The following is a 53,829-nucleotide window of genomic DNA, read 5'->3' as shown; positions in this document are numbered from 1 at the left end:
GTAGAGGGGGGAATCGAGACGAGGGTCGTGGTGTATGTGTGTGTGTGTGTGTGTGTGTGTGTGTGTGTGTGTGTCTGTCTGTCTGTCTGTGTGTGTGTGTAGAGCGATTCAGACTAAACTACTGGACCGATCTTTATGAAATTTGACATGAGAGTTCCTGGGTATGAAATCCCCGAACGTTTTTTTCATTTTTTTGATAAATGTCTTTGATGACGTCATATCCGGCTTTTCGTGAAAGTTGAGGCGGCACTGTCACGCCCTCATTTTTCAACCAAATTGGTTCAAATTTTGGTCAAGTAATCTTCGACGAAGCCCGGGGTTCGGTATTGCATTTCAGCTTGGTGGCTTAAAAATTAATTAATGACTTTGGTCATTAAAAATCGGAAAATTGTAAAAAAAAATAAAAATTTATAAAACGCTCCAAATTTACGTTTATCTTATTCTGCATCATTTGCTGATTCCAAAAACATATAAATATGTTATATTCGGATTAAAAACAAGCTCTGAAAATTAAATATATAAAAATTATTATCAAAATTAAATTGTCCAAATCAATTTAAAAACACTTTCATCTTATTCCTTGTCGGTTCCTGATTCCAAAAACATATAGATATGATATGTTTGGATTAAAAACACGCTCAGAAAGTTAAAACAAAGAGAGGTACAGAAAAGCGTGCTATCCTTCTTAGCGCAACTACTACCCCGCTCTTCTTGTCAATTTCACTGCCTTTGCCATGAGCGGTGGCCTGACGATGCTACGAGTAAAATGGCATTGCGTTCAGTTTCATTCTGTGAGTTCGACAGCTACTTGACTAAATATTGTATTTTCGCCTTACGCGACTTGTTTTAATCTTCCTTGCTAACATGGTTTTTGTTTTCGTTTAACTGAACAGACCATCATAGTCTCCAATCACACTGCGACAAAAGCTTACTAACTTTTCTGTCTTCTCCTCGAGTTGAAAAAGTGGGGTTTTAAATACATAAACACACACTCATGCACACACACACCGTGGCGCACACACACACCGTGGCGCACATACACACACACACACACACACACACACTGTGACACCCACCCACACACACACACACACACAGTGTAACTGGTCACTGTGTGAGTGTGTATGTGTGTGTGTGTGTGACTGACACACACACAAACACACATACACACTCACACAGTGACCAGTTACACTGTGTGTGTGTGTACGTGTGGGTGGGTGTCACAGTGTGTGTGTGTGTGTGTGTGTGTATGTGTGTGTGTGTGTGTCAGTGTGTGTGTTGCGGCGCAGTTCGTTTACTCGTCCACGTCAGTTTCTCGACCAAGCAACTGTAAACCTGTGAAATTATTCATTCTTATTCATTCTTTCACATTTTACAAAGTACTTTTGGTCACCATGATTTGTCAGAACTAAATGGGTTAATTGTCTATCTAGTGTAAGGGAAAGAACTGTGCTTGTTCTTGACAAATGGAATATTATGATTACTTCCCTTTAATTATCAGATTATTAATGTTATTTGTTTATTTTAATGAGTTTTTAGACTTAGCTGTTTTAATTTTAAGTAGTCAGTTATAATTATTATTTAAAGCACTTTTTGGTTTCATAAGTACTTTTTCATTGGCAACTGCTAATTAATTCTACTTCCTCTTTGAAGTACCAGACATTTTCATCAAGAGTCAGATTTTCATGCTCGTGATTTTCCAAATGATTATTCCTAATTCAGGTGAGCAATTGTTTTTATATTGTGTTGATTTGTTTCTTAGAGTCTGTGTGCATTGTTTCCCAAGTTTATTTGATGCAGGGTTTTGTAGTTTTGAAGGATTATTTGGATTTGATATCACATAAGATAGATAGTCATAGAATGCAAAGAACCATGTGGTCACCTTGATTAATGGAGAAGATAATTCATTGAAAGAAACTGAAGTGGCACGATGAAATAGGTATTGCATTATGAATATATAATTGTAAAAGATGTATTTTAAGAATTAGATGATAAGAAATATAGTTTTTGTATTTGTTTTAGTTGATAGTATTTGTTTTTCCCGCCTTTAAGAGTTATGCATCCTGCCACATGGCTTGAGAAGTTGATGTGCGTTCACTGTTGATTTGTCTGGAAATGAATATGTGTTTTAAGTGTTTGATTATTATGTGGTTGATAGAAATGAAACATAGTCGTTCTTTTTGATGGAAAAGGAATTACCATGCAAGTTATGTAAATGGTAAGCATGTGCATTATTTTGTATGCAGCGGGCTTTCTAGTCATAAGTGACTTACTTGGAATGTTTCTCGGTCATTTTGAGAAGAATTTATGGCATTGAGTGTCTTAGTTTTTCTATGAGTGATGAATCTTTTAGCTTGTCACTGGTGGACGTAGTAAAGTTTTGATTTGGTCTTGATTGTAACTTGGCCTAGAATTCATCAAAGCATAACTTCTTGTCCATGCGAACAGGAATTTGGAATCACAGGCACCAGAGGTGGTGATTGAATTCATGTTCTTATGCGGTTGTATTCCTGTATCATGATTTACATGATATATTTTATAAGGCGTTCCAGTTTTCCTGTCATAACCATATTTGTATTGTTTTGTATTATGTTTTGTCATTTTTATGTTGGCATAGCCATAGTTTTATGTTTGTTTGTTTGTTGTGTTGACAAAAAAGGTGTTCTGAATGAAATTGAAATTAGTATTCTTTGATTAATTTTGTTGTTAAAATATACTTATGTTGTTATTGTTTTGTTTCAGGCGTTACGTTTTGTTTTTTTTTATTGATCGTTGATCAAAAAGAACCATTTGGATTTTTCATTGAGTTTGTTAATCTGTTTTGAACTCTGGTTGTGTAGTTTTAGATTTTGGTTTGAAGAAACATTTTTGCATTTTGGAAGTAAACCGAAGATATCTTTTCATTTTGTAATTTTTCATATAATAAAATTTGAAACACCAAACATACTTTTGTGTTGCATTGTGTGAATCGTGAAAATAGTTAAACGTAAAACCTCACCCATCCCCTCGGAATAATTTGCTGACACATTTAAGAAGTCTTAGCAGGTTTACACAACCATTCCCTGTATCATCAGTTCGTCAGAGTGCGCATCAGTGTCCATAGTACAACAACGTCACTTGTTCAGCTCTTTCTTCACGCTTCGCCGAGTGACATCATAATGATAATGTTCTCCCGTGACGTCACAGAGTGTCGTATTCTACGCAGAGTTCATAAATGTGTGTGAGTGTGTGAGTGTGTGTATGTGTGTGTGTGTGTGTGTGTGTGTGTGTGTGTGTGTGTGTGTGTGTGTCTGTGTGCCGTCTCACTGAGTGAGTGTGTGTGTGTGTGTGTGTGTGTGTGTGTGTGTGTGTGTGTGTGTGTGTGTGTGTGTGTGACGCGTGTCACTATATATGTGTGTGTGTTGCGGTGCAGTTCGTTTACTTGTCCACGTCAATTTCTAGACCATGCAACCATTCCCTGTATCATCAGTTCGTCAGTGTGCGCATGTCCACAGTAGGCCTACAACAATGCTACGTCACTGACTTGTTCAGCTCTTTCTCCAAGCTTCACCGAGTGACATCATAATGATAATGTACTCCCGTGACGTCACAGAGTGTAATGTCGTATTCTACGCACTTTATGACCTGCATAAGTAATTAGAAATGGCAAGGTATGACCTTACGAATCACTCAGTTGGCCTCGGGTTGTTGGTGTCAAAACTGATCCGGTGATGTTACTGCATGACTGGAGCCCAGCGAGGCTAGGCGGCCGGGGAAGGGGAGAGGTTGAAGAGAAGTCACGTGGGGGAAGGGGAGAGGGGCGTTGTCACGGACACACACATATAGACACACGGCACACACACACACACATATAATGATACACACACACACACACACACACACACTGACACACACACACGCACACACACACACACACACCGGCGGCACACACCGTGGCCATACACACACACACACATACACCGGCAGCACACACACACACACACACACACACACACACACACACACACACACACACACACACACACACACACAGAGGAGAAAACCACCTATGTCTAATTGGCGACTCAGTGCCCTGGTGTACACTGAAACAAAGACAGTGTTGATATATGGTCAAACACAGGACAAACAAGTCGCGTAAGGCGAAAATACAACATTTAGTCAAGCTGTCGAACTCACAGAATGAAACTGAACGCAATGCAATTTTTCAGCAAGACCGTATACTCGTAGCATCGTCAGTCCACCGCTCGTGGCAAAGGCAGTGAAATTGACAAGAAGAGCGGGGTAGTAGTTGCGCTGAGGATAGCACGCTTTTCTGTACCTCTCTTCGTTTTAACTTTCTGAGCGTGTTTTTAATCCAAACGTATTATATCTATATGTTTTTGGAATCAGGAACCGACAAGGAATAAGATGAAAGTGTTTTTGAATTGATTTCGAAAATTTTATTTTGATCATAATTTTTATATTTTTAATTTTCAGAGCTTGTTTTTAATCCAAATGAAACCGAGTGCCGAAACACTACGATCACCTCGGGAGGCGAAGTGCAATCAAACAGGATTGAAAATGTTAGGGCTAATTTCTTAGCCCTATAAAAACTGTTATGCAAACCCGAAGGTTTCCATGAACATACAGACAATCGGAAACCACCAGACCCCATCACAAACAGAATTCTACAATCCACCGGTGTTGACTTTTAAAGGCCAACAACTCGGGTGCAGAGTCTGCTGTGAAAGGAGCGGTAGCCTCCCCTGTCACACAAATATAACATATTTATATGTTTTTGGAATCAGAAAATGATGAAGAATAAGATGAACGTAAATTTGGATCGTTTTATAACAAATATTTTTTTTACAATTTTCAGATTTTTAATGACCAAAGTCATTAATTAATTTTTAAGCCACCAAGCTGAAATGCAATACCGAAGTCCGGCCTTCGTCGAAGATTGCTTGGCCAAAATTTCAATCAATTTGATTGAAAAATGAGGGTGTGACAGTGCCGCCTCAACTTTTACAAAAAGCCGGATATGACGTCATCAAAGGTATTTATCGAAAAAAAAAGAAAAAAACATCCGGGGATATCATTCCCAGGAACTCTCATGTAAAATTTCATAAAGATCGGTCCAGTAGTTTGGTCTGAATCGCTCTACACACACACACACGCACAGACACACACAGACACACACACACACACACACACACACACACACACACACATACACCACGACCCTCGTCTCTATTCCCCCTCTATGTTAAAACATTTAGTCAAAACTTGACTAAATGTAAAAAAGATGACCGATGACGTACTGTCAGGAACCTAGCTGGCTAAATGAGTGACTAACTTACAAACTAACTGACTGCAATACCCACGGGGCGGGGTAGAGTGGGGGAGAGGAGAGGGGGGAGGGGAGAGGAGGATGACGTTGTCGCGAACACACACACACACACACACACCTACACACACACACACACACACACACACACAGGGGAAAACCACCCGTGTATAATTGGCGACTCAGTGCCCTGGAGTACACAAGATACAAAGACAGTGTTGATGTATGGTCAGCCATAGGACAAACAAGTCGCGTAAGGCGAAATTACTACATTTAGTCAAGCTGTGGAACTCACAGAATGAAACTGAACGCACTGCATTTTTTCACAATGACCGTAGTCCGCCGCTAGTGCAAAAGGCAGTGAAAGTGACGAGCCTATTTCACGCGGTAGCGGTTGCGCTGCGCTGCATAGCACGCTTTACTGTACCTCTCTTCGTTTTAACTTTCTGAGCGTGTTTTTAATCCAAAAATATCATATATATATGTTTTTGGAATCAGGAACCGACAAGGAATAAGATGAAAGTGTTTTTAAAACGATTTTAGAAATTTAATTTTAATCATAAATTTTATATTTTTAGTTTTTAGAGCTTGTTTTTAATCCGAATATAACATATTTATATGTTTTTGGAATCAGAACATGATAAAGAATGAAATAAAAGTAGTTTTGGATCGTTTTATAAAAAAATAATTTTAATTACAATTTTCAGATTTTTAATGACCAAAGTCATTAATTAGTTTTTAAGCCTCCATGCTGAAATGCAATACCGAAGTCCAGCATTTGTCGAAGATTGCTTGGCCAATATTTTAATTAATTTGATTAAAAAATGAAGGTGTGACAGTGCCGCCTCAACTTTTACAAAAAGCCGGATATGACGTCATCAAAGACATTTATCGAAAAAAAGAAAAAAACGTCTGGGGATATCATACCCAGGAACTCTCATGTAAAATTTCATAAAGATCAGTCCAGTAGTTTACTCTGAATCGCTCTACACACACACGCGCACAGACAGACAGACAGACACACACACATACACCACGACCCTCGTCTTGATTCCCCCTCTATGTTAAAACATTTAGTCAAAACTTGACTATATGTAAAAAGATGACCGATGACGCACTGGCCACTAAGCCGTCACTTGACGTACACACTCCATGATAGATGGTTCCATACTGACCAACGTCGCCTTTCACCCAGGCCATGTCCGGCAAAAGGGAAGAACAAATGTATTCTGGCACAACAGGCGCAGTGGCCTAGTGGATAAGACATCGGCCTCTTAATCAGAAGGTCGTGAGTTCAAATCCCGGCCGCGGTCGCCGCCTGGTGGGTTAAGGGTGGAGATTTTTTCGATCTCCCAGGTCAACTTATGTGCAGACCTGCAAGTGCCTTCCACTTCGTGTCTGCACGCAAGCACAAGACCAAGTGCGCACGGATAATATCCTAATATGATCCATGTCAGAGTTCGGTGGGTTATAGGAACACGAAAATACCTAGCATGCTTTCCCCGAAAGCGGCGTATGGCTGCCTAAATGGCGGGGTAAAAACGGTCATACACGTAAAAACCCACTCGTGCAAAAGCATGACAATGACAATGACAATGACAATGACAATTCTTTATTTTACGAGGGTAACAGAATAAGCATTGGTATACTTTTTTGCATCTGGCCCTCGCCCTAAAGAGGGACTAAGTCTTCTATAATAACTACTACTACATAGTACTTACATAATTAAACATATGAAACATTCATGACAAGGTGCAAAGCAAAAATTTGGAAGTCAAATAGAGTCAGAATACTATGCAATAGTACATCAACTCTGCAAGACAATGGATATTATGCAGAACATCATAATTTCGTGAACAAAACAATAAATCAAAAATGAGTGACTGTGTCCCAAAGGACATAACAATCAAGAATATACTATTTTCATTAAATGGGATATATATTTGTTTTTGAAAGAATCTGTGCTGGTAGCTTCCCGTAAGGCATTCGGAAGAGCGTTCCAGAGACGGCCACCTGAATAAACTAGACTAGACTTAAATAAGTCTATCCTAGGAAGAGGAGTGTTAAATTTCATAAGGTGGTGTGAATTCTTCAAAGAGAACTTTGAACAAATGGTTTGGGGTAGAGTTTCGGATATAATTTTATGCATAAAGATTCCTTTGTTAAAAAGCATGAGTGAACGTGGGAGTTCCAGCCCATGAACGAAGAAGAAGAAGAAGTATTCTGACACAAAACGAGACATCCGCGAAGGCATGACTGTTCTCCATGACATTCGTGTAGGTGTACGTATGTTACGCGTGATTGTTCTGAAAAGTGACTATTACATGATTGTTCTGAAAGTCTACTATTCATTTCATCGTAATCATGTAAGCCCTCATACGTGATTGTTCTGAAAGATTACTAATTTACATGATTGTTCTGAAACTCTACTAAAGGTAAACTTGCGGGAGGTCGTGGGTTCGAACCCCGGCCGGGTCATACCTAAGACTTTAAAATTGGCAATCTAGTGGCTGCTCCGCCTGGCGTCTGGCATTATGGGGTTAGTGTCAGGACTGGTTGGTCCGGTGTCAGAATAATGTGACTGGGTGAGACATGAAGCCTGAGCTGCGACTTCTGTCTTGTGTGTGGCGCACGTTATATGTCAAAGCAGCACCGCCCTGATATGGCCCTTCGTCACAGTGGTCGGCTGGGCGTTAAACAAACAAACAAATCACCCGTGAAATGTTGTCAGATATGGAACAATATGTATACCCCTGCCCAACGAAGTGTGTTTGAGTTGATCCGTCTTCTGTGTGCGCGACAGCTTCAGATGTGTGTTTGAGTTGATCCGTCTCTCCACTCCCTTTTTTTGTAGGTGTAGGGGGTGGGGTAGGTTTGTTCATATCAACTGACACTTTATCAAACCATTTGAATAATTCATATACAAAATTCTTGTGGTTGCTGTGTAATAAAAAAAACAAGTGTCACTGAAAACAGAGATGTCCTAATGAATTTAGCTTTCATGTGTGTGTGTATGTGTGGTGTGTGTTTGCGTATGTACTCAGTGCACTGGCGTCGGAAACTTGGGGGGGGGGGGGGGGCAGCTGCTGTTCCTGGGGGGGGGGGGGGGGGGCAAACATGTCTTTTTGCCCCCCCCCCAAAAAAAAATATATATTTAGGATGACAAAAATATTCACAGAGAGAGAGAGAGAGGAGAGAGAGAGAGAGCGAGAGAGAGAGATATAGAGAGAGAGAGAGAGCGAGAGAGAGAGTGTGAGAGAGAGAGAGTGAGAGAGAGAGAGAGAGAGAGAGGGAGAGAGAGATAGGGAGAGAGAGAGAGAGAGAGAGAGAGAGAGAGAGAGAGAGAGAGAGAGAGAGAGAGAGAGAGAGAGAGAGAGAGAGAGAGAGAGTCGATAAACAAAATACCCCTCCACACACACAAACAAGTCGCGTAAGGCGAAAATACAACATTTAGTCAAGTAGCTGTCGAACTCACAGAATGAAACTGAACGCAATGCAACACGCAGCAAGACCGTATACTCGTAGCATCGTCAGTCCACCGCTCATGGCAAAGGCAGTGAAATTGACAAGAAGAGCGGGGTAGTAGTTGCGCTGAGAAGGATAGCACGCTTTTCTGTACCTCTCTTCGTTTTAACTTTCTGAGCGTGTTTTCAATCCAAACATATCATATATATGTTTTTGGAATCAGGAACCGACAAGGAATACAATGAAAGTGTTTTTAAATTGATTTCGAAAATTTAATTTTGATCATAATTTTTATATTTTTAATTTTCAGAGCTTGTTTTTAATCCAAATATAACATATTTATATGTTTTTGGAATCAGAAAATGATGGAGAATAAGATGAACGTAAATTTGGATCGTTTTATAAAAAAATAATTTTTTTACAATTTTCAGATTTTTAATGACCAAAGTCATTAATTAATTTTTAAGCCACCAAGCTGAAATGCAATACCGAAGTCCGGGCTTCGTCGGAGATTACTTGGCCAAAATTTCAACCAATTTGGTTGAAAAATGAGAGCGTGACAGTGCCGCCTCAACTTTCACGAAAAGCCGGATATGACGTCATCAAAGACATTTATCAAAAAAATGAAAAAAAACGTCTGAGGATATCATACCCAGGAACTCTCATGTCAAATTTCATAAAGATCGGTCCAGTAGTTTAGTCTGAATCGCTCTTCACACACAGACAGACAGACAGACAGACAGACAGACAGACAGACAGACAGACAGACACACACACATACACCACGACCCTCGTCTCGATTCCCCCCTCTATGTTAAAACATTTAGTCAAAACTTGACTAAATGTAAAAAGAAGTATATTGTCTCGCGTGCAAGAACTTTATAGCCCAGACTCCCCACCCATCTCGCAACCCCGGCCATCTCCTCACGTCTCTCATCCCCTCTCCACTTGAATTTTTAGTTCATAAAAAAAAAAAAAGTTTTATTTGTGAAAATTATTTGTTGTGCCTTTCGTCTTTAAAGGGGCAAAAGTTAGCTTCCATTTTCCTTCTTTGCCATGCCTTTCGATCCATTTTGGTGACCTAGCCAGCCACCTAAGCATGGCAAAGAGGGAAAATCAAAAGTTTCTATGTGTCCCTTTAAACCTGTAATTAGAATTTTGAGTTGGGAATACTCAAGAAGAATCATTACATTTTTGAAGATTATAAATAATTTTTGTCTTTGGACATTTAATTTGAATTTTGAGTTGAGAACAATAAAGAAGACATGTTCAATGTATGAAGCGTATTACTTGTTGAGTTTGTATTCATTGGGCGGGGGTATACATATCAATTTCACTTAAGATTTAGTATCATTGTATCAAAATATTGTTCCATTTACATACAGACATACACACAGACAGACGGACAAAGTGAAACCAGTATACCCCCTCCAACTTCATTGAGCTGGGGTTTAAATATCGATATCACTAAAGATTTAGTATCATTGTATCAAAATATTGTTCCATATACATACAGACATACACACAGACAGATGGACAAAGTGAATCCAGTATACCCCCCTCCAACTTCGTTGGGCTGGGGTATACATATTGTTCCATATCTGACAACATTTCACGGGTGAAGCAAGTTTACCTTTAGAAGAGTTTCAGAACAATCATGTAAATTAGTAAGCTTTCAGAACAATCACGTATGAGGGCTTACATGAGTTTACGATGAAATAAATAGTAGACGTTCAGAACAATCATGTAATAGTCACTTTTCAGAACAATCACGCGTAACATACGTAGATTACATTATATCAAGTCATCCTTATACTAGCGTGCAGTTAGATACACTCTAAACTAAATCGTGTTTACAATATGTGCTACTTTAGCAAGTAGAATAATTATTATATAGCATCGCACACAGTGCTCACAACTGGTTACAAAAAGTTTTCACGTTGGAACACTTCTAGACTGAGTGTAAGTTTTGTGCTACATTTTCAAGTTAATAGGGAGAGGACTGAAGAGGGTTTTTTGGCAAGGTGAAGTAACTGGTGGGTATCAAGGGGGAAGCTCGTTAAAAGCTTGAGCAGTCTTTGAGTCAGCCACCGGCGTGCAGGCAAGGCCTTTGCGCAAGACGGCCCGGACATGGTGTCTGCAACAGTACATCAATTAATGCTCAAAATGCCACCGGACACGTTTTCTATTGTGTCACATCACTCACTTGAAAAGTAGCCTACATTTTAAGCTTAGCTTTCATCCTTCTTCAGTGTTGCTCTCGAAATCCATCTCTAGTGTCTGTCTGTCCGGCCGGCGTCTCTCTCTCAGTGGCTCTGAAAATTACCGTAGTTGTTCAGTCGTACGGCCGTATTCGAAACCGACAACAAGTCAAGTTCAACTGAATGGAAACTGTCGACTGATACAATGTATAGCTGCTAATGGGTTTTGCAAAAAGGTGCGGTGGGAGGGGGTGGGTTGGTACATCATGTCGACGCGGAGGGGCTGAGACTGATTGGTACAACCGCATGGAAGATTAGGCTATCATAGTAGGGACCACACACACACACACCGTGCACACACACGGCACACACTGTGACACACACACACGACACACTGGCACGGCACTCAGTCAAGTGATACTGGCGCACGCGCGCACACACACACACACACACGTGACACACACACACACACACACACAAAAGCACACTGCAAACACATACATAGACTCACACTGCCAATGCCGCAGATCATCACGCTCCACTGATTCAAGAAGTTATTCAACCGCATCAGACCATACCAACCTTACGACCGAAACGTGCAACTAGGCCCTGGGGAACAATTACACCCCAAATTGGTAATAATAATAATAAAGTGTATTTATAGGCGCAATATAAATACATTTTATTATTATTATTACCAAGAATAAGCCCCTCTGTGTACTGTACACATTATCCGGCAATAAAAAAAAGTGTCAATTTCTTTGCAAGCGACTTGAAAATAAGACCAGACGACGAAAACTGATCGGAATAGCCAGCGGCAAATAGTGTTAATCCGTTCATAGACGAAAGCAACTCGGACATCTCGGGAATGACGTGGGTGGTCGCCGGTGTCACGATTTCATCTTTCGCCTGTGTACATATTTCCCCCTCGACATATACTCAAGACTGAAATGTTGTTTCCTGGTAAAATTAAGAAGTGAAATTATTTATGGACGAAAAGCATGTCAGTGTTTTGCATGTGAAGAAAATTGGTGGTAAAATTTAATAGATTTCACCCCCAAAATCGAATTTTTCGAAAACGTGTACTGAGTGGTTACGTCCCTTGAGTAAGAAGGAAAACATTTTAGGATGAATCAAATTTCTAAGTTAAATAAAACAAATTGGTTGGACAAATTTGGCCCCATGAATGTAAGGTACACAAGGTCGCTCATCAGTACTATCGAAGGGTGTTTTTTTGCCGTAGAGTTTATACTAGATCAACGAGGCCGAGAAGCGAAATATCAACACGGCGAAAGATGAAAACGTCACACACGCCGGCGAGGAAACTGATTGCAGAACATCGAAGTTATGTCCGGTTGTCAAGTGGCGGCTGTGATATTGTCTGCTGATTTACTGACACTGATACTTTGTTTTCCTGAATATGTTTAGCTTTATGATGATGATGATGATGATGATGATGATGATGATTGATGATGGTGTCAGTGTCAGTGTGTGTGTAGTGTGTCTGTGTGTAGTGTGTCTGTGTGTGCGTGTGTGCGGCCGTGAGTGTGTGTGTGTGTGAGTGTGTGTGTGTGTGTGTCAGTGAGTAAGTGAGTAAGTGTGTGTGACGGTGTGTGTCCCACGGTGTGTATGATGATACTTACACTACTGACTTAGTGGAGGAAACTCTCGCGCTGCGAACCGGAGAGAGAGAGAGAGAGAGAGAGAGAGAGAGAGAGAGAGAGAGAGAGAGAGAGTCACGGTCAGTCAGTCACCAATATCTTCGACTTGAATCTGTCGTGTGTCTTGAACTATAATCAGTGTCTCCCTCTGCGTCTGCAGAACATTTCCCCCAACGACATAATCATTTGCATGTAGTTTGTTTTCACCCTCAGTTTGCACAGTTCCCGGCCTTTCTAAACTCGATAGTCACAGTTCAGCAGCCGTCGATTGAATGTCTCCGGCTGCTCAATCAATCGCTGAGTTGCTCGCCCCACTGAGCGAAGTGTTGCCTCAGTATCCGCCATCCCCACGGCCTTGGAAAACTGAACAATTTTTTTCCCGAGTCAACTGAACGACCGTAGCCTTGACATTGAAAAACAGGTAAGCCTAACTGCGCAGACGAGCTGAGTTTAGAGAGAAGGGGGCGGGGGTGCAACTGCGGTGAAAGACGGATACAACTGAACGAGAGAACAGCCCGTTAAAAAAGTCTTTGAGTCATGCGGCATGTTTTTAACTAGCCGTATAGCCGCTTGCGCAAGTCTTGCCTGCATCAGTATAGCCATCCCGCTGTTTTGGCAAATTACTCATTTTAAAAGCACATTTTCAGCTTTGCACAACAACTTTTTGTTTGTTGCTGAAATGATGTAGAATGATAGTTCTCTACTTGGCTTTGATATTGTCTGATGGTGCCAAGTTCTCTTGACAGAGCCGCCAGACGATAAGTACGTGCTGTCGGCTGCACAGGCCACAGTGAGTCTTGAAGCTCTTGCCTCTCGCCGCACGTTGGCTTAGTGCAAAAACGTCCAGAACTTTCCAGTTCTACAACGACATGACTAACATTTTTGTATAAAAACACATTGAAATATTAGCCAATATTTCTGATTTTCTCCAGTACCAATATTGCTTTGCAGTGTTCATTTATTGGTGTGACTCAAGCGGTGCGACTAAGTGATGAAAACGCGCGAAATGGTACGATGCCGATAACCCAGCCAATCGTGAGGAAGCAGTGGCATGTGACGTCATCGTAATGGCAGCCGAGCTGGGCGAAGCGACAAGAGGTAAGCAGAAAAATTCCTTCACTTCTTCGTTTGGAGACTCATCAGAGGGTTTGGGACATTGTACTTAGACTACAGAGGTTTATAACTCTCTGTCCGCTACATTTCTGTTACTTTTTGGCTGTCTGATCACTTCTTTGAGCATGTTTGCAAGTTCCCGTCAAGTTGACCGAGTTTGCTCGCTAGACCAACTGGAAGGGTTTTTCCGTGCATTCCGCAGACACACTCGTCAGGAAATACTTTCTAATATAGCCTGGAATCTACGGCCGGTGAGGACTCTTGACTCCAAAACATTGCCCGATCGGAAATATTTACGGTCAACCCCGATCGTGCAACAAGTGTGTAGTCGCCTAGTGTGTGTAGTATAGCCGCAAGCATGTCAGTCTAGAGCAGATGACGAAGTAGATGTTTTTTCTGCCTGACACACACATCAGTGTCATTTGTGACAACTTGGTCAGGTCACGTTTCGAGCACATGAGTTATTCCGCCAGAGCCTACTGCCTGAGACAAGGCAACTCTGTTTCAATCAAGCCATCAGTTCTCGTCACTGTTCAACACGATAAGCCAGACAGATTTTGAGTAAACTCTGCGAGATTTACTTCCTAACTCGTGCTAACTGGGTTGCCCGGCAGTAGCTGCAGAGTAGGCTTGGAAGAGGATAGCGCACATAGCCCTCGCCACTTCACGTTGCCGTGGCCACCGAAGTGTTTCCATCATTACAGCACTTGCTAATCTGTTAAACATTTACTGCTGTTTGTACTCCTAGAAAATTATTATGTTTTGTGAACTTGAAGTGGAACTCATAGCAGTTGCAGACTTCCTCTACTTTTGGCCCCCCTCCGTCCCCTCCCCTCCCCTCCCCTCCCCTCCCCTCCCCTTGCACCACCACCGCCCCCATTCTCTTCTTCTTCTTCTATTTAACGCCCAGGGTCAACATTCTGACTATTAGTGGCGCATTGAGACTTAATGCCGTGTGAGATGGAATTTTTTTAACTTTATTCCAAGTCCCACGGGTATTTGATGGACATTTTTATCTATGCCTATACAATTTTGCCAGGAAAGACCCTTTTGTCAATCGTGGGATCTTTAACGTGCACACCCCAATGTAGTGTACACGAAGGGACCTCGGTTTTTCGTCTCAGCAAGTTTGCGGTGTAGGTTTAAAGCGAAAGTACACCAACTAAATATAACGTTCCTTATTATCTGAGATATTATTAATTGTTATTTACACGTATATATAAATGCATACATTTTTTTTTTACATAATTACAAACTGAGACATCTTTATTTGTTACAATGCAGGTAAGTTGTACCTCATTATCACTGCGGTGGTACCTTTTTCTAAAGTCTCTCAAATTCTGCCTTAAGTTAAAACGAGAGGAATCCAAAATTTGAAAATAGAGCTCAATTTTCAGGTTTGTTGTTTGACTGACAAAGAATCCCAGTTTACACTTAAATTACCAGGGGTCCCCACGGACACACCTTCCAGAGGGTCCCGGGACCCCCACTTTCAATTTTTAGAAGGTCCATGGACCCCCACTGCAGAATATTTTGGGGTTCCATGGGTCCAAAAGCCGAAAAACCTGGTGTACTTATAAAACATGGTAGTCACGCATAGTGTGCTGTGTACAAAATTGCTGACGATTGTAGTCTGAAAAAGTATCTATGGTACGCACGATAAAGGAAATTTAATGCATCCTAGGAATTGCTGTTTTAAAGGTTAGTGCGTCCTGGGACCCCCTCCATAAATGTCTGGAACGTGTTTTCGGTTTTTAGTGCATATAGTACACAGGGACACACAATTTGGGGAGCCCTGAATTACAGAGATGACTTTATATATTATAAGATCAGACAGAAACACTCTAAACGTGACGTGATGGGTATCTAGGCTACAGCCTAGTATGTGTTTACTAGCATTTATCTTGCCTCCTTATTTTGTGAAATTTTTCATTTTGTATGAGTGTGTATTGTGAGTGCTCACACTCAGGCCTGAAAGTGGTGAGTATTTTACTTACCATGGCGAGTAGAAACATGTAACTGGCGAGTAGAAATGTTCATCTACTAGCCAAATGCGAGTAAAGTTGCTGAAACAAATTGTTGGTTCGGCTAGTAAAGTTTGCTCTCTGGCTAGTAAATGTTCAGAATCATTAGCCAAACGCTAGTGCGCCATTTTTTTAACTTTCAGGGCTGACACTTCCTAGCCCTGGCCTTTTAGTATCTGTTTGCATGGCTGCAGAACTTTGCAGAGTTTCCTCCACACCAAAAAGTGTTGATGATTATAACACACACACACACACATATATACACCCCCACCCAAACCAGGGTAGGTAGGTTGGACCAATCTTTTAGTGTACAGTCACATTTCTTGTTCAGAGTTTCATGAAAGTGAAAGCCTGGGGCGGGGATATAGCTCAGTTGGTAGCGCGCTGGATTTGTATTCAGTTGGCCGCTGTCAGCGTGAGTTCGATCCCAGGTTCGGCGGAAATTTATTTCAGAGTCAAATTTGTGTGCAGACTCTCTTCGGTGTCCGAACTCCCCCCCGTGTACACTACATTGGGTGTGCACGTTAAAGATCCCACAATTGACAAAAGGGTCTTTCCTGGCAAAAATTGCTTAGGCACAGTTAATAATTGTCTACCTATACCCGTGTGACTTGGAATAATAGGCCGTGAAAGGTAAATATGCGCCGAAATGGCTGCAATTACTGGCCGTATAAAATTTCATCTCACACGGCATCACTGCAGAGCGCCTAGAACTGTACCCACGGAATATGCGCGATATAAGCCTCATTGATTGATTGATTGATACACCAAGTCCAAGGAACGATCTTGTTGCCATAATCAGGATTGTTTTTCTTACACCTTATAAATGTAATATGCAGCTTGCAAAGTTCGTTCTACTTAACTTAGAAATGCCAGTGCCTATGGTTATGGCAGACCTTCGCTTTGCATGAAGAGGGTCTAATCATTGAAGGTCTTGATAGTCTTTCTTTGAAGGTAAACATTTCTGCTGGGTTGGTTTTCAGTCAGCACTGCTTGATCTCCTGTTGTTAGAAAGTCTTTTAAGTTTTATAGTGTCAAGCAAGTTTTGGGCACACGTGGAAGGGAGCCCTCCACCCCACTTCAACCCATTTCATTGTTTCAACCAAAGCAAACAATCTTTTCAGTGTGAATAACCAAAGTTGATTATTAAACATGAATTGTATGTAAGACCAAGTTGTGGTGAATGCATAAAATATACATGTGTCCAGTGTCAGTTTTAGACCAACCTGAGCAAGCAAACCGGATAAATTGCCAGTAAACTTAATTCTCTATTTGTGTATGAACTCAAATGTTTAGTGTTCTTAGTATGTCTTGTTAGGCTTAGTTCTATTTAATCAGAGTATGTTTGCGTGTGCTTATACCTAGTGATATTGTAAAGCGCAGTGCTTTTAGTTATGCGCTATAGAAATCTCCTTAATAAATAAATAAATAAATAGTAAACATGCATCCGGCACGTTAGAACATGTTTTTGTCCAGATATCAGTTAGAGGTTGTTTGACGCAGTGGAACATGTGGTTGAGCTGTGGTGTCCGAGAAATAAATGTTAATTGTGCAGAGTTTGCTCAAATACACTCTGTGTCCAAGTTCAATAAATTAAAACAGAAACCAGACTGCTGTACATGTATAATAATTGTTGACTACATGAGAGCATGTCTGTGCCTCAACACTTTGTATAAAAACTGCCACAATGATTGGTAAAAACAGTAGTAAAAAGGTTTGCGGTGTGCACAAATTAAAGTCATTCAGTGATTCATACAGGCCTCGGGGTTTGGTTTAGTAACAGTAACACGCCATGCACCATTGGTGCATATCGTCTGTAAATGACCCACAAGAATTGTAATCAGCGGATCAAAGGCGCACCTCACCCCCACCCCATCAACACATACACACCATTACGATTTGAATGATGCGGTCTATTTGACCCATACTCTGTTTCTCCAAGGCTGAAGGAATCCTGCAGACCACACATATCACACCATCGTTATAAATTCCAGCAAGTAAATTTGGAAGTTTCTACTTGGGCGTCAGAAATTCATGTCCCAACAATAATGAAAAATGCACATTGTGATGCTGTTTCAATATGCAGATTTGTAAATTTCATGTGCAGTCTGCAGTAAAAATCGTCTGCGTGAACTGTGTTCAAAGTAAAAATCCATTGCATAGAATATTAAGTCTGTGATGCAAGATTTATAACTTTAAGTGGGTACTTTATTTTGTCGTTAACAAGTGTCTTTTGGTTATTTTTTTTAAATAAAGAAGATACATTTTCAGGGCTTTCATAATACATGTAACTGCATGTTGGTTTTAGGCTAATAAGTAATTTCTTGTTGATGGTTCTGCAAAAAAATGATTTTAAAATAATTCTCCTACAACTTTTTTTCAGCAAAGAAATAATTTTTTAAACAATTCTTTTATGAACTAAATGAGATCTTGTGAATTTGTGTGTGTGTGCATATTTTTTTCTTTTTGTGGAGAAGAGTTTAGAGTATATAGACTTAAGTGTTCAGTTCATTTATATATATGATAATATTAATTATTAATATAGTTTTCAGTCTTTAAAATGACGGCAACTGTCTGTTCTTTTTATTTGTAAGTTTAACTTGCTTTGGATACATTCCAAAAAATCGAAAACTCAGTTAGCCTTCCTCTGTAAGACTTACAAAAGAATGTATGCTTTTTTTGATATCTGTGATAGGCCTACTTTCAATGATGCATGTTTGCTAAATTCATGCCAACATTTTTGACATTACGTGCAGTGGGGTAAGACTCGAATCGGTCGCTCAACTCACAATTGGACGAGTTTCTGAGATAGACTTTACTGCGTATTATACGCAATGTCACAGAATGAACAGCGTGAATGAGTGTAGAGGTTGTTATTGAAGCAAAGCATCATGCTGGGAAGCTATCAAAAGTTGCTGGTAAACAAACAGGTTCCCATCAACCTGCCGGGGCACAGTCTTGTGAAGACGATACGTTGTTGGAGAGTTTTGTACTCAACTGGCACAGCTACGGGACAGGGTACATAGTGCAACCCCTCTTTAAGACCTCACCCCCACTCCCGGTACCCCTTTAATTAAGGCCCTCTCCTATAGTAAGACCTTGCTTTCTCTGCAGTCTGTTCAGCATACCTGTAAAGTTTACCTTCAATTTCAGACGCTTTGGCTTGATTTTCTCGAAATTTTTGAAAGAGTGGGGTAGTGCTGTACCGAATCGTAGCGCGGCGTGGGAACGGTCCCTGACTTCTTTCAACGGGGGGGAAAAAAAGCTTCACAAATGAATGAACACGCCAAACGGGACTAAAGCCACTAGAAATGCCTGTCACTTTTTTATGACTCGTCAAAAGTTATAACCCTCCGTTGTGGGTGCATCATCGTGCAACTTTTGCAATGTAGCCTACTAGCAGACTTGAATGTTATTCCGATGTCTGCGTTAAACGAAGCGGAACGTTAAAAAAAAAGCAAGTCTAAAGAGACTCTGGATTGATGTCTTGTGTGAGTGTGTAGACTTGTGATCTAAGATGTTCTGCTGCTGCGCTGTTGGCAACTTGCTATCATTACCCGTAGCCCAGCAATGCATAACATGACTTGGCTGTGATTTAAAAATGACCAGTGCGTCGGCGGCGAAAGTGGGGGGTTGGAGTTGATGTTTACGTCGGGAATCAAATCCAGTTTGTCAAGTGCACAGCACGGGGGATGAGTGTCTAGTTAGACTTTGTTGCTCCGTCCCCATAGCAACGGCGCAGGCTGAGGTCACGCTCAGGGTCACCTGTATACTATAGTAGTCGTGATCGCACTGTGTGTGTGTCCGTATCGTGTGTGTGTGTGTGAATAACAGAGATTGTTTGTGTGTGTGTGTGAGAGAGAGAGGGGGTGGGTGGGTTAGGAGAGGTGCCGAATTATCTTCCCGCAAAATGAAATCTGTACTGTCTGTTGGGAGGAATTTTACTCATTCACTTTAGAAAGTTTCTTGAATTCTCGTTTGTGAGTCATTGTCAAATCCCCCTTTTGTGTCTTTTCGAGTTCGAAGTTACAGCCCATTTCTTTAGAAAGCGTCGAAGTTCAGAGAATATGATAGCCTCACCTTTTTGGTCATGAATTACATGCTCCGAGTCGGAACACACCTGTGACTGTGTGCATTACTGCCTTTTTCTTTCATTGTGCGGATTCATTATGTGCGACACAACGCGCTTCAAAAGGGAAATTCCACTCAAAGAGATCGTTTTGTAAAGTTGGGCGGAACATAATGAAGAAATTGATAGGCCTAATGAAACTGGACTACTCAATTTGGAATGCATTTGCGGAGCGGAAAAAAGAACATTTCTGGTTTTATTAAAAGAGAAAGGGGGGTTCGTGTTTTTCTATGCTGTGTGGGCAGGTGGGCATTTTGTGTGCTATTTTTTTTAAGCATTATTAGAGAGAGAGATTAGCAAGACACTTAACGGGGAGGGGAAGGTTGAGGGAGGCAGGCTATTCTTTTTCTTCCCATACAGTATAGGCTAGTGTGTATGCAACTCAAATGTATTCTCCATTACCAACAGTTTAACAAACAAAAATGAAACCAAACAGGGTAGGATCTCTTACTCTCTTTGTTGAAACTGGGAGTTGAAAAGATTTAATGACTGGAATGCGGCAATTATGGCGCACAGTCCGCATGCTTGTCGAAACGGAACGGACGCCTGTCTCCGTGTTATTTTGCTGTCCTTTTCCGTGTTGTAGTCAAGAGGACGCGTTGCCCTGTAGACAAAACTGGCTTGACCAGGTGCGGCGAACTGCTTTACCTTTCCCTTCACCTCTCAATGCTCTCTGTCTTTTTGTTGTTGCTCATCACAGGCCTTTCACTGTGCTCTCGACAAAGCCTCGACCCTTCACTTTGCTCTCACCGCTCCCTGTCACAATCTACCTCTCTCCTCTGTCGCTATCTACCTTTAGTCTACTCCCTCTATCTCCTTCTCTGTTGCTACCTACTTCAGTTCTTCCCCCCCCCCTCCCCCTCCTCGGCGCTGTGTACTCTACAGTCTCTGCTGTCACTATGATCTACATCCCCACTGTCTCCCCCTCCCCCCCCCCCTTTTTGCTCCGTTTAGTCCCCCGTCTACTTCTCCTCTCTTCCAGTACCCTCCCCGTTCCCCATCTCCCCTACCATCTTCGGTACTTTTCTCTGTGTCGTCGTAGACAGAAGTAAAGCGGCAGGAATAGCATGTCCCGTTCTCTCTCTCTCTCTCTCTCTCTCTCTCTCTCTCTCTCTCTCTCTCTCATGTGTCCATGTATTTGTATACAGCCTTTAAATTTAAGAGATGTTGTAACCTCATAGTCAAATGCCGTGTAATGTATGTATGTGTTGTGCGATTATTATTGTGTACCTTTTTTTTGTTTGCACCTGTTGAGTTTAATTTTTTGCAATGTTAACCGTTTGTTCACACCCCTTCATAAAGGGCCATGGCCTATTGAATAAATTATCTGCGTCTACGTCTCTATCTCACACACACACACACACACACACACACACACATTCGCGCGCAAGCACACACACACACACACACACAGAAACACACACACACGCAGGCACAGACACACGCATATACACGCACACACTCTCTCTCTCTCTCTCTCTCTCTTCCTTCTCTCTCCCTTGCTGTTTTCTTTTTGACCATGTGTGGCATAGTAGCCAGCGATGTATGGTATGGCAAAGTCATGTTGGTGTCGGGTTCGCTGTCCACCTAATGTGTGTTGCGACTTCAGCAAATGGAGAGAGTCGGATACGATCCGCTGCCTCGCAAATCACAGAGATTTAAGGTGAATGGCAATGAGCAGAGTTCTGCGTGGAAAGTGTTTCTTGGGGTTGTGGCTTCATATGTGCCTCCTCGGGTCGTGAACATTACTTAACTTTCATACTGAGACAGGTGCATCGCTTGCTCGTATGAGAACACCGATACACGCATGCATGCTCACAGACAGGCAGACGCACGCACCAACGTACGCACGCACGCACACACACATACATGCACACATACACGCACACACACATACACAGCCACACACACACACACACACACACACACACACACACACACACACACACACACAATGGCACGACCAGAATCGAGAAAACCACAAAGCTTACGCGCGTGTAAACAGACACAGACACACACACAGAGGTACGGTATAGTCTTTGTCAGACTTTACCTGAGCTAGCCACGTTTTTCGACAGGTGACACCTGAGCAGGTTGAGGCTAGGCAGTAAGGGAAGGAAGATGTGAAGCACACTATAGGAGTGTCACCACTAACTCCACATAACACGGAGCACAGGATGCCATTAATTTGCTAGCACACTAGAGTAATGTATTCAAGATCACAAGGACAACAGCTGAAATAAGCGGAAGCATTTCTTCTTTGAAGGTGCACAACGAGAGCAGGATATAATCGCTTGTTTTTCTGGCAGTTGAATCTAAATTGGCCGTGACGCTGACAGAGAACGAACGAAACAATTTTCTCTGTATACGCCATCGGTGTATTGCTTGCTTTTGCGTTCCAAAGGCGTTGATGAGTTGAAAGGAGGTTGCGCTGCAAGTTGAAGAGAACTGGAATTATAAGCGGAAACAATAATGTTCGGTGTACAACGTTGAAGAAAACTGGAATTATAAGCGGAAACAACATGTTTGGTGTACAACAAGAGTAGTTATACCACTTGCTTCACTGGTTGTAGAATAGAACGTGACCTTATCGGGACACAGAACGGACGAGGCAGATGTCTGTGTACAAATGGAGCAATTTATCGCTTCTGTTCCTGTACTGGCAGTTGACGAAACACTATTCTGTGTACAACGTCAACAAGAGCAGTAAATCGTTTGCTTTACTCACACATTAGAATCTTCAGAATATTTTGCTAAAATCAGACTTTTTCTGTGAGCCCCAGGGATACAATTTCAGAGCAATTGTATGGCCATGCCCAGAATTTCTACATTATGTGTGAGTCATAGATCACTTTCAGACTTTTTTTTTTTATTCATCCCAGTTCCCATGTCTTTTTACTACCAGCACCATCTGAATCGAAATGGCCTAATCGGGACACAGGCCTTAGAAGTTGAAGTGAGATTGTGTTGAAGTGAACTGAAACAGTTTCCGATATATGCCAGACAACAGCACTATAATTATGATCGCTTGCTACCTGGCAGCTGACTCGAAATGACCTTATCGGGACACAACGTGGGGCACAATAGTTGCAGTCTGCCGTTCATTTACTGGTCGTTGCAACGAAATGGTCTCGGCGGGACACAGGTTTCGCGAGTTGCAGTGGAGTCGAGGTTTGAACTGAAATAAGCGCAAAAAATTTTTTGCTTGGTGTACAAGAGCACTTTATCGCAGTTTAATTGTGGTGTCTTCTTCTACGTATTGTTGAATCAAAACAGCCTTAGCGGAACAGGCCTGACGAGTTGAAGTGATTGTGTCTGACATAGAGCGGGGGAGTTGATGTCTACAGTGAGGTAGTATAAATTATGTCGAGCCCAGTGGTGTAGTTTTTTTAAATTTTATCAGGGGGTCGGTCGGTCGGCAGCTAGCAGCGCTGTTCATGATTGTTTCTGTGTGTGTCGGTGTTCCTCGGCGTGTTGGTTTTGCTGCTATCAGCTTGACACAGTGACTGGGAGCCAGCATGTGTGTCTGGAGGCAGATAGCAGGAGACTGGCCTGCACGCTGCTCGTTAGCTAGGTAAGAAACTTACAGGTCTACTGTACGCTCTGAGGACTATATATACACTCTTCTGAGCCAGGTACAGAGCTTATCTGTGTTGGAAGAAGTTGTTGCAATGTGCTGTGTTTCAACAATCGCAAGGTGTTGAAATTAATTTCTTTGCTTGTTTACTCTTGATAGTATGGGTTATTTATTTATTTTTTAATTTACTTATAATTGGCCGTCGGTGCTTGCAAAATGTTAGCTAGGTGAGAAACTTACAGGTCTTCTGTACGCTGTGAGGCTTACACACTCTGAGTTAGGTACAGAGCTTATCTGTGTTGGAAAACGTAGTTGCACTGTGCTGTGTTTATATATCTCTGGTTTGACGGAAACATTATTTCGTTGAAGAACAATCACAAGGTGTTGCAAATTCATTTCTGTGTTTGTTTTCTCTTGTTAGTAAGAGTTATTTATTTATTTGTTTATCTACTTATAATTGGCCGTCGGTGCTTGCAAAATGTGTAAAGGGATAATGAAGATGAGCATGTGGGATAAACATAAAGGACTTATGGTTTCTGATAGTTCAAGGTGGCTCTATTGACGTCACTGAATATATTCAATTTAAGTAATAGGAACGCAGACTGCATTTATTTGCCCAGTCCGAAGATAAGAATAGGTGCAAATGGGTCCATGTACTATTAAATCACTGACACACGAATTTAACAAGTGTAATAGCCACGATGCGCACACCTCCATGTGTATGTGACACTGTGTGAGGGATCGCGGGACTTTGCGTTTGTGTGTGTGTGTGTGAGAGAGAGAGAGAGAGAGAGAGAGAGAGAGGGGGGGGGGGTCGGGGTTGTGGTGATTGTGAATTTGCCACAGACTGTTTGTGTGTGTGTGTGTGTGTGTCTGAGAGAGAGAGAGAGAGAGAGAGAGAGAGAGAGAGAGGGGGTTATGGGGTTGTGGTGATTGTGAATTTGCCACAGACTGTTTGTGCAAGTGGTTAACATTCAGGTTGTGTGAATCAGACGAAGTGATCGGTGTAACTGGTCCATAATGTGCCTGTCTCCCTGGTATCCGGTCGTTACCTTGTCACAGTCACCATTTGCTGGCTTCTCTCTTGATTAACTTGTTGCATGGGCCAACCACACACTTTGCCTCGCTTTATGCTAGCTGAGAGAGAGAGAGAGGGGGAGTGAGAGAGAGAGGGAGAGAGATGTTTGTGTCTGAGAGGGAGCTTGCTGAGAGAGAGGGAGTGAGAGAGAGGGAGAGAGATGTGTCTGTCTGAGAGAGAGCTTGCTGAGAGAGAGCTTGCTGAGAGAGAGAGAGAGAGAGAGAGAGAGAGAGAGAGAGATTATAATGTTTGTGGCCTGGGCATCAGTTTGGGAATCGTTGTTGCACACATTCTATTTGTCTTTCGAGCCTTGAGTGAAAAGATCATGTACGTTGTTTACTCCCCCCCCCCCCCCCATTTTTCCAATTTTAGTAAAAATATCTTGCACATTGTTTACTAGCAGCGCCCCCCTTACCCGTTCTCTTCAGTCTGTTGGTTGGTTCCAACCGCTACCTTGCCAAACCCAATTCCCTTCTAAAGTAGCATTCAAATGACGGTGTCAAAGCTGCCGACTGATTGTGAAGAAATGGTTTTGTGTGGTGCTGAGTGTTTGCCACTGTGCGTTTCGAGTGTGTCTCGGTCGACAGACCGTGGTTTGGCGTGACACAGATTCCAACTGCACTGTGCGACGCCACTCAATCTGCCTTCACTAAGAATTTGGGAGAGAATTTCAGGCACGTTGTCTACAGACAGACACCCCCCCCCCCCACACACACACACACACACCCGAACGCGCGCACTCCCACCCACCACCCTCTCTCTCACTCTCACATACACACAAACACACACGTCCGGTTAATTCACGATTGGATTCAATCTGCCGACTGTCTCCGAGGAAGAAATGGTTTTGTGTGGCGCTGAGTGGTTGTCACTGTGTGTTTGGAGTGTGTCTGGGTTCGGCGGACCATGGTTTGGGGTTGACACAAGCGGCTGGGTAGCGATTAACCTGAAAGAGGTCAACCATGCGAGCCTGTCCCTTGCGTGCCGGACACTTACTTGACACTGTTTACTTTTGGTACATAGCTAATCCCTCTTCTGTAGCGCCACAACTTCAATTGCCTCTCTCAATGTAGACGCAGAAGTCATTGTGTACGTTTGCCTTTGGTCAAAAGCCGGTGTGTCTCTTGTCCCGTTTTGTCGAGGTTCTCTTGTCTAGTCTTATCTTGACTGTCTGTGTGTGCGTCCGTCTGTCTATCTCTCTTTCTCTATTTCTCTCTCTCGCTCTTGCTCTGTCTCTCTGTCTCTCTCTCTCTGTCGATTTGTGTGTCCTGCGTGTGTGTGTGTGTGTGTGTGTTAGAGAGAGACAGACATACAGCAGGGATGAATAGATGCCGTAAGAAGGGGAGAGGGGTTGGCACGCTTACCAAAAAACCGTCGGGTCATTTTCACATGTATCATCGACATTGTATGTGATTACCTGGAACCTTGTGGATGCTGCTAAGCTTACGTTTTGGTTAGGATTTGACTGTTTCCATTGAATCGCAAATTGTCATACAAACATCAATGTTTTGGGGAAAAAAACACTGTGTAAATTTACAGTGGTGATCCTGGGATGCTGACGATATCTAGCGGCGATAGTAATTTTTTTCTAGCTGTCCCACCAACCGTTTACTTTTTGAAGCAGTACATGTAGAAATGGCTGTACCATAGGTATTCGCAAACATATTGATTATGTTTTCCTCTCTGTGTGTTTCAGAGTGCCAGCGATGTAGCCATTTTGTGTGTGGAGTACTTTTCATCCGTCTGCGTCCATGACTGGGCGTGCAGCGATTCAGGGATTTACTGTGCTTTCTGAAAATCACCGAAAATGGAAGGTAAATCAACCGTTTCTCTTTACACCCATGGTTTGCTACACTCTAGTTCTTTGGATTGGTTTGAAAGTTTGGGAATACCTACAGTGTTTTAGTTCGCAATCGTCGTGCATTTTTCCTTTTGAGGCACACTCCTTCTCATGAAAACTTTCCGTCTCAAGTTTAGCCAGGCTTTAACATGCTGTTCATTTTTGGTAAGTGACCAAGTGGAGGGATGGTCTGAATTTATGTGAAAGCCTGGCCAGATCTGAGATGGTAAGCTTTAACTGTCCACACAAGAAGGAGCGTGCCTTTAAACTTTTTTCTTTAATCTTTTTTGAGCCCCAGTGCCTGTTGTGGGGTCCAAAGTACAAAGATATGTTTACGACGTTTTGGTTCACGGTCTTAGTGCCACTATCTTTGTATTTCATGTTTGTAAAGTGTTAAAAGGGCTAATCGTGATGAGACAATTAACTTGTGTGTACACTTAATTGTCTCGTGCCTGTCTCTTTCTAGGTAACGTGTGTCATCTAATCAAACGTTTTTGTTGTTGTGACGTCTGGACCCCTTTTTGGGGGGGGGGGGGGGGGGGGGTGGGGGGGTGGTTGCCTTGTTTGCAGTTTTATCTGCCCTGCAGTCCGCTGTCTGTGTCATCTTTCTTCATTTGCTTAAGCTGTGCACTTGACCTTTGGTGTCCACAGTTCTTTGTCCTTGATGTTTCGTTCATGGTACATTGTATTTCTGTCAAGGTCTTGAGTGCTTTTTGTTTTGCATTGGAAGCTTTTCATGATAAAACATCTCTTCCTTGTCAATACTGTGATGGTGCAGCAGCTAATGAATTATTAAGACACTTAGATTTGTGCTTTGGCGCCAGATAGTGATCTTATCTTATTGTTTATCGCGGAGGGTGCCAACTGCAGGATGTGTTGGACAGTGAAACGGAAACCGATGCTGTCTAGACCCTTGTTAGTCGAGGGGGGGGGGGGGGGGGGGGGAGTAAAATGTAGTGTTACAGTACACTCACAATGGTACAGTTCATTCGTGGCCCTCTGATACTTCGATGTTTTTTCCTATTGAAAACTAAAAATGAAACACCTAATTTTTGGTCGTGTTTTGCTTTGAATAAGTTGAAATCATATTATAAAAGTCATGAGACCACTTAAATTATCTAGATTAAATCAATTCTTAGGCCTTGATATTAATGATGGCTTCATAGTTCATAATACTACTTGAAGCTGGGAACTTTTATTCCTTCTCGAGGCCTTTCTCAAGTGGCTAGATCGGTCAAATCCTTTTGCAGCGCATATTTCAATCAAGTGAATGGCGGGAACCGACATCTTGTGAATCGAATGAAATGAAGAATTTCATTAATTTTGTTTAACTATTGACTCAGTAGTGCGTGAGGCTTGGTGGAGTGAAAGGTTTGCTTTGAAATTTAGCAGTGATTATGAAGATCTTTTAAATTTATATGCTTTCACGAAAAACTATTGTTTTCGAAAAATGGTAATGGTCCGTTTTATACCAGAAAGCGAGTTACCAAAAAATGCAAGCCACTTAACCAAATTTCGAGGAACCAGACACAGAAAACCAATTATGCCAAACAGACAGGTTTCAAACCATTGATGATAGATTCTTTTGCAGCATTTACACAGCCCTTCTGGTTCTTTTGTGAGTGCCAAAGCGAAGAATCATTCAGCTTGAGTTAGTAATCGTAAAATCCATGCATTGTTTCTTGTCATGATAAAAATTGAATAAAGTCTTGTTTAAACCAAGAATCATTCAGCTAGTTGCATGCATTTTTATTTCACACGGATCTAGCTAATGTTGGGAGAAAACAATAATATGTGCAAGCGGACTCACCGAAATTCATGGAAGCTTGTCAGCTCTCTTGGTTGGATGGATTAGTTTAGTGGGTGACCATACTTCATAAGGTTGGCAGTGTCGCTGATGTTATCTTCTTTCCAAGAAAACAAGGGAGTTTGGCATGTTGTTGAAAAGATAGAAAAGTATTGCTTTGACATTGAAAACAACGAGGCAAAGATGATACTTTTGATTGTAACGCTGGCCTGGTTGTGTTGGGGTGTCTGGGGTTGTCGGGGATGAGAAGTGGGAGAGGGGGTGTGGGAGTAGGAGTGGGTGGGGGTGGGCTGTGGCAAGGAAGGCAGGGAAAGGACAAATCAAGCCTTTTACATTTAGTCAAGTTTTGACTAAATGTTTTAACATAGAGGGGGAATCGAGACGAGGGTCATGGTGTGTGTGTGTGTGTGTGTGTGTAGAGCGATTCAGACTAAACTACTGGACCGATCTTTATGAAATTTGACATGAGAGTTCCTGGGAATGATATCCCCGGATGTTTTTTTCTTTTTTTCGATAAATACCTTTGATGACGTCATATCCGGCTTTTTGTAAAAGTTGAGGCGGCACTGTCACACCCTCATTTTTCAATCAAATTGATTGAAATTTTGGCCAAGCAATCTTCGACAAAGGCCGGACTTTGGTATTGTATTTCAGCTTGGTGGCTTAAAAACTAATGAATGAGTTTGGTCATTAAAAATCGGAAACTTGTAATTAAAATTATTTTTTTATTAAACGATCCAAAAACAATTTCATCTTATTCTTCGTCATTTTCTGATTCCAAAAACATATACATATATGTTATATTTTGATAACAAACAAGCTCTGAAAATTAAAAATATGAAAGTTATGATTAAAATTAATTTTTCGAAATTTATTTAAAAACAATTTCATCTTATTCCTTGTCGGTCCCTGATTCGAAAAACATATAGATATGATATGTTTGGATTAAAAACAAACTCACTAAGATAAAAAGAATAGAGATACAGAAAAGCGTGTTATCCTGCCCAGCGCGACCACTACCGCACTATTCTGGCTTGTCGATTTCACTGCCTTTGCCACGAGCGGTGGACTGACGAAACTATGAGTATGCGGTCTTGGTGAAAAAAGCAGTGCGTTCAGTTTCATTCTGTGAGTTCGACAGCTTGACTAAATCTTGTTATTTCGCCTTACGCGACTTGTTTTCTGTTTCGCACAGACTCGACTGCTCTAGGTTGTTTTTCTCGAAAAGAATCAATGACATGTTTTCAATAGCGTCGGAGACACAAACTGAATTCTAAAACTGTAATCATGAAAACTTGAATTTGCTAATTTCATGTTTTGAATGCGCGTTTCTTTGTCAGCAGGCCGTGATTCACAATAAATTATAATACAATACAGCCATATCTCCGTCTTGTTTCTCTACCTTGTCAGTCCACGCGTCATTCGAGACCTTGTCGCTGCTAATTCACCTTCAACTGATGACTCTTGTAACAGGCAACGAATACTTTATGAGGTCAAAGCCTCATTTATCATCATCGTTTTCCCCGTGCAGAGTGTTAATTTATCAGAACGTTGGCAGGACGCTTCGAGTCCTGAAAAGAACAATGATTGTGTCGTCTGCTCGGAAGAGACCGGTCGGTTTGTCAGCAATGAATGCCCGCGAGCTCTTGAACTGTGAGCGAGTCTTGTGTATTATCGGTATCTGGACAGGAAGCAGTGGCAGAAATCTCGAGGAGCGGAGCATTCCTCTTGTCGCCTTACAACAGCGGTAATGCTGGTGATGTTTGTGTTATTGACCTCTGTGGGGCGCTAGATATCTGAACAGATTGATAACATTCCGTGAAAGGGGCATTTCTGGGGATTCTTCAGCCTTTCCACTGCTGTCAATTGGGAGATAATATCCTTGCAAAATGCATTCTTTAGACGTGTGTTGAATTTGAAACAATCGACGCTGGCCCGAAACAATGCTCTCTTATTGCGGAGTGTGTTCTCTGTGACAAAAAGTGGACAGGCTGAAAAATCAGCAGGAATGTCTTTTGTGAAATGTTATCAATCTGTTCAGATTAAAAGAAAGAAAAGACGTGGAATTCTTGCAAACACCAACATTCTCAATTTTCCTGCAGGATATTAAAAATATTATGATCACTAAAAGCCTAGTCGGCGAGATGGTGGCAGAAATGTATACGTACGGCGAAAGGCAACACTTCCTTTGTTGGACAATGTGACTTTAGAACAGTCTTTTGGTGTTGTTGTCATATTAAACAGCTGTCGCTGTTAATAAATACGCCATTTCTCTAGTGCTGATTTTAACCAGAGATTACAGTGTCAGAAGTTACGTTTATTGGTTCATTTATAGTCATAGAGGTGATCACTCTTTGTAGGGGGGTTGAAAACAGTGTTAATATTTGGGCAGTCACTTCAATTTGGCAACCACCGGCACGGTTGGCCTAGTGGTAAGGCGTCCGCCCCGTGATCGGGAGGTCGTGGGTTCGAACCCCGGCCGGGTCATACCCAAGACTTTAAAATTGGCAATCTAGTGGCTGCTCCGCCTGGCGTCTGGCATTATGGGGTTAGTGCTAGGACTGGTTGGTCCGGTGTCAGAATAATGTGACTGGGTGAGACATGAAGCCTGTGCTGCGACTTCTGTCTTGTGTGTGGCGCACGTTATATGTCAAAGCAGCACCGCCCTGATATGGCCCTTCGTGGTCGGCTGGGCGTTAAGCAAACAAACAAACAAACAAAGTTCAATTTGGCAGAATATGAACTTCTTTTTCTTCTCCTGTTTAAACATTTAAAAATTTTTTTTTTATTCCCTGTGCATTTAGCAGAAGCTTGGAGAATGTATGATTGTGCCGTGGAATGTGCCAACCACACACGAACGAGCGTCAGTACGGCGAAACCAGAGAGAAAAGTAACACGTAGAAGATGAAATTTTAACCACAGGCCTGCATTGTAATCATAGGTCTCATCGAATCTCGACACAATGGGGTGGACTGTCTTTGGTCCATGCAGGGGTGGAGGTTGGGGTCTCGGAGGGTGGGGGTTAGTTGAGAAATTACTGGTGCGGTAGTAGAAGCAAGAGTATAATATTCCCCCCGCGGGTTAGGGGGAAGAATGTACCCGATGCTCCCCAGCATGTCGTAAGAGGCGACTAATGGATTCTGTTTCTCCTTTTACCCTTGTTAATATAAGTGTTTCTTGTATAGAGTATAGTCAATTTTTGTACAGATTTTTAGTCAAGCAGTATGTAAGAAATGTTAAGTCCTTTGTAATGGAAACTTGCATTCTCCCAGTAAGGTAATATATATTGTACTACGTTGCAAGCCCATGGAGCAAATTTTTGATTAGTGCTTTTGTGAACAAGAAACAATTGACAAGTGGCTCTATCCCATCTCCCCCCTTTCCCCGTCGCGATATAACCTTCGTGGTTGAAAACGACGTTAAACACCAAATAAAGAAAGAAAGAAAGAAGAGACAATGACAAAAGGTGACGTTTTCATGTCAGTATGTCCCAAATGACATCACCAGTACATTTTTCATTCTATCTAATCTGTTTTCGTTCTATTTTTTCTAATAACATGCGTTAACAATTGATTGCCAACTGGAATGGAAGAGCACAAAAAGTGTAACTTGATATGTAGTTTCTCTAGAGGGAAAAACATCTTCCACTTTCATGTCAGTGTGTCCCATGCAACATACATTTGCCAAACAGCTATGTGTAAGTAGATTATTTGTTAGTGGTATAGAAAATACTGATCAACAATTAAAGTCAGTTTTCACATTCATTTTCTACCTATTTCTTATTTGTTTATTCTTTTGGCAATGGTGAAATGTCAGCAATCGTGTGTCATTCGGGACAGTAGACATGACACCTGACCTTTTGTCACTGTCTCAAGAGTATAATATACGTACTTGGCATTTTAATGATAGGTCTGATGGGTGTTTTTTTTATTTTCGATACTCCTGTGGGTTTTTCTTTTCTTTCTCGTGTATCCTCGCAAGACCTAGAGAAGGTACAATTAGAAGTGTGTGTTTTAATCATAGGTCTGTCTGTTCTTCGCGACACATGGGGAGGTTTTCTTGTTCTTCTTGTTGAGGCTGTATGAAGAAGCCAGAGGAAGAAGTGTTTTAATCATGTGATATCATCTGTTTTTCGCGACAAACGAGGAGTTTTCTTGTTCCTCTTGACGAGGGTTTGTAAAACAAAAAGTGAGCACAAAAAAACGATGACATGCATACCTCTAAACGCCGATTTGGATGGCATTTTGGATTGATATCAATTTAAGGTATCTTTAACTTCGGCTGTATGCTGTGATTTTACAATCTTGGAACCTTGGACCTTTCCTTCAATCCAAGGTGTAACTGTTCTTCTCGAAACGCCTTGAGATTTTTTTCGCGCAACTCAGCCGAGAAGTTACAAGTAGAAATGTGTGTTTTAATCATAGGTCTGTCTGTTCGTCGCGACAAATGGGGAGGTTATCGTGTTCATCCGTGTGGCGACCTTTTATGTCCAAGGTCCAGTGACTTCAGTAATTTATGGCTCGCACTCACGCCCGGAGAATGACTGTCTTGTTCAAGGTCATCACTGTGCGCTACTGGTTTACGAGGGGATGTTCGTGTGCCACGGCCATTAGGTGATGGTGTTAGGGTTGAACTGAACGACAGTGACACCTCTCTTTTAAGACAGTCCCAAAATCGAGAAAATCAAGTCTTGAAAGTAAGGGAACCTTATAATAGAGGATTCCTAGGCACACAAAAAAACAAGTCGCGTAAGGCGAAATTACTACATTTAGTCAAGCTGTGGAACTCACAGAATGAAACTGAACGTAGTCCGCCGCTAGTGCAAAAGGCAGTGAAAGTGACGAGCCTGTTTGGCGCGGTAGCGGTTGCGCTGTGCTTCATAGCACGCTTTACTGTACCTCTCTTCGTTTTAACTTTCTGAGCGTGTTTTTAATCCAAACATATCATATCTATATGTTTTTGGAATCAGGAACCGACAAGGAATAAGATGAAAGTGTTTTTAAGTTGATTTCGAAAATTTAATTTTGATCATAATTTTTATATTTTTAATTTTCAGAGCTTGTTTTTAATCCAAATATAACATATTTATATGTTTTTGGAATCAGAAAATGATGAAGAATAAGATGAACGTAAATTTGGATCGTTTTATAATTTTTATTTTTTTTACAATTTTCAGATTTTTAATGACCAAAGTCATTAATTAATTTTTAAGCCACCAAGCTGAAATGCAATACCGAAGTCCGGCCTTTGTCGAAGATTGCTTGGCCAAAATTTCAATTAATTTGATTGAAAAATGAGGGTGTGACAGTGCCGCCTCAACTTTTACAAAAAGCCGGATATGACGTCATCAAAGGTATTTATCGAAAAAAAGAAAAAAATGTCCGGGGATATCATTCCCAGGAACTCTCATGTCAAATTTCATAAAGATCGGTCCAGTAGTTTGGTCTGAATCGCTCTACACACACACACACACGCACAGACAGACAGACACACACACACACACACACACACACACACATACACCACACACAGACACACACACACACACACACACACACACACACACACATACACCACGACCCTCGTCTCGATTCCCCCTCTATGTTAAAAAGTGGAGGGCAACAAAAGTGGAGGGCACATAAGAATTCCAGGGTCGGTAGGAAACAAATGTTTGCCGAATAACCGGAATTTCTTTCTTTATTCTTATATTTTCTTTATGCCTTTAGTGTAATGAACAGTGTAGACCATTTTCCACTCACTATGGATCCATCAAGGTTTTTACAAGACCACTTTGACACATAACAAAAATCCAAATCATGACTGCTGGTGTGCTATGTTATGAATAGGAACTCTGAAAAAGCAAGATCGTAAAAGGGAGGAAGTCTTACATCTTTTGAGGGAAGAGGGTGTGACTTATACTGGGTTCCACTGTACTGAGAAACAGCACACATACAATGATACTTGTACAGATTTCCCGCGAAAGCTAGTAGTTTTCCTCTTGTTCTTGCTTCTGATAAATTGTTTTTACTCTTAGCCTTTCAGTTTTCCTATGACAGGAAGGTTCACAAGTCATGAGCATTATCATTTCTCTTCCTGTCCTTTTACCCTGTTGATGAATGAGTCTGAACCAAAAAGATTTTCTTTCGCTACGTTGCAAAGTACTCAGTTTAAGTGTGTGTATGTGTGTGCGTGCGTGCGTGCGTGCGTGCTTGCGTGCGTGTGTGTGTGGTGCGGTGTGTGTGTGTGTGCGTGCGTGCGTGTGTGATTTTGTTGTTGTAACTGAGAGAGAGACAGAGAGAGAGACAGAGAATGCGGGATGGTTTTAGTGAGAGGCGATGTTACTTGAGGTGTATGAAATATATAGAATTGTCCCATGTCAAAGGATGATTATTTTCGTCTATCAAGATTCACGCTTTGGATTCGACTCTTCAAATAAACAAAAATCGTCTGTCACAGCAATTTGCTTTTGAAAGGTCATGCTTAACTGCAACGCTATCCGTTTAGACCTTGAAAGAAACTGATGGCACCTGGACTGCTGCACCACTGGCATATGTATAATTATGTTAAATGTAGGTTAATATCACAACTATACATGACCGCATTCCAAAGCAGAAATGTGAAGGGGGGATAATTTCTTTGGGCCGATGGAGTTCGTGAAAAAGAGAAATGCCAGTCCACAAATAGCGACACAGCTCTAAATAAATAATATTTTTGTGGGTGCGAATTTCGACTTAACTGTCAATTGGTATTATTACTTTTTTTCAATGGGCATTCAAGTTTTGAGGTAGTTGGGGGCGGATTTATTTTCCTTTGATGAAGGAGGCACAGTGGTATGCAGCAAATTGTGAAGTAAGCGAGGGAATGAATTGGCCAAAATTATACTGGCGGAATGGGGACGTGAATCTTAACACAAAAAATACGGTGGTTATTTAAAACTGTCTCGCTTCTCCGAATTTGTTTGAGTGATGACTTGGACTTTGGGCCATAACCTCAAGATAAGATTCTATTGATTGTAACGAACCAGGAAGTTAGAAGAAGAATATTAGACCTGTTTGTTTCTTTGTAATTAAAAAACATACACACACAAAAACCCAAGTCTACTTGCGTACGAAGTGTTGTTTGCAGGTATTGGCTTTGTGCATTGAAAGCAGAGCTTTTGTTGTTGTAGTTGTTGTTAGTGGTGGTGGTAGTGGTGGTGGTAAGTGTGTGTGTGTGTGTGTGTGTGTGTGTGTGTGTGTGTGTGTGTGTGTGTGTTTGTTTAAAAATAATAATAGTGTAGCATACGTTCTTGTTGACATTTGTATCCATATCATTGACCAATTTCACGTGCTTCCTTCTATGTCAGATAACATTATCCCCCTAAATTAGCCTTGAGTGATGCATTCCGACCTTCTCGTGTAAACAGCATACACACCACCAAGAAGTGTTCAGGCTTTTGCTTGGGATGAGAACGTAGACAAACGCCAGACATTTACAGCCTGGGAGTGGGAGTTTTTCTGTGCGGAGTGGAATTTGTTTCTGAATCTATAGACGATTTTCGAAAATAACTCTGATAATCGGTCTGGAAGAGTAACTTCAGTAAGAGCCCCCTTACATCAGACAAGCTTTTGATCGGCTGTATTCTCAGATCGGGACGAACAACTAACTCACATACAGTGTATGTTAGGCAGCGCGGGCACAATTTGATACCCTTACCCCAGAAAAGCTTCCGACCGGCTGTATCTTCAGATCGGGACGAACAACTAACTCTGATGTGTATGTTAGGCAGCGCGCGCACAATATGATTCCCTTTACTTTCGAAAATCAGCGTTCCCGAGTTCATCGGAGTTCAGAAATTGTTGCGGAAATGATCGCTTGGAACGTAGTGATCGATCACAATGTGTTTTGATCGAGATCACGTGGGTTTGGCTTGAGATCTCGTGAGCTTAGGAAAACACACGTGGTTAGCGTACACTTCCAATGATCAGCAAGCCATCGGTGACGATTCGTGGCTCCGATGATTATATTTTTGAAAGAAAATGGTATCATATTTAGCGCACGATGCATAGCATACACATCATATTGTTAGTTGTTCGTCCCCGGTCGCAGAAAACAGCCGATCTGAAGCTTGGAACATGCTCCGGATGTAACCCGATGTTGTGAAGAGCTTGTCCGATGTAAAGGGGCTCTTACTCTACCAGACCACTGAAAATCCTGACAGAGTAATTTCCGGAAAAGGTCTACTTCTGTAATTTTAACGTGTCTGTTTCAATCAACGTAGTTCAAAAGCAAAATAAATACCAATGTGCACAGCGGGGTAGTGTTATCTTTGTACAGCATTGTAATTCTATGAACTGTGTTGTGGTGTTGTGACTAAAGACCCGAGAAGTTCCGCGGGTCAGAATGAGGGGCTGCAGGATGTCATGGCGTCCATGTATCCGGGTAGCCGTGTATCTGTACGGCATTGTATGGAAATAATGTGGTGTTGTGTTGTGACAGAAGACCCGAGGACTTCCGCGGGTGAGAATGAGGGGCTGCAGGATGTCATGGCATCCATGTTTCCGTGTATCTATCTGTACATCATTGTATGAACTGTGTTGTGGTGTTGTGACAGAAGACCCGAGGACATCCGCGGGTCAGAATGAGGGGCTGCAGGATGTCATGGCGTCCATGTTTCCGTGTATCCGTGTATCTGTACATCATTGTATGAACTGTGTTGTGGTGTTGTGACAGAAGACTCGAGGACATCCGCGGGTCAGAATGAGGGGCTGCAGGATGTCATGGCGTCCATCCAGACGGGGCTGGCCAAAGGCCTCAAGATGGGCGACCAGAAGATCCGCAGGGCAGCCTACCACCAATTGCAGGTAAACTGACCACTTTCGTTTTGCTGCTTTTCTAGAAGGTTTTTGTGTGTAGATTTGTTCGTGTGCGTGTGTGTTAAAGACCTCAGGATGGTCCGCAGCGCACCCAACCAGAGCTTGTATGTCAGTCTTTACAGTCATGCTTGTGGTTGATTCTGAATTTACGTGTGATTCCCGTCCTTTGAGATTATGCTTATTTATTCATTCACAAACAGATATTAACATGCAGATCCATGTTGTAATCCTGGTGCAAAAGTGGCATAGAGACTGAGAGTACCTGGAAGACTACAGTACATGGTTTGTCTAAAACTGTTAAAGTGTGTTTGTGTCTGTGGTCGCTTTCTGGTGTATTGGTGCAAATGCTTTGGTTCGTGTCCACGAATTTTTTCATGTTTCATGTTGTTTGACTTTTTTCTTACTTTTGGGGAATGTTTGAAAAAAAGCTATTTTTATGCTGTCATATTAGTATATTCATTTAGTTTAAATTAAATTTTCCTGTCTGTTTCAGCGACGGAATGAGCTCAAAGTCAAATGTGAATTTCATGGCGAGAAAAGGTAAGTCAGCATACAACTTTCTTCTGTCTGTTTTTCTCCCCCCCCTCTCTCTCTCTCTCTCTGCCGATATATCTCTCTATTTCTCTCCCACACACTCTCTCTGTTTCTGTCTCTTTGTCTCTGTCTGTCTGTCTGTCTGTCTGTCTGTCTGTGTCTGTCTGTCTGTCTCTGTCTGTCTCTGCCTGTCTGTCTCTCTCTCTCGCTCTCTCTCTCTCTCTCTCTCTCTCTCTCTCTCTCTCTCTCTCTCTCTCTCTCGTTTATGTCAACCCTCCTTTTCCGACCGACAGCTCAAGAACTGAACGATATACCATGTCTCCACCTCACATAATATGATGTATGCACACAAATTTGAGCCGGCGAGCATTTTAGGCCGTATCGGCGTATGTGTATTTTTCCTATTTCTCTGCCCCTATTTTTACGGGAGCTGTTGAAAATGGTGTATTTTTAGACGGCACAGGCACTCCGCTATGTGACAAGTGGTGCAGCAGAGAAAGAGAGAGTGTGTGTGTAGGGGGAGGTGGGGGGGGGGGGGGGGGGGTTAGGAGAAGGGGGGCTAGAGAGTTGTATGCGGGGGAGGGGGAAGTGAAATGAGGTCACTGCCGGGAAGAGAAGTGTGTTGTTGATTAGGCTACTGAGTCCTACTCGGCTGAGACAGACTTGCAAAACTTTATCCACTTTAGAGTTTACGATTGGGGTGAAAATAGAAGTGGTGCGTGGTGACCTCGTCTGCTTCACTGCAGCTTGTTTACCCCATGTCACAAATCGAATGATTTACTTCTCCAACGACCCAAACTGGTATTTGACATGCTGCATATGAGTGGGGGTGGAAGGGGTGGTGGTGGTGGTAGAGCATCTTCCAACGCTGAAGATCAGATGATTAAACGTTGATGGGGGGGGGGGGGGGGGGGGTGCAGGGATATGAATTGTACGAGCTGCAAAGGGGTGTTTTGGTTCACCAGCCTCTGTGTGTGTGTGTGTGTGTGTTCGAGGAGAGAGAAGAGAGAGCATCTTCCAACGGGTTTTGATAAATTCAGGGGGAGGGGGGCGGGGGGTTAATGCAACTGCTCAGGTCGCAGGAACTGTTTGGGTTTGCATTTCTGTCTTCAAGAGAGAAGCCGGGAGGGGGGGGGGGGGGAGGGGGGTATGAGTGAGTCGGGTTGTTATAAATAGCGGGACGAAATACGAGTGGGGTGATCGTCGTGTGAAACCAGCCGCGTAGCAAAGACAGTGCATGCACAACGCGGTGCACCGACCATAGTTTTTACACAACAGTAGCACACGAACAGGGCACAGGGCATGCACAACGCAGTGCACCGAACATAGAATCAGAATCAGAATCAGAATCAGAATTTATTGTCATTAAAGCACCATAGTTTTTACACAACAGTAGCACACGAACAGGGCACAGGGCATGCACAACGCAGTGCACCGAACATAGTTTTTACACAACAGTAGCACACGAACTGTGCACAGGGCATGCACAACGCGGTGCACCGAACAGAGTTTTTACACAACAGTATCACACGAACTGTGCACAGGTCATGCGGAAATTGCTCTTTTTTGATGGCTTCAATTAGGACTGGACGCTCGTTTTTTCCCGGTTTTTTTTCTTGCAATAGATGCGGAATGCCTTAGTCTGTGACACGGCTATGGTAACGTTGAGTTTTCAGGACTTGCATTCATAGTTCACAGAACTTATACTTCAGCTTTGGTTTAGCCTGACATGTACCGTCCAAACTTTAAACATACAAAGTTGGCTGCTTTTTATTACATTTAGTCAAGTTTTGACTAAATGTTTTAACATAGAGGGGGGAATCGAGACGAGGGTCGTGGTGTATGTGTGTGTGTGTCTGTCTGTCTGTCTGTGTGTGTGTGTAGAGCGATTCAGACTAAACTACTGGGCCGATCTTTATGAAATTTTACATGAGAGTTCCTGCGTATGATACCCCCGGACGTTTTTTTTTTCCTTTTTTCGATAAATACCTTTGATGACGTCATACCCGGCTTTTGTAAAAGTTGAGGCGGCACTGTCACACCTTCATTTTTCAATCAAATTGATTGAAATTTTGGCAAAGCAATCTTGGACGAAGCCCGGGGTTTGGTATTGCATTTCAGCTTGGTGGCTTAAAAACTAATGAGTGAGTTTGGTCATTAAACATCTGAAACTTGTAATTAAAATTAATTTTTTATTAAACGATCGAAAAACAATTTCATCTTATTCTTCGTCATTTTCTGATTTCAAAAACATATACATATGTTATATTTGGATTAAAAACAAGCTCTGAAAATGAAAAATATAAAAATTATGATCAAAATTAAATTTCCGAAATCGTTTTAAAAACTATTTCATCTTATTCCTTGTCGGTTCCTGATTCCAAAAACATATAGATATGATATGTTTGGATTAAAAACACGCTCAGAAAGTTAAAACGAAGAGAGGTACAGTAAAGCGTGCTATGAAGCACAGCGCAATCGCTACCGCGCCAAACAGGCTCGTCACTTTCACTGCCTTTTGCACTAGCGGCGGACTACGTTCAGTTTCATTCTGTGAGTTCCACAGCTTGACTAAATGTAGTAATTTCGCCTTACGCGACTTGTTATATTTAGTCAAGTTTTGACTAAATATTTTAACATCGAGGGGGAATCGAAACGAGGGTCGTGGTGTATGTGCGTGTGTGTGTGCGTGTGTGTGTGTGTGTGTGTGTCTGTGTGTCTGTGTGTCTGTGTGTGTGTGTAGAGTGATTCAGACTAAACTACTGGACCGATCTTTATGAAATTTGACATGAGAGTTCCTGGGTATGAAATCCCCGAACGTTTTTTTTCATTTTTTTGATAAATGTCTTTGATGACGTCATATCCGGCTTTTCGTGAAAGTTGAGGCGGCACTGTCACGCCCTCATTTTTCAACCAAATTGGTTGAAATTTTGGTCAAGTACTCTTCGACGAAGCCCGGGGTTCGGTATTGCATTTCAGCTTGGTGGCTTAAAAATTAACTAATGACTTTGGTCATTAAAAATCTGAAAATTGTAAAAAAAAAAAATAATTTATAAAACGATCCAAATTTACGTTTATCTTATTCTCCATCATTTGCTGATTCCAAAAACATATAAATATGTTATATTCGGATTAAAAACAAGCTCTGAAAATTAAATATATAAAAATTATTATCAATTTTTTTTCTCCGAAATCAATTTAAAAACACTTTCATCTTATTCCTTGTCGGTTCCTGATTCCAAAAATATATAGATATGATATGTTTGGATTAAAAACACGCTCAGAAAGTTAAAACGAAGAGAGGTACAGAAAAGCGTGCTATCCTTCTCAGCGCAACGAATACCCCGCTCTTCTTGTCAATTCCACGAGCACTGCCTTTGCCACGGGCGGTGGAGTGACGATGCTACGAGTATACGGTCTTGCTGCGTTGCGTTGCGTTCAGTTTCATTCTGTGAGTTCGACAGCTACTTGACTAAATATTGTATTTTCGCCTTACGCGACTTGTTTTGCTTTCGGCTGGTTTTGTGTTCCGTAAATCTCTCTCTCTCTCTTTTCTTTTTTTTCTTCCTCTTTTTAAATATATATTTTTTTAAGTCTGTAGCAAATGGCGATAATGCTTAAAATGAGCTGCTTGAAGAGGCTGATCTGAGTCTCTTTCGCTGTGTCAGGTCAGGTCGGGTAGAGAGCGGGTGTAGGTGGGTGCGTGCACACAAGGGGTGCTGAGGGCAGCGAGGCACTGAGAGCAACTTCAACTTGACTATTTGGCCGGCTGGTTGCCCCCCCCCCCCCCCCCCCATCACACTCCACCACCCCTCCCCCTCATCCCTCCCTCCCATGCGTACCATTGCTGTCTTCTTCCCTTTGTCCGACAAGGATGCCATTTTGTACCCCTAGCCCCCACCCCACCCAGGCACCCTACTTCTTGTGCTAATGATGAAGGTTAACAACCTCGTCTCCACACAGATGGCAGTTTCTCACATCACTCAAAGTGAAAAGACTGCTTGGCATTCATTTTCGAACCCAGCCACTGGTCAGAATTGTTGGGGGGGGGGGGGGGGGGGGGGGGGGGGGTCCCTATCAAGTTAAAAAAACAAACAAAAAAAACATGCATCCGAAATGCAGAAATTCGAATATGAAATGCAGAAATTCGAATATTAATTGGCTGATAAGGTTCTTGTCTTTGATTAAAAATAGCATTTCAGATTTACTGCACACTGACCTACTTTTTCTGCCTATCGGTTGTCAAACGCAGCTGCAGCTTCATAAGACTAATAGAGCATGACTACATAGTCCATGCAACTTTGAGTACATAATGGACGATTTTTTTTAATAACTCCGCCGGGTTTGTATGGGTTGTGGAAGAGTGAATACCCTTGCGTTTCCTCTGACAAACATTAGAGGGACCAATCACTGGCGAGGGGTGTGTCGCAAAACACGTGCTTATTTTCGGAATTCGTCTGTTATAGTCTGCGGTGTACATTTGTATGAGAAGGATCAATGACTGAATCAAAACACAGGGAGAATAATCGAAGGTGGGGACACGTGTGTACGCTATTTATTCACTGTCCGCCAGTCCGGACACCCGAGTCGCTGTTCTGTACGCTTCACAGCAAAGCCCAGTGGAAGCAAAACATTGCCCTGACAGATGGAACCAATGGACACACATGGCCGGAGACGTTGACCTAAGACCCTGGTCACGATCACATTGTATCGTGTACGTCAGTGCAGCTACCCGTGTCCAACTGTCCACCCCAAATGGTCTGCAGCAACCGGACTAAATAGATGACTGACCTCCAGGGGACAAACGGTAACAACAGCATAGGAACCTTCCACTCATTGACAAAGCCTACAATCGGTTTGTCTTCACTTAGGGATAACAAGAATGAAGAGGGACTTACTTCCTGGAGACAAACGCTAACAACAGCATAGGTATCTCCCACTCCTTGACAAAGCCTACGAACCACAATAGGTTTGTCATCACTTGTTTAAAGGGCCTGTAACGAAGCCTACGAACCACAATAGATTTGTCATCACTTGTTTAAAGGGCCTGTAACGAAGCCTACGAACCACACTAGGTTTGTCATCACTTGTTTAAAGGGCCTGTAACGACAAGAATGAAGAAGGTGTGACGTGCTGAGACAAACAACAGCAATAGAAGGAGTAACTGCTGTCGCTTGACGAAGCACGTGAACCATATTAAGCTTGCCTTCATTTCTTTGACAAAAGGAGCTTCCCTTGCCTACACATTGTTTCTAGTTGCCCAAAATGATAAAAACTTGGCCTATTTGGATAGAAAATTAGGCGTGTTTTTTTCCCAATGAATTTGGCTTTACAGTTTGGCAACTCGTGTGTAAAGTTGACCTTTTTTTTTTTTTACAATGAACTACGATTGTTTGGTTGAATAATTGTATGATATTGCGCAAAAACAAAGTACACGTGTTTGACACCCACTTCCTGTCGTATAAATACAGCAGAGGGCGGGGATGTAGCTCAGTCGGTAGCGCGCTGGATTTGTATCCAGTTGGCCGCTGTCAGCGTGAGTTCGTCCCCACGTTCGGCGAGAGATTTATTTCTCATAGTTAACTTTGTGTGCAGACTCTCTAGATCCTCGGTGTCCGAACACCCCCGTGAGTACACGCAAACACAAGACCAAGTGCGCACGAAAAAGGTTCCCGTAATCCATGTCAGAGTTCGGTGGGTTATAGAAACACGAAAATACCCAGCATGCTTCCTCCGAAAGCGGCGTATGGCTGCCTAAATGGCGGGGTAAAAACGGTCATACACGTAAAATTCCACTCGTGCAAAACACGAGTGTACGAGGGAGTTTCAGCCCACGAACGCAGAAGAAGAAGAAGAAGAAGAAGAATACAACAGTGACGAGTCGATATAGTTATGTGCAGCTGCACCGTAAACACTGAATACATTGATCTATTTGCCCATTTAAAGGGCAAAATAACGTTATCTCATCACAGGTGTGCCGCGCTAAAGGTGCACATAATATCCTTTATTCGTTCGTACAGAATGATTAGCCTCCCCCCAAAACGACCCAATAACGGAAGATTTATTTGCAATACTGCTAAGGTTTTACTGCTTTTCTCATCAGAAATAGCGCAGATTTAATCGTCTGTTGTTTTTGTGGTGCTTCAGTGAACAAGAAACACAAACGGAAGCAAAATCACTCACTGAAAACAAATCGAGAGTATGTCTCACCAGCTCACCCAGAGCATTTGTTTTTTTAAAGTGGTGATTCAGAGCTTGATCCGAATTCAGTTGTGTGCTAAGTTACATTGTATTACCCTTTCACTTTAGCAAATACGAAGACAGCTCAGTTAGAAACCTATAACTTTTGACGAATCACAGTATTTGCCGGAGCATTGTTTTTGAAGTCGTGATTCAGAGCTTGGTCCAAATTCCGTTGTGTGCTAAGTTATTACCCTTTCAGTGTAGCAGATATGAAGACAGCTCATTTAGAAACCTATAACTTTTGACGATTCCCAATGTTTGTCGGAGCATTGTTTTTGAAGTCGTGATTCAGAGCTTGGTCCAAATTCAAGTTAATTTTATTACCCTCTCAGTGTAGCAGATACGAAGACAGCTCAGTTAAAAACCTATTACTTTTGACGATTCCCAATGTTTGCCGGAGCGAAACAGCGGGGTGGATAGCTGGGACTCTTGCTTCGCCTTGACCTTAGTGGCTTACAGCCTCAGACAGTTGAAATGTTCACTCTTCTTTGAAGTTTCTGCACGACATGTATTTGCTGTCGGACTGCCTAGACTTGTAACAGGGGGTGCATTTCGAAACGACGCGTTAGAAACAGAGAAATGTGTGTGTGTGTGCGTGCGTGCGTGTGTGAAATGGAAACACACGAACGATGCATATAATGTGACATCTTACTTGGTCAAACTCGGCTTCGCGTTCAGTATTTCGTGGATCCTTAACTACAGAATAACAAGATTTGTTTAAAACCCTTTCAAAATCATTGATCGCATAACATGTCTGTCCTACATTCGCGCGTTACACGTACAGTAATTTGATGTAGTCAGTGTACTTTTCGTAGCACATTGGGGTTTGTCAAATGATTTAGCAATCAAGAGCGATCGATTTGTTGAAATGAGTTTTCAGTTACGGTGGCTGTAAACAGGTGGCCTCACATTACGATACAAACCCAGTATTGTGCCTATGGGACGAATTTTAGCTTGACTTAAGGGGGGGGGGGGGGGGGGGGGGATAGAAAGGGATCTGCTGACATTTCACATGCAGATTTGATATCTTTGATATTTCTTCTGGCCTTTTATATTCTTTTGCCTGTCTCAGTACATGTATGTTTATTTTTTTTTTAAGTATGATTACCTGCGGTGGTGTCTTTTCGAAAACAATGCCCCGGCTTGAAAAAACAAAACTCAGCGACCCTCATCTCCACCTGCCGGTCACAATTCCCTTTCACATCACCAATGTGAAGGGGAGTCAATTAAGCGCTAGCTCTTCTTGTTTAAGCTGTTTTTCATGCTAATCAGTCATCTCAGGAAAGTTGCAGTGGTGACGCAAGTGGTGTGATAAGCTGTCTATATTGTACTAGTACGTAACCCGTTGCATACACCGTATTTAGCACAGGGCATGTATAAATAGTACACTGGGCATGATAACGACGAAATGAGTGACAGTGAAAGCTTCATTTCAGATTAAAACACAGCGTGTCGACCATCTGACACGGCTTGAGAGACAGTGATATCTGTGTTGTTGACTCTTGATGTACGCGCGGTCACGAAGGGGCATCTTATCTGCCTGCTCAGTGTTTGTGGAGAGTTCAACTAAGCCGCACAGTGACGCCGGTCGTGATCTTAGTCTTTGTCTCTACAGACATCTGTGCAGATTCGGGTCAGATTTTGTCTCTTGTCTGTATCGCATGTCGGGAAGTTTTCATTTGTCATTGGAAAGAGATTAAGAACGGTATTCGGATGGCACATGGAATTTCTTTTTACTTAAAGACACAGGACGCCTCCCGTAAACCATCACAGATACTGTCAGGCTTTTACACACAGTACAAACACCCTTTCGTTTAAACACTCACCGCTTGAGAATATCCTAGGTGCCCTACGTAAAGAACGAGCAATTTTCAAAGAATTAATTTTGCGGATTGTCTGATCAGACAATCGGACCGGTGCGTGTTGGTGCTAGACCTAACTTAAAATCTGAATAATAAATTGACAGCTTGTTACACAAACATTCTTAAATCATAAAAGAATTCTTTATTCGAAGTTTTGAAAGTTTGAACAAAGAAAAGCCGGAAGCAGGGTCACGCAAGGTCGTGGTTCTCGTAGCAGACGACGGTTATGCCTATCGCCAGTTTCTCTGAACAGTCAAAAGCCATCGCTAGAGTTCGTGTGAATCGCAGCCGTTTGTTGCGTTTAGATTCAGAGGTACGTAATAACGTGATATTGCAGATAAGCTTACAGCGAGTCGCATTAAAATCACAAACTGACGACTACATTGTGCAAAAAGGAAACTGGATCACACGGGTTCACAATGGCTCAGGGGTAAGATAAACCACGCAAAAATAAATTCTTTGAAAATCGCTCGTTCTTTACGGAGGGCATCTAGGATGTTCTCAAGCGGTGCGTGTTTTAAATGAAAGGGTGTTTGTACTGTGTGTAAAAGCCTGACAGTATCTGTGATGGTTTACGGGAGGCTTACTGTGCCTTTAACGGTATTTAGTTCTGTATTAAAGAGCTGCATGGGTGCCTGTTTCTATACCTGAAGACTCCTCCGAAAACGGCGTATGGCTGCCTAAATGGCGGGGTAAAAAACGGTCATACACGTAAAATTCCACTCGTGCAAAACAAACAAGTCGCGTAAGGCGAAAATACAATATTTAGTCAAGTAGCTGTCGAACTCACAGAATGAAACTGAACGCAATGCCATTTTACTCGTAGCATCGTCAGGCCACCGCTCATGGCAAAGGCAGTGAAATTGACAAAAAGAGCGGGGTAGTAGTTGCGCTAAGAAGGATAGCACGCTTTTCTGTACCTCTCTTTGTTTTAACTTTCTGAGCGTGTTTTTAATCCAAACATATCATATCTATATGTTTTTGGAATCAGGAACCGACAAGGAATAAGATGAAAGTGTTTTTAAATTGATTTGGACAATTTAATTTTGATAATAATTTTTATATATTTAATTTTCAGAGCTTGTTTTTAATCCGAATATAACATATTTATATGTTTTTGGAATCAACAAATGATGGAGAATAAGATAAACGTAAATTTGGATCGTTTTATACATTTTTATTTTTTTTTACAATTTTCCGATTTTTAATGACCAAAGTCATTAATTAATTTTTAAGCCACCAAGCTGAAATGCAATACCGAACCCCGGGCTTCGTCGAAGATTACTTGACCAAAATTTGAACCAATTTGGTTGAAAAATGAGGGCGTGACAGTGCCGCCTCAACTTTCACGAAAAGCCGGATATGACGTCATCAAAGACATTTATCAAAAAAATGAAAAAAACGTTCGGGGATTTCATACCCAGGAACTCTCATGTCAAATTTCATAAAGATCGGTCCAGTAGTTTAGTCTGAATCGCTCTACACACACACACACACACACACACACACACACACACACACACACACACACACACACACACACACACGCACGCACGCACGCACACACGCACGCACATACACCACGACCCTCGTTTCGATTCCCCCTCGATGTTAAAATATTTTGTCAAAACTTGACTAAATATAAAAACACGAGTGTACGTGGGAGTTTCAGCCCACGAACGCAGAAGAAGAAGAAGAAGAAGATACCTGAAGACAGAAAGTGTGTACTTAATTATTCTCGCAAGTGAGAACCAGAAGAAAATTAAGGTCTCAGCCAAGGAGGCATAACGATACAGATATTATTTTAAGTGGCTGCGAAATATGGTTCGCGTCAAGAGTTTTTAAACCCTACAGGCTTAATCTGATTGTATTCAATTCAGTGTTATCTTTTCGCACCATGAAATGGAAGGTTTGGGTAGCACACTTGGCTTAAAATATAGGACCAGGAGTCGATCCTTGACACCCTTATCATATGTAGTTCATATGGTCACATCTGTTGGCATTGTTTTGCGTGAACACCTCGCCCTTGATTAAAAAAATAAAAAATAAACGTAGATAATACTACAACAAGAACAACAACAACAACGACTCGAAGCGTATTTTTAGCCCCGAATTCGGAGTACGGCTCCCTCAATCGAAGGGTAGAAACGATCAAACACGCTCGTAACAAATGTGAGTGTTATGCTGACGCTTAAGTTTTGACCCACGAACTCTGAAGAAGAATACTACTAAAAAGAACCGTAGTGGTATAAAGGAGTAAACTTGAAAAGTGCACTATATGTGTAGTAAGTGTTTCCTGGTGTTTACGTTTCATGCCCCATGTGGGTGAAGAAAATCAATCAGGCGAAACACCTGTCGAGGGTCACAGCAGGTACAGGATTTTATGCACTGCTGCTGCTATAGATAAGTACATGAACTACTTATTACTACCCGCGACAAGACAGACTAGAGCAGAAAAAAACTCGCTGCTACAACTTTAAAGTTATACACTGTCCACCGATACAAATATTTCCATTGGGGTAAACTCCTGAGCCATCTCAGGGATGCCTTTTGGCTTCAGCTGTCGACAAAACGCCAACACTTATTTGAAATCACCGAAAACTTTGCCGTCTGCTAGACCTGTTCACGTGGAGGAAAGCTGACAGCAAAGCACTGCATGCATGCTTTACATTTCCGAACATTGTCTGAACTATTATTGCCTTGTCGTGAAAATAAATCTTACCAACGTCCCTGCTGATTTCGAAGAGTAAACGAAACGATTATAGTTTGGGTGTGTGTTTATTTCTTTCGTTCGTGCTAAAAAGAAGGTAGTCCCAAATCGTTCCGAAAGCGCTTGCTTGTTCCAACGCAAACCAAAAGAAATCGTTTCAAATCGCTGTACCGTATCATCACGGGCAACGTCCCTTCCAACAGCTGTTTCCGCGGTAGCTGAGTAATGCCCACTGATTATATATATTTTATAGATATAAATCACCGTTGAAATGCCCGTAATAGCCTTGCAGGGAAGGCGTACAATCTATTTCGAAGGTGGCTGGGTACGCGCTCTGCTTATTCATAGCGACCAAACTTAGACCTGAGCGAATGCATCACATCATCACTGCAGGCTTTTTTTAAAATTTTTTATTCATTTATTTATTTTTCCTTTTTCTTTTTCTCTTTTTTTTTTTAAACAAAATCGCGCGTGCGTGCGTGGGTGTGTGTGTTTCATGAAAATGTTTCGTGTTTTTTTTCTCAACATTAGTGATTGTGTCACAGTGACCCGATCTGAGCTAGACAACGTTTCTTTCTTTATTTGGTGTTTAACGTCGTTTTCAACCACGAAGGGTTATATCGCGACGGGGAAAGGGGGAAGATGGGATAGAGCCACTTGTCAATTGTTTCTTGTTCACAAAAGCACTAATCAAAAATTTGCTCCAGGGGCTTGCAACGTAGTACAATATATGACCTTACTGGGAGAATGCAAGTTTCCAGTACAAAGGACTTAACATTTCTTACATACTGCTTGACTAACATCTTTACAAAAATTGACTATATTCTATACAAGAAACACTTAACAAGGGTAAAAGGAGAAACAGAATCCGTTAGTCGCCTCTTACGACATGCTGGGGAGCATCGGGTCAATTCTTTCTCGTCCCAACCAATATGGGACTCCCCCTAACCCGCGGGGGGTCTAGACAACGTATGCGTTAACCAGCGTGTCACTGATTAACTACACTAAAAGCTTGGGACAGTAGATGTTGTTTAAAGATAGCTGCACAAAAACAACAACCGAGAAATAGAATTTTTAATGGGGACCAAGACAAACTGCGCTTTTTTTATTTTTATTTTTTTTACTGCAGTTTTACTGGTCACTGTTTTTAATTCTGACAGACATAATTATGATTGTATTTTTCGATTGCGGATAATACGTAATAGCCTGCTTGTGTGTTTTCTGTGCGAACTGTGTCAGAACTCAGATGACAATGCACTCACGCGTATCCGGCTGTTGTGTTTTGTGCACCAGATTTTGGCCTCGTAGCCGGGATAGTGCTACCAAGCGGAACTGAGGGCCATGTTTAAAGTGACTCAGGCATTTACTTTTATCAGTACAAATGGAACTTTTGTTTGTTGTTGTTGTAGTGCTTATTTTCAAACAATGGGCAACAGTGTTGACATGTTTTGTGACAGCAGAGGCGAATTTTGTTCCTGCTATTTCAAGAGTAGTTGTTCAAGATGATTGGTTTAATTGTATCAGATGGTTTATGGACCTCTTGGGTGCTTTTTGTTATCTGCTTATACGGATTGCCCTTAAGCACTCCCCACGGCGACGAAAACACAACTCAGATGGCACCTTTTGTTGACGTCATAGACGTGAATAATCATGCGACCTTTTGACAGCTCAGGAGTGCTGAGTGCTGAGAGAGAACAAAAAGTTGCTCCACGAGCGTGTATAGAAATATTATGATATAATTATTATATTAAACACAAAAACTGTATGTTAAAAGCACGGTGTGTCAACAGATTCCTGCTATATCGTTCGTTCGTACACCGGATATTCACGTTCCACGTACGTGCGTGTACAGGTATATTATGATATATGATAAACGCAAAAACTGTAGGTTAAAAGCACGGTGTGTCAACAGATTCCTGCTATATCGTTGGTACACCGGATGTTTCTGTTCATACAGACTCATTTTGTAGCACTTGGTCGAAGAAGCACTGTGCGTCTTTGGAGCAGAGCACTTTCGTGACATTGCAAATATAACGTAGCAGATTGTTAGGGCTATGAGCCTTGAGGCTGTATGAATGGAAACATCCGATGTACGAACCACGTAGCCTGAATCAGTTGACACACCGTGAAAAGGAGAGAGAGAAAAAGGTTGCAGGGACATTGGCTGTCTAGCTGATTAGTTAAGTTCCCTTTAAAAAAAAAATATATGCATCAAAATGTATGTGAGCGGAAGGATAATGATTGCATCATCACCAGACGAGTTATTACCAGTCTTAATAAGCTTTCAGCCAAATTAGGTTTGATTTTGTCTAGCTTCTGCAAGTAAGCTGTGAATCCAGATGGTGATGGTAGTGATGGAATGAGCGGAGTAGGAGGAGGAACCAAATTAATGCTATAATACGCAGCATAGTGAGAACCTAGCTGAAGCAGGAAGGTCATGGTACAAAGTACGACGCTACCAAACCATCCCATGCAAGGAACGAAAAGTAGAGTTTGAAATCAAGACTTGAGACGTCAACGACGACTTTTGACGTACAGGTCGTTCACGAATCTTGACAGATCACGGACGCGCACTTCGCGTTGAGAAGTTTAACGCTTCGGGCCACGTGTTTATTTTGAACGTTACACTGAGCTCATCATTGCGCGCACCCGTTCTACACCGATTACCTGTTCACCCCTTTGCACTGAAGATATGTCAAACCTGTTTTGTCGTGTCTTTGACACATTGTTGAAGATGGTTTCAGACAGCAGCTTCCTTCATGATCATGGCCTGCCTGTCTGCACTCTGTGTCTCGTTCTTGTTCTCCTTGAGGGTCGTGCAGCGAAGGTGGCTGCATCATTATGTCTCTCTTTTGATGCTAAAAGCTGCCTGAAGCTTTGAATTCTTTACACTGTCTTAACATGGCATCCTGTTTTTCACGTCATACAATAACGCTGAAAAAAAATTGAGTCGGAATAGACGAAAATTCCGAAAATAACTCTGTCGTGTTTGTATGAGTTGTGAAAGAGGGAATACCCTTGCTTTTACTCGGACAAACATTAGAGGGGCCAATCACCAGCGAGGGGTGTGTTGAAAACAAGAGGACAGGAGCACGTATGAATTGATTTGTCAGAGAAAAAGCAAGGGCGGGGATGTAGCTCAGTCGGTAGCGCGCTGGATTTGTATCCAGTTGGCCGCTGTCAGCGTGAGTTCGTCCCCACGTTCGGCGAGAGATTTATTTCTCAGAGTCAACTTTGTGTGCAGACTCTCCTCGGTGTCCGAACACCCCCCGTGTGTACACGCAAGCAGAAGACCAAGTGCGCAACGAAAAAGATCCTGTAATCCATGTCAGAGTTCGATGGGTTATAGAAACACGAAAATACCCAGCATGCTTCCTCCGAAAACGGCGTATGGCTGCCTAAATGGCGGGGTAAAAAACGGTCATACACGTAAAATTCCATTCGTGCAAAAAACACGAGTGTACGAGGGAGTTTCAGCCCACGAACGAAGAAGAAGAAGAAGAGAAAACGCAAGGGTATTCACTTGTTCACAACCCACACAGTCACAGACCCGACGGAGTTATTTCCGAAAGCAGTTTACTGCGCAATTGTAGCACCAGTGTTTATTGAAAGACGAACGGATGTTTCTGTGATCAAAAAACAAAACAAACAAAAAACACCACAAAACGCCGACGCTGTGGCGTGACGAACCGTTTCGTGATAATGTCCTGTTGCTGTATTCGAGGAAAATCAACACGGCAGGTGATGTTATGGAACAAAACTATGGGACAGAATGATGTGCCATTGTGAGCAACTGAAAAATGGAGTAGCCGACGCGAAACCACTGTATGTTTGTGACTTGTTTACAGCGAACGACCCATGGAAATACCGTCGTTATGCATCGTTAATTTCTGTTGATTGTGGAGATGTAGGAACCTTATTTTTTCACGCTTACAAATCAATTCATGCGTTACAGTCCGCGTCTTACCGTGTCACGATGCCATTCAACCTTTGTCCACTCATTAATTATGAAACATGATCTTCTTTTTTTGAAACATGATCCGTTTATTGAAATAGACCAGTAGCTAGTGATTGTGACCAGTGTTTAAAGGCACTGTTCGCAATGTGCAAACTATCATGTACACCAACCGAGATCTGCCCAGGCTTATATGTGTTAGGATCTAGGAGAGCATCTTTCCACTTTGACACATACCAGACATCTTTAGTCTGGCTGCTTCCTGGGCAGAGTGAGGTTTTTTCCCCCCAGATTGGCATAGGTGACAATCAACAACAAAAAAGTCCCTGCGCTTAGAACTGTACCCACGGAATACGCGCGATATGAGCCTCATATTGATTGATTGATGGAAGAAATTAATTCAACCAACAACAACAACATCATCCACTTACGCACAGAAGGTAGCCAGATGGTCGTGTCAAAGGCACACTTATTCTCGTGGCAATATAGTTCGGCTCATCGTTCAAGATCCGGTCAGACTTTTACATGATTCCACTTGTTCACACACCAGATATGAACAGTCTGGGTGTTCTCTTTACATAGGAGCAATATTTGGGTGAATTAATTTTTAAGAAATTTATTAATCGAATTTTGTATAATCATGGTGTTCATTTTTGGTATGTGACCAAGTGGAGAATGATATGGTCTTGTCTCATTGAAAAGCCTGCACAGATCTGAGCAGTAGTTTGTGATTGCTACACGAGAAGAATGGTGCATTTAACGGTTCAGCTTTTGCCACCTGGAGTTGCGATGATTGCTTTTGGACGGAGTTGCATGCATGAGTGTTCTTGGTGTCGTATTAACTTGAACCGCCGTCGACGTGACCTTAATGAGCCATTGAGGTCACCTGTCGATCCGGATCAGAGAGTGCCTCTTTCGTTACATGTGTGGATTCCACATTAGTGCTGCAATATTTCGGGCCAACATTTAGTTAAATGGAAAGGCTTGATATTTTAGGGGGCTCCCGTTATACCGGGTCATCTAACGCGTTCACAAGTTTAACAGATACTTTCTCAGATCCCATTTTGTAAACGTTTTCTGGCAATTTTGACCTTCAGAAGTCCAAAGAACGTTCGTTGCACGGACATTTAGACGCACGTCACCTGTAATGATTTAATCAAGCACCCCCCCATAATGTTTCTAATGAATAACATGAATCAGAATGTGGGGACAAAACACTACGTGGATGGTGACTAGTTTGGAAAACTGTAAAGCTGGTCTTAGACTTGTAAATTTCTTCACAAGAATAATAGAAGTTCATTATCCGCGAATTTCAAAGTTTGGTCAATATAACATTTTAACAGAAGTAGTGGAAAGTGTTGATCTTACAACGGATTCATGGCGAGTTGAAGAATTGTGAAAAGACGGGGATGATCATGCACGATGGGGGGGGGGGGGGGGGGGGGGGGG

General features: G+C 42.1%; 1 long non-coding RNA gene across 1 annotated transcript; it reads left to right on the top strand.

The window, feature by feature from the left end:
• Positions 1 to 13,617: 13,617 nt before the first annotated feature.
• Positions 13,618 to 37,666, top strand: LOC138955429 (uncharacterized). Its single transcript, XR_011452227.1, has 4 exons — positions 13,618 to 13,751; positions 26,271 to 26,388; positions 36,934 to 37,064; positions 37,570 to 37,666. It is a non-coding gene; the product is annotated as an uncharacterized lncRNA (long non-coding RNA).
• The last annotated feature ends 16,163 nt before the right edge of the window (positions 37,667 to 53,829 follow it).

The sequence above is a fragment of the Littorina saxatilis genome, unplaced genomic scaffold (genome assembly GCF_037325665.1).
Source record: "Littorina saxatilis isolate snail1 unplaced genomic scaffold, US_GU_Lsax_2.0 scaffold_930, whole genome shotgun sequence".
Taxonomy (NCBI): domain Eukaryota; kingdom Metazoa; phylum Mollusca; class Gastropoda; order Littorinimorpha; family Littorinidae; genus Littorina; species Littorina saxatilis.
Note: the sequence above shows the minus strand (reverse complement) of the source record. Positions and strands in the feature narration are given on the sequence as shown.